This window comes from Pteronotus mesoamericanus, unplaced genomic scaffold (assembly GCF_021234165.1).
Source record: "Pteronotus mesoamericanus isolate MK-2021 breed Mesoamerican mustached bat unplaced genomic scaffold, CSHL_Meso_final contig_74, whole genome shotgun sequence".
In the NCBI taxonomy this organism is placed as follows: domain Eukaryota; kingdom Metazoa; phylum Chordata; class Mammalia; order Chiroptera; family Mormoopidae; genus Pteronotus; species Pteronotus mesoamericanus.
In genome coordinates this window covers 30,759,284-30,819,766 of record NW_026555247.1, presented here as the reverse complement: position 1 = coordinate 30,819,766, position 60,483 = coordinate 30,759,284, and the positions used below count along the sequence as shown (strand labels likewise).

The window sequence follows — 60,483 nt, the reverse complement described above, 5'->3', positions numbered from 1 at the left end:
AAGTTAGCACTGTTATTTTGCAATCCACCCATCAATTTGTCATACAGGATTCGTTCATTTTTTTTGCAACAAATCTTTATTGAGTGCCCCCTATTTGTCAGACTCTGGTCTTGACTTTAGGGCTACAACAGCGAGGAGAGGGGAGGGGGTGCATCTGGGCAGGAATTTTTATAAAAGGGAAAAATCTCTACCTTCATGTAAATATGCCCAGTGATGAGGAAGAAATAATAAGTCAGAGATGTTCCATGGACTCTGAGGAAAAATAAAGCAGACTCAGGGATCTGGAGTTACCAGGGGTGAAAGGTGGTGGCTGCAATTTTAAGTCAGGTGATAGTTGGAACTATGGTCATTTAAACAGGATGGCCATTTAAAATAAGAACACACTTACTATGCTGTACACCTGAAACCAATACAGAATCATATTGAAAGTAAACTGTAATTGAAAAATAAAATTGAAATAAAAGTAAAAAATGAAAAGACTTTAGAAAGTTACAAGGCATCACTTCTGGTGCATAAAAAAAAAACACTCTCTTTGAAGATAACATTGAAGCAAAGATGGTAAGAAAGATAGGGAAGTGGGCAGAAGGAGCCGTCATTTGGTGGAAGAGAGGCCAGAGGCAGAAGCATGCACAGGTGCACATACTTTGCAGGATGGCTAGACCAGGTGTGCCCGGAATAGCCAGGACATGAGCTAGACTGGCCAGCGAAGAATAAGTCCCAATATTTTCTAAATAATTTTCCATGCAGCATGTTCTTTCATATTTCCTTTTCTTATAAATCATTCCTTTATTCAATCAGTAAGTTTTTCCTCTAGTTCTTTGACTTCTGCGCTGTGGGAACCTAGTGACTTCTAGGAATCCATATGCCAATCCCCTCCTTGGTCTATGTTTGTCTGATTTATTGAGAAAGCCCATGTTCACTGGAGGGGCCAGTGAAGGGCAAAGTGCTCGTAAAAAGTTCAGTTGCGTGGTCTTGTTTTGACCTACCCTTTTTGCCCAGGCGACTCATAAGAGACTGCTTTTGGCGTTTGGGAGCAAGGCACTGTGTGTTCGTAATTTAATGTATTAACTAGCATGACTGAGGTCTCTCCTTCTGTTTCACGTTTTCTGTGAGCATGAATGAGCTCCTGATGTCAATCTCCCTGGGGAAGCGATCAAACAGATTGAAATCTCCTGTTGTTAACCTTGCCCCCCCTTTTTTTTTTAACCCTTTTGGGTCTTTGGGTCTGATGAGTCTTTCTCTCAGAGACCTATGAAAATGGTCCAAAGCTATGATCATTTCAAAGATCTGATTACTAACACAAAATGTTTCTGGTACCTATAATACAGCCTTAGTCAAATTATAATTAGTGCCTTGTTTTCCTAATCCACAGTGCAAGTCATCTAAATGGGTTTCTAACAGAACAGTATGCTCACACGTAATCCAGATTAGGAAAAAAAAATTCCTTGGTATAGAGAACAGTGAATAATAATAATATCTTATAAACAGTTTTAAAACCAGAAATCCTATCAGCCCAGACAGAGAATGTTTAGAAGATCTTTTTTTTTTTTCTCAGTGCAGGGCACATTATGGTTATTTAAAAATCCTATAAAACATTAGGCAAAGCATGTCCCTAATGATTTGTCTTGAATTATCTAAGATGAAGCCAGCGACCAAGATTCTGCCTGTGTGAAACAGCACTACTGCTACCGCAAGGAAAGGTGGGAAAATGGTGTCAAACATTTATCTGCTTACAGTGGGAGAGTTGTTTTCAATCTTTCAATGAAAAATACATCATTATCTTGACAATACCTATTTAAGTAACAGATGAAGGGAGCACAGCTTGGAGCAAGGCAGCCTTTGTGGCTAAACACTTAAATGGAAGCTGCATGGTTGTGGTCTTGAATTTGCCTTGAATAATGGTCTTTTCACCAGCCTGTGACCAAGGGAGATACCGCCATGTGCCTCAGCATTTTGTTATGGGGAAGAAATAGGTTATAACATGTGAAAGTACTATGTGCCATAGAATACTTCAGCATGTTAAGCGCCAATTTTATGAATGCACCATTTAAAGTTATTAGAAAACTTGCCTTGCAAAACTCGGTCTTTAAATAATAAATGACAAAGTTTAGGGAGCTGGATAAAATCACTTGACTGCATCCTAATGGATAGCTTTTCTTTTCTAATTGAGGTATAATTGACAAAGCATTATATTAGTGTCAGTTGGATACCATTTTTAACGCAATGCAAGTTTCATGTTTAAACCCATTTACTGTTCCCCACCCATCACACGCTGAACTTTAGCACTGAAATAAGATTGCTCTGATGACTCAAAATAATTGATAAAAATGCATTTTTATTTGAAAAGTGTGCAGGGACAATCACTGAATACAGTTCTCAACCATAGTGTTCAAACCCAGACACCACAAAATCATTGGATGCTATGATTTCTGAAGTTGCTAGAACTTTGGTACAACAGTATAATGACCTAACAGCGTCTGTCAGGCACCACAGTCTGTTCAGGGGCATAGAGAAGAAAACCTCTAAAGTTTTAACTTCCAGTCATAGCACTAGACAAAACAGATCTGTGCAGATGACAAACAAAACAATCAAACGTGCTTAGCCTAAAAGCAAGGACGATATCACTTAAAGATAGACCACTGGGATATGGTGAAGCACATCAGTGGTATGTCAGAACATTATCTACTTTTGACACATTAAGCAGGATAACTAACTTTTATTAAATAATTTCAGATACAGTCAGTATCTTTTACAAGGCCATGGACACAGAAGCCCTATTTGTACAAGGAGTATTTTGAGCACGTTGTAATATACTATCTAGGATATAATTGGACTCCTTGAAAGAAATACAAGATGACATACGAAATGAAATAGAACTTTTTTTTTCAGTAACTTGAGATATATTAAACATTTCCATCAAATACAATAACCTCAAGTTGACTCCCCACTGGTGGCTTCCAAGATATCTACTAAAAGTAGTTGTATCCCCGCTATGACACTTCTACTCACAAGTGGTTTAAATTATGACTGTGACTTTTGATCAGTTCTTAGCTTGTGCTAATAGTGTCTGCCTATGAAACGGAACATAACTTACAAGCCAGTTTCTTAGATATGTTCACCACGAAGCCTGACATGAACCTTGTGAGGCTCAACAGGACTTGTAAGTCCCATATGAGGAGAAACTACTAAGATAGTTAATAACATACACATGGTCCCCAACTTGTGGACACTTTCTTTTCTATTTCTCGGCTTTCTCTCAAAGAGCGTTTGAAACAATAACCTAGAGAATAGAAGATTAAGAATAAGTATTATGTGTTACTCTGCATTGCTAGGGACACTATTTTGATGTGTCAACAGACATATGGACAATAACCACTGGTTAAATAAGGGACCCATTAGGTTACGGACAGACGTAGCAGCTCCTACAAAATTTGCTAAAGATCCTTAAAGACTAAGTCACTTAGGGATATTAGCCATGACTTTCATGATCTGCGAGAAAGAAAAGAACCGGAGAACATTTAAATGACTCACTACAAAGGTGATTCATTTGTATGTTTTTTTTCCAAAAGATGATACCCTTTCAAATAACCCCACTTTTTTGGCACTGGTGTTTGTTCTTTGTATGTGATGTTAGAGTTTCAACCATAGGCTGCTGATAACCAGCTCTGCAGAAAAGCATCTTTGAGATGCTACTCCAATTTAGGAGAAAAAGAGTTTCAGATAAAAATGTTTGTTTCCGAAATTTTGATGCTAATAATGAAATTTTAGCTTAAATACTTTTTATTAGCTTAGTTCCCAGGATATAATTCTCTACTTGATAGATAAAAATGAAGGATAAATATTTGCCATGGAGCTAGTTACAAAAACTGTTGCCCTTTTTTTTTCCCCTACTTAAAAAATGCAGCCTTATAAGTATGAACTTTTCCATGTTCTGTCATATTTAAGAATGCTATTTAGAAACTATGGACTCTTATCTCTCCTATTCGCTCTTGCTCAACAATGTCATTGTAGTTGGGTCTCCACCCAAGAATTCTAAGGCAATGTTTATGAAATTCCCACTCTGTCTAGCAATAATTTTTATCAGTTCTAATTTATAAGACAAGTATTTTTAGGAGTTTATAAAGAATTGAGACAATGTTCATCTCAGATAATATTCTATATCTTCTTTGCATGTTGAGAGCTTACCACTCTGCTCAGAAATACATTTATATCATCTTGGTCAAGAATCAAGAAAAAAAATATAGTTTTTGGTGGATTTTTAGACCTTTTCAAATATAGGTAACATCTTGAAAAATTGATAAAGCTTTCCCTAAAATACTTAAATATTCTAGACTTCTCTTAATGCTTTAAGGCTAGGTAGTAGAGAGTGAAAGTTAACTTTTAAAAATCATTTTGGTTAACATCAGCTTTCAGAACTTCCTTTTGAAGAGTTATTCTGTATCTCAGGAAATAGAAACTCCAATATTATTTCTTTAAAGTTTGAGTTTTAAACTCCAAAATTCTTTATGGATGAGGGTTTTCCCTCAAATGTTTTAGTGTGATACACAATGAGGACGGCGTATGTGCCCAGCATCTTTGTATCCACATGAATGGATATATAGAGAGGTAAACAATCTGTTTAATAGACACAGGTTTCTAGGGCATATACTGTACCTAGTTGTACATTTTATCTATTGCACATATCCATTCTCTTTCTAACCACTGCACTCACTCTATTGGTGAAAATATGAGCTTCATCAAATTTGTTGATTTCCAGTGGGCTCAATTTTCAGTTTAAAAAATAGTTGGCTCTTATTAAATTATTTTTTTTAAATATAGTCATGTCCTTCTCTATTGTCAAGCTTCTCTCTCTCATAAAGACTGGTTAAAACTCTTGCCCAGTTCATCTGACCTATATTGATTGGTAGAGAATACCTAACTCTAGAAGCATAAGAAAGACACCCCCCATACATAGCATGGCACATCTGATTAAAAACAAGATAAAATATTTACTTTAGAAAATGCTGGCTTTGAATTTTTTGCAGTGTGATAGCTGATAATATGTAAATGGTAGCAACCCGGCTAGAGTATGACTTGAAAGCACTTGAAAACTCTTACGTAGAGACCTACCAGCTCAGCTCCCAGAATTTAGAATTTTCTGTGCTGATTCATGACCTGTCACCCCGCATCATACCAAGGCAAACACTGATGTCTCAACTGTTTCTGATACATTTTTCAAATGATTTTTTTTTTACATTGAAAGATAACCTTGAACCTAATCTGTTAAGAGTCTCAAGTAATGCTCACTCGTGAGAACTGAGCTACGGGACCAGGAGATGGGGGTTATGATCTCCAGATTCTGATAACATCCTTGAACCCCTTGCTAAAAACATCAAAGACATTTAGCTGCATTAGGATCTTGGGGAGGCCTTCCTACAACATATTACAGGATGAGCTATATGGTTAGAGACAAATTTGGTCACAGAGGTGTCCGAGGCACTGTGTTAGAGCAATGTAAACATTGAAGCAGAGGAAACGCTCCAGAAATGGTTTCTGTATCAGAAAGGAATTTCATGTACACTTTAAATAGTTTTCCAAAATGCAATTTGGTTTCCTAGAGCATTTGGGAGATAATTAGTAACCGGACGCATCTTGGTTAAAAATACATGTCATTGTTGGTTAGAGGGACTATGCAATTATCTAAGGTAGTCTGCATACTTTGTGGCCCCAAATCTATTTGAGGTTGTAAAATAAATAATATAGAACATTATGCAATAATGAGAGAAAGAATTTGTCTCTAAAATTTTATGTTTACGTAGAATTTGGGGTGAGATTTCAAACTCCACAGAGAAAAATATTTTTTAGATCAAGTTTTTATAAGTAGGATACTATTATAAATTTCTTGCCTATTTTAAATTTTGTTATTCTTGAGATTATGACCCAATAACTGTTCTTTTTACAGACGTCGTTCTATAATTATGGACATCATCACCCTCTGCTTCGTGCTGCAACTATCAAATGACAATCTTAAAATAGACCCTGAACAAATGCTTGTTAAATAAACTGACAATGACAGAATCTTGGCATGAGCAAATCAATCCTATAACTGGAAAATTAAAAGAAAATAGAAAGACATATCCAAAATAGAATACCTTTAGGATTTTATAAAGGCTAAACATTCCATATTATGGAAAAGTAAGGGAAATCACAATTTGGGATCCAAATAAAAAATTGATATAATGACCTCAAACGTTCACCAAATTTAGCTGTAGCAATAGTTACATTGTTTCTGTTCGCTTTTCCAAAAGAAACATGTTTCATGTTAGCTAACAGCTTTCCATCCTGGTGACACAGGTACTGAGGTCATGAAGAGCATCGTGGAGAAAAACAGCATTATAGGCAACACGCAAGCGTGACCCATCTTAGAAGCTGGCCCCGCGCTGCAGAAGCCAGAGGAAGTGGGCAGCAAACAGCAAGAACTTGACGATGGGCGAACTCATCAAAGCTTCCAGATTGCTTTGATTCATGGCACATTTCTGGGACTAGCCCACACTAAGATCATTACATATAGACATTCCTTTGGATCTGTGTTCCTAAATATGATTTGATACCAGATAGAGGTTGGCAGGCAGAGGTTAAGGGTGGGCAGCAGGGAGCTGAGTTTAGGGTTCCCAGCATCTGTAACTTAACAAAATAAATACGCACCGAGCTGGAAAAAATTATGTTTATCTGGGAAAATTTTATAGTAAGAGGAACAATTTTGTTGAAAAATCACATACTCTTAATATAAAAGAAAACTTAAAAGTGTAATGCCTTTGTTATTGATAAAATTCACTGAAATATTTAAATGATGGTTTAACAGGAGTTGGTTACGTTAGTTTAGACACAATGATAAAAATAGGCCAATGAAAAATACTTTTGTCATCATCTTGAAGAAGAAAAGGCAGCTTCTTGTGAAGAAAATAGAGTTATTTACCAATTTTTGGTGAAATAACATACAGCTCCATTCCTGCCCAATCCCCAAATATAGGTCAACTATGGGCCTTTTGCCTTAGGCAAAATGAAAACAACTACTAAATATATTGTAATATGGCATGAATTGCCATCAATTTTTATGTGATTAATAACATGAAAATTCAGAGTAACCATTAAAATTGATCCATCATTATTCTGAAGTTGTTGGTCTACAAAGTGACACACCTGTATTTTTACAATTGATTCAAAGCCAGGGGTAGGTGTGGGTTAGAGGGGAGAAAGGTGATTTAGAGTTTCCAGTGCTTTTGTAAACTGAAAAGAAACCCACAATTAATAGTCACTTTTGTTTCATGTCGCCATCACATTTACTTAAGAGAAATTGTGGTGAAATAGTTTCTTTGGCTACCTTTAAAAAGAGATATTTAATAAAGAGCAATCTTTGTCACCATTTACTTAGAAAAAATAAAATAAAATGTGAAGCTGAACCCTGAAACTATTTCTAAAATTTTGTTTGAAATGGAAACCTCTGGATCTTAATCCCAATGAATAATGTCAACTTCTAATTGGCTTGAGTGAAAGTTTACTAAGTAACTCTTCCAGGCATCTGTAACAGACACATTTAATCTCATTTGTCCAAATGCCACTTTCCCCTACTTTCATTTTTCTCCCAGGGCATTTCCCTTGTACTTTGTCACTCACAATCTTGTTCTTGTCTATCTGACATTTATTAAGAATATAAAAATAGCATTATTACACAATTGTCTGCATTTTAGAAGAAGTCTGACATTCATCCTCTTACAACCTCATCACTAAATTAGTCTTTCTAGTATAGCTTATTGGGTGCACAAAGTAATATCATTCTTAATGATCCATTTAGAATTCTTTATTGTGTATCCATTTTTAACTAATATGTTTCCCCACTGCAAACCTAAAAGTAGTGATTATATTCAATATAAGAAGTAAACAGTCTTTTTTTTTTAAACAAAAAAATCATCTTTCTATGTTCTTCCTTTGGAAACCTATCCCTTTCTCCAATGTGACAAGGTAAACTTTGCTCTGGTTTAAAACTCACTGTTATTTCATCTTGTGTACTGTCTTACATACTTGTCTTCTTTTTAGGAAAAACAAACTGGACATCCGTGTTGGTGAGAGCACATTAGGAAATCTTTGCTCTTCTTTGAAGGGGACTCAGAAACAACTGGTCAGTTCTTTTGAATACCGTTGACTATTTTGGTCTCTTAAAACAGATCTTCTGGCAGGAAAGGAAGATCCGCCATTTTGCATGGCAACAATTTTGTGGTTTGTCACTGTTGTGGGAAGTGATGTTAGGCTGGGGCCCTTGATGATGAGGCCCTGTGTAAAGTCTAGCAGGCGCATTTCTTCTCTGCTGGTTTTTCCCCGTCAAGCTTCCCAGAATTTCCGCCGTTGACGGCGTCGGGGACTTGCGTCTTCTCTACACACTGTTCCATTCGCTTCATGATTAAGTCCAGAAGAGTTTCCACAGCTTTCTCAACATTCTGGCCAGTTGCCGCACTTGTTTCAAAATAGGGTATGCTAGTGCAAAGAGAAGACAAATATTTCTGAGAGGAAGAAATCAGCAAAGATACCCAATGTACAAATGAATCACACACACAAAAATGTGGCTGATAGAGATTGCATAATCATCATGGTTTTGCTGGCTAAATTGGAAAGCATCCTTGTTTTTCTCTTGTGAATAAAAATCGGCAGGATGCTCATTAGTGTGACAATAACCAGTTCTATGAGCAATACAGGAGGTGCTCAGAAATTTGTAGTTAAAGCACTGTAACTATTCTTTAAATTTTTAAGAGGGTGAAAATGGCTAAAATGGCTAGTACTATTTCTCTTCCAAGCAATAATCCGGAAATCTAATTTAGAAATTAAGTAGGCACCGAACAGGATATTCTTGTGAATAGTCTATACTTATTTGGAATACATGTACATTTTTAATGCCCTCAAGGAGAATCCAAAAAATTGGCAATACAATGTTTTGGAAGTCAATTTATCATTGTGTGGGGTGCTTTTAAATGTTTACTCTGGCATTTAAACTCACCTAGGCTAAAGATTGCAATATTATGTCCATACCAGGTGTTACCTTTAGAGGTTTGCAGCTGTTCACGGAGAGGCAGTAGAGCACCGTGTTGAAGAACCTGAGTTCTGACCTCAGACTGCCTGGGCTGAATTCAAGATCTGCCACTTATCAGCTCTATGGCCTCCCATCAGCTATTAATCTTTCTATGCCTCAATTCTTCCCATATAAAATGGGATAAGTCTAGATCTCCTACAAATGGTTAAGAAGGATTAAATGAGTTAAAGTCTAGGAACCGTTGCTAGCACATAGTAAGTACTCAGTAAATATTAGCTGCTGTTACTACTGAATAATTGATTTAAAATATCATGTCCACTCCTCTAGAAGATCTTTTCCATTTATGTGTCATTCTTCATTCAAGGAGATTCTTCCTAGTGGCAACCTTGAGTCACTGCCCCATCACTAAGCAGCAGAGTAAAAAGATCCCAGGGGCCCCCGGGGAATTGGACGTGCAAAGGCCCCCAGCAGGACAGGGCCTTTGGTCCCCATCTTCCACCATGTAACCAACTTACCCGTATTTGTCAGCCATGTCCCGGGCTTGCCGTTCGTTAACTTCCCTTTGGTCTGGCAGGTCTGCCTTGTTGCCAATTAGTACTATATCTGGATTTTCACAATATGCATTTGCTTGCAGTTGGCCTTCAAAAGAAAGCAAATAGAACCAGCAAGTTAGTTACAAACAAGTGATAGCGAATGACTGCTCATATCAGATTCCTAATCTCATTGACCATCCCCAGTGTTTTATATTATATTAGCCAAGTTACTGAATTTTTCTCAGCCACAGTTTACTCATCTGTAAAATGGAGATAATGCTTCATAAACTGCATGTTATAAGTATTAATAACAATTTACATGCAGCGCCTATATGAACACCTAGTAGTGCTCTTCTCCATCTGGGGAAGGACCCTCCCGATGGACATACTGCTTCATACCACTTGTTTCTGAAACCTAGGTGGAGAAAAGAGGACATAATTGTGAAGCACATAAGTATGTTCCTTCCATAAGGTGTCTGCTACCGTTTCATCCCCTGGAAGCCTGAGGTGAAGATCTATGAAAGCAGAACACTTTTGATCCACCACAAATTTATGTAGAAACAACTTTAAGACAGGAAACCTGGTTTTCTCTTTACTCCAGGAAACACTGAGAGACAGAGAGAGAGACAGAGAGAGAGAGGGAGAGAGAGAGAGGAAAGGAAGGAGAGAGGGAAAGAGAGAGGGAGGGAAAGAGGGAAGGAGAGAAGGAATGATAAGAAATCTGTCAACGTGTGTTTTTGAGGTTACAGGGATTACTTTAATGCTCTCCCAAGGCATGCCGCATGCAATTTGCCAAGGAAGGACACAAAGGCTTACCCTATAACACCGATTATCTGGGTGTCAGAAATTAAAGTATTATTGGACATAGTAATTAATTATCTTAAATCCTGTTAGTGTCCTTCTGATTTTTTTTTTTTAAAAACAAGGGAGAGTCTCATTTGCCTTGATAAAGGATGAAGAAATAATTCCCTGAAAGTATCTAATAATCTTGTCTCCTTATTTCCTCAGAACTAATAATAACACCAAAATTTGAATATGGAAATATAGTAATAACAGGATATAGAGACAGATCCTAGGATAAACACTCATTTGGAGGAAGCAATATTTTTCCCCATGGCAGCAACTTGGTGATTGAACTCACATCTAAAGCAGTTGTATAAGTTAATAGTTATAAATAATACATAATAGTAAGAATACATATAGAATAACAAGAATATGTAAGAACATAGAGAGAACTCCTCTGTGCCAGACACCCAGGCTTTGGGCTGTTGCAATGGAACAGAACAGACAAAGCCTGTACTTTCCTAGAGCCCATTAGTGGTGGGGAGTCAAGGCCACAGTAAACAAAGAAATATAATATAATATAAATAATACAATATAATATCAGGTGGTAGCAGCCACCAAAGGCCACATGAGGCGTCGTGAGGGGATGCAAAGCAATGCAGAGCAGTATTGTAGGTGAGGTGGTCAGGAAAGCCTTCGCCCAGCAGATGAACAGGGTTTGAACAAAACCTTGAAGGAGACAAAAGCGCTTGCACACACTGTCAAGGAAGAAGGGAAATCCAGGCCCTGGGAATTAGACGTGCAAAGGCCCCAGGCAGGACTCAGTGTTTGGTCCCCATCCTCCAAACAGCAGGGGAGTTGTTTGGCCAGAGGCCTGAGAGCCAGGGGGACAGAGCAAGAGTGAAGTAGAGAGGAATTGAAGGCCTGGTAAAAAGGGCCTTGTAGGTAGGTGAAGAATTCTGGGGTTTATTCCAAGTGAAATGGGAGGTCCCGGAAAGAAGGACTTTGAGCAGAGGAAGAACACAACTCAATTCCACAAAAAATGCCACTCTGGCCACAGACAGCCTGACAAATCTAGACATGGCAAGACTATCACCAGCCCCACAGGATTACATGCCCATCCCATTAGAATCAAAAGCTACATTTGTAATAAAAAGGCAGCTAAAATATTCTCTTTAGTGTTGTATTGATTAAAAATTTTTTAAAATCAGATACTACTCTTCTGTGCTGACATATATTACTCTGTCTTTAATGACAAGTTAGGTGACTTTTAACTTCATGTTATATATAAATTGTACAGATTTTTGTCTACAAGGCTTCCTCACATTTGGATTTTTTTTTTTTTTGTAAAAAAAAGTAAAATTCCGCTCTGAGCTGATTGACTGACACATTGTGCCTGACCCTCATGTGGGGACTGGTCTTCTCTGGAGCCATTTCTCCCCTAATTCACCCATTAGTTAGTTAATTACCCCATCAGTGAACCCAAGTGGAAGGAACGCATTTTAGGTGCCCGTATACCCTCTCAGAAAGCACGGCTCTGGTTCCCTGTGTCCCCTCTGGGGTATCTAATAGATGTGGAAACTCACATCATTCTAAAAGTCCTTAAAGACGAACTGGACAAGTGTAATTAATGGCCTTATAATCACAAATAAAGACCTTAAATACAAATGGACAAGAAGCCATGTACACCCTGAATGGTGGGGCTCAGTGGATTGAGTGCCCACCAAAAATAGGTAAATAAATAAATAAATCCTTTTTAAAAAAAAAAAGGCTATGCAGGCCTCTTCTAAGACCACCAAAGGAAAATACATTCCCAAGCCACATAAAGGCCGCCACTTTGAAGGTGACAAAGGAAACACTAAATTCATGACTTCCCAAGGTTCTCTGTGATACCCAATCTGGTTTCCTCTTGTGAGGTGGACAAGCAAACAGAGCTGAGGGGTCCCAAAGTGGCCCACACAGATTGCCTGGTCCCACTTACTCATCCAGTTCCTGACATTTAAGAAACTCTGTTGACTGGTGAGGTCAAACATTAATAAGAAGCCCATGGCGTCTCTAAAAAATGCGGTTGTGAGGCTCCGGAATCTGCCAAGAAAGCACAGTGGACAGATTTGAAAGTTAGTCCATATACATATTACGGTGACAATACAAACATTATTGTAATGTTTCCCTTTCAAGTATGAAATTCTCATGGCGTTCCTTATGGTTTGCCCTACAGAAGTTGCAGTTACTAAGAACGACGGCTGAAGGGCCATGGAAGGACATCTGGTGGTGGATTCATCTTAAGACCATGCCCTGGCTTTATGTTCCACAGCTCTTACGCACCAAGAATGTCTGACCTTCAATCACATGCTTGCTTACACCGCCCCTTGGGCTTATTGGCTCATGGGCCTTCTGTGGTCCATAATTAAAATGTAACCCACTTTAGAACATTGGAACTTAAGCTTATACTTTTCAAGCATTCTTGCCTGTGCCCAGAAGAAAGTTTGGCACATGGTAGCCTGAAAATGAGTACTCAGGACCACATGTGGAAAACCACAACTTGTCAGCAGCTGGAACAAGAGCTCTTTTGTAGGGAAAAACAATGTCAGTGAGAATGCTCTTTGGTAAACACTCTTTGGAGTTAAAGAGTAGCATCCATGTCTCATGATGAAGAGAGAAGACAGTAAAGAAGGGAGTTAAGAGGAAAATGATTATGGGAACTGAGAGAAGGTCAGAGAGACTCAGTCATTGGCGAGAGATAGCGAGACCACTCATCTCTGTTGGAAGGTTTTGAAGAATACACTCTGTCATGGGCAGTATAAAGACTGTCTCTCCCCAGCCCCTACCCCCTCCTCCTCAACATCCTCAGTGAATCTGAAGATGTTCTGAGACCCCCTTCAATGTCAGGAATGGGCGAAACCAGAGACCACACATACGGACCAGAGATGGTTGGGTTATACACTGATAGAGGTGCATTTGGCAATAAGTTTGTAGAAGGGCATGCTACTCTGAAATTAGGGAGGTCATCACTTCCTTTCCTAAATGCCCTAATTTTTGGTCCCTTGTTTTAGCCTATTTGTAGATTCTTTGGTCTCCTCACAGTTCTATCCTCAACCCTATCTCATCCATTTCTTGGCTCCGTCATCACCAGTATGTTGAATCCCAAATGTATAGGCAGAGATCTCTCCTGCCTCATACTGTGTACCCAATTACTTGTCGGATATTTCCACTTGGAGGGAACTAATGTACCTTCAACTGCACTTACCCAAAACCAAACCGGCCTCTCCTCTTGACTCCTTTTTCTGACAATGGTATCACCAACCTCCTGGTTGCCATACCCTCTTCCTTCTTCTCCAGCTGTGTACCATCAACAACTATCTCCTGACCTGCGCTTCTCTGTCCATCTACTCTGCCACCACTCTAGTTTTGGACCCATTATCTTTCACCTGGAACACCTCAACAGCCTTCTCAATGGGCTTCCTGTCTCTAGTTTTGTCTGGGACCCTTCCCTTCCCTGCTTTCTTCCCACTCATTATAAAAATCCTCTGCTAAAAACGTATTAATGACGATGCACTGCTCTTAAGATAATGACTGAACTCTTTAATAAGCTGTCAAGGCTCTGCATGAAGTGACACTTGCTCATCTAGCCAGATTCATCTCTGGACGACCCACAGGCATGCTGATCTTCTTTTAGTTCTTACAAAGTTCACTCTCTCCCCTGCGCTTTCACACATGCTGTTCTTTCTGTGGGTGACCTCGCCTCACTGCTTCCTTCACCCCCTACCCCTTTATCCTGAAAAAGACTCACTCATACATTGTGTATGAGCATATATATAACACACCAGAGGAAATACCACTTCCCCAAGCAGTCTTCCCAACAGCCACATGTAGATTAGGGGCTCCTTTTGGTGCACCTGCCTGCCACCCTTTGTTTTCCAGTTACTGCCCTAAGGCTCCAAGAACAAAGGGCCTGTGTTCCTAACGCACTGTGCATTATGTTTTCATGGCCCTGAACAAAGCATTTGCTTACTAAATGTATGTCAAATTAAGAGAAAGAAATAAAGAGCAGAGCAAAGAATATAAAATTAGCAAAGATTTAAATGACTTCAATGAAGAACAATACTTTTAATACTAAAGCAAGGAGAAGAGCTATTTTAATGACTATTTCTAAATTAGTATTATTTTTGATGATTATGATCAACAGAGTCATGATGATTATGAAGTAACAAAAACTGTACTCAAGTGTTTTCTTTTAGATTTGTTCTGACCAGTCACTGGAAAATTCACAGAGATTACAGTGCTTTTATTGAATGAATCCCTCTTTGGGGACTAGCTGTACTCACAAAATTGTCTCCTACTCAACCACAATAGTGTGGCTAACTTAACCACAACAGCCTGCTCTTTTTCCACGTGTGTGTGTGTTTTATTTGAAAATAAGACTCTGCCTTATTCCCCTCTCATTGCCCACAGCACATGACAAAGTTACTTAAAAACATGCTTGTTGTATGGATGTGATTGGAGCATAGCAAGTGGGTAAGATGCTCTTAGTCTGCACATGGCTCACCCGCTGGACCATTCTTCCCCAGTGCCCTTGCTATCCTCCACGCTTTCCCGGACTTATTCCAGAGGGAAGGCAATTGATTTCCAGCTTCACCCACCAACCTCATTCTGTCTGCAGGGCGGAGAGAGCGAGGACCCCATAAAAACCAACAATCCCAGGGTCACATTATGCCTCGTTCTTCCTCAGTGGGGACTAAGGCTGTGCCCTCTATCCTTTAGGCCTACATAAGGGGCGTTATTTTTCCCTCCTTCCCATAATATCACTTGTATCGATAACCATTATCTTATTTGGGTTGTGCTGCCAGGTGGCCTCGCACAGGGGGGATTGCCAGGGCGTGCAGGATTGTTTCCCTTGTTGCTTAGCTACACCTTATACTTACGGAATGCAAAATTCCCAAGGGATGAATAACCCCATTGTTACTGACGGCCCCTAGTCTTCCCCATTTCCCTCCGAGAGCAGCTGTCTGAAAGGGACAGACGAGAGAAGCCTGCCATCATGCTAGGCTGACATATCATGTGCGAAGACATATGGGAACCACATTTTCTCATAATACTTCTTCAAATATGAATCAAATCGGTCTATAAAACATACATCTTTGTGACAACCAAACTGACATATGAACAGAGATTCTTGTGAGGAATGACTGTAGCAGCACCAGCAAGCAGTGTTGAAGGATGTGTGTAAATGGAATTCACAGTCAAAAAGCTAACAGAGAGGGCCCGGCACCTCTCCTGGCGTTTCCACTCACTGAAGGCGAGAACATTTTGGACGCATTTCAAAAACTGCAGTGTTTACAAGCATAAACATTCAAAGGCACGCGATGCAGAATTTGGAGGTATGTGCCTTCTAAATATCTTATCTTGACAATCTATTGCCAGTTTTTACTTAATCTGATATTGAAGAACTTCACTAGCTTGGGGTCTTTTGCACTTTGAAATCTTATATCTCAAAGAAATCTACTTTCAGCCAAAAAAAAAAAAAATAGCACTTCCAGCTCTAAGCAAGTAACACTATTGTCTACTAAGCATCTCTTAACTTATACACTCTACCAAAGCATAGTCTCAGCCCGTATAAACCTGATGATTTTCTTAGGATGACAAAGCTACAGTGAATCAAAGAACAGCAGATAGAGACAAAACAAAAAGATGTGTTTTATTACAAGGTGGTAAATAATTAATTAACTTAAGGGATGGCAGAGTAGTTGTTGTAGGAGTCCGGAAGGAGGAGGCAGCTTGTTTATGTGGGTGTGTTCGGAAAGCCCCAGGGAGGCTGAGTATGAGCCTGGCCTGGGGAAGGAGAGGGTCAGGGAGGCGGGAAAGGGTAGAGCATTCCTGCTGGAAGGCCATGTTGCGTCCAAGGTCTTAGAGAACAAAGTTAGTCGAATGGCCCAGGACAGAGAGGCTCTGCGGAAGCACAGAAAGAGATGAGAAAGAGCTAAACACCGCTTCCTCCCACTCCCTCTTTGAGCAGCACTTGTAGCAGTATTAAATTCCCACCTTAATTCAATTCAATTCCGGAGTTTACTTTGTTCCTATTATACAGTACAAAGACAATGTATAACTAGAATCTGCACAGAGATTTTAGAAAATCTAGTTTTTGAAATCTGGACCAAACCTACCATGCTAGTTATGGTTACTTAACTACAAACAATTGATTTTTTATTTCTCAGTACAAATGTCTATTTTGAAACCAGGGGAAGAGTTGCATATAATGTGGTTCAGTTTTTTCCTGTATACCTGAAACCAATACAAAATAATGAAAGTAAACTATAACTAAATACAAATAAATAAAACATAAAATAAGTTTTTCTGAGCTCTTTGTAACTAGAAGCAAAGAAATCTACGTTACCGCTCTTGTCCTGCAGTGTCCCAGAGCTGAAGGTGCACCTTAAACGTTTTCCCTGACGATTCATTTGGCCCCTGTGTATTATAAACCTGAAAGATACGATTTTCATCAGTTTTTACTGCTTTGGATTTTGTCAACATTCAAATTCTCTGGGTTCACTCAACATGTTTTTTCTCAATTACTATAATCAAAGTTCATAGTGCAGGATAAATATTTGCTCTGTTTTTTTTCCCAGAAGTATCACATATACTCTCACTTTTAAATGTCAAGTACAAGTATGATTTTCAACACAATTTAGGCATACTGCAAACTTAAATTAGACACCTTCTGTCATTTCCTCAGAGAGGCAGCAAACACTAGATTTAGGACCCATGCTCTAGGTTCAAATATCAACTCATCATTTAACCTCTTTTAAACTTGTTTTCTTACCTCAAAATTGAGACCCACAATCTTTTCCTGCTTTACAGAGTTACTGGAAACTTACATGAAATAGGAAACGTGAAGGCATTTTTAAAACAGTCAAATGATTTACAAATACGTGAATATCTTGTATTGTGCACTGGACGTTCAAAATGACTTAGCCATGAAATGTGCACAGAATTTTTCAGTCAGTTTACACAGGATATTTAGAATCTTCCTTTATTAGTCGTTACTTCCAAGGCTTTTTGCAAAAAGTTGAAATTTTTAAAATGGTGGTTCTTTGACTTCTTATTAAGCAAAGCATAATGATTTTAATATTTCATCAGCTCCCTTAAGTACAGCTTAGTGAAAGTGTTTTAAAGGGAACACTGCAAGGACTTATACCCAGATCCATAGGGGCACTGAGGAGGGAAGAAGATACAAAAAAATCTGGTAGGGGCTGGCAGCAAGTCTGCTAAAACAGCACTACAGTGTATCGGCTTCCAGGGAAGGGACCGGGCAGAATAAGAAACCATGGTTTAACTTCTCAACCATCATTTTCTTTGTTGTTTTTTCCTCAGTTCTCAAGGAATGAATAGATCTGTGACATCAACTGGGAGCCACAGCCATGTTGACAATCAAGAACACCTTGGGTGGGTGGCAGTAAATCTGGCGAGGCTTATGTGCCTATGCTACCCGTCTCACATGTCACAATATCTTCATTCCTGTCATTAGCGTCTAGCATAGGAGAAGGAAGTGGTTGCGATTCTCACTTCAACTCCCTTATCTTGGAAAATAGCATGGATTGGTCTCACATTCTGTTCATAATCAGCAAGTGATTGATGGCTAAGTCTACACATAAATAAAAATGCAGCAAGAACTTACAAAGCTCGTGTTCCAGTTATTTGCCAATCACTCTTTCAACATCTTTCCTAAGAGTAGGAAATGAACCCTTGTTCTTACTGAGGAACTTAACTCAGATTAAGAGTTAATGTTTTTAGATCCTGCAAAATTCAAGTTTTAAAAGATTCCTTAAGAATTCATAGAAAAAACACTATGTAAATCCATAAATTATTTATTTTAGTTGCCCTATATACTTTTGGAGACAAGCAATTGTGTCGCTCAACATTTTTCTGTGCACCATGTCATTTATAGTTGAGAAAATAAAAAGTAATATGACAGGTTATAAATTTCATGTGATAAAAGACAGATGATTTGAATGCATTAAACATAGCTTTTTAATTTCTAGTTTATCTGGGGTGGGTAGGGGTTGGCAGTAAGCTTAACAGTATGGGTAAGAACTCACCACACGTTTTTCCCGAAAGTCTATTCCTACGGTTGTGATGAACTTGGGGTTGAATTTATTGTCTGTGTATCGATAAAGAAATGTCGTCTTCCCCACCCCTGAGTCTCCAAGGGCCAGGAGTTTGATCAGATAATCATAGTCTCCATCGGTCATAGTGATGGTCTTGTTGGGCCTGTGTAGAGAGGCATAGTAGTTTGTTATGATGAAAGTTGGGCTTCTTTTGTATTCCTTCAAAACACAACATAAATATAGGTTTCAAGGTTAAAAAAAAATGTGAATGCCCTCATTCTGCCAAATTCTCAATTAACTTGTTCTAAGAAGCTTCAGGAGTAAGGACACATCTATTGTTTCACTCAGTACAAATCTTTTTACATCAGGTCCACTAGTATGGAGCGAAAGCTAATACGATATCCACACCAGGCATTGCCACAGCAACCTTTAAAGACAACCTTTAAAAACACTGATTTAAGTCATTTTTAAAAGCTATATTTAAAATTTTTCTGTTTTGGAATACCAAAGCCTCTGTCCTCCAGTGGCAAAGCCTCTGTTCTCCTTTGACAAGTCAGCTAAATATTTCCCAGGCCTTAAAAAAAAAGGAATAAGTATTAAGAGGAATAACTATGTGAATTCAGCTAATACTTTCCCTGACTGAAGAAACAATGTCACTGGCCCTTTTCCCAGAGCCCTAACCTCTCCTGCTTCAATCTTATATTTTGTTGTTGTTACAGTGACTCTGAGTGAAGATGAGTCAAGGGCCAAAGCCAAGTGCACCTACACTGGTAACACCGAGACTACTGCCACATGCATCTGAATTGTCACCATCTTTTATTGAATACTTGGTAAAGCTTCCAAACTTGAGTTTGGGAAAATGCTTTGCTGCTTAGTACAGCTTTCTGACCGATGGGTTATAGACATGGTTTTGTCATGAACCCGTATAGAGGAAGGCCTATAAAGATTTTCCTAGCATGAGAGTGTTGCTCCCTTCACTGTATGAGAAGGACTATTTCCCCACCTCTATAGATCCAGAAGTCATTGCGCTGTTCAGGAGTTCTGAGGTGGTTAAAATTAAATGTATTAAATTTTAATAAGTTATTCTATGGACATTCTATAAATACGTAATTCTAAAACTGTTCTACATGTAAGAAAATGATACATATATTCATCAATTCAAACAAAATATTTTTTTTTACATTATCACTTCAGTTAGTAGTCAAAACTGAAAGGTTTTATGTCTTTGGATAAATAATAATAAAGATGATAATTAGATACTTAGCAAACAGTATCATTGTATCATTTGAAAGACTTAGAATTTTTCCATTAGAATTTTATAAAGTTTGAACTATAATGCTGCTGAATACTACTATATTCATTATGGATTTATGTTTCTTTAATCAATGAATGGTTTTTGAGGAAAGGTGGTTTAAGAGCTGCCAATCCACAATGTTCTGCTAAAGCTTTCTTTCCCTATAATGTGTTTTCTTCACTAAGTTAGGACTCTCAGGGTGGATGTTTACGGACCGTGAATGTTTACTTTTTAAAAAAATACCTATACAAAGTATAATCATTGCTCAGGAGGAGAGGCCATCCACAACCCACTTTCATTAATAAAAGAAAATAGATATCTCAACTGTTGATATTAAATTCTTGGAAAGTCTCTGCATGGGTTGACTGCCTGGCAGCAACTACTTCTGAGCTTGGGTAGTTCTAAATCTCTTACCAGGGCTTCAGGTGAAGATGGCGCTGCTCCTAGCCTCTGAGTCAAATGGGCCGCTAGAGGAGATTGCTGCCAAGTCATATGATTTCCCCCACTTAAGGTCTGTCCCCACCACCATCTCTCTACATCCTGCTCTCTCCCTGAGACTTGCTCACATAGAGCTCTTGCAAAGGCTGATAAAGTCTGTCATTGCACTGGTAGAACTGGGTGAAGCTGCTCATTCTCATGGGAAAATAGAGATTAATATTTACTCTAACTAAGATATAAGTGACCAGAGCCAATTTTTTCCTGGACACAAACATTAATAATCTGGGGAAGAAATGGAGGCCACTGGCTGCCTAAATAGAAGCTCAAGTTGGAGGACATTGTGGCTTCCTGGAAAAAGAGCAATAACATCATCAAACTTTAAAATTTTACTTCAAGTTAACTATGTTTTTTGCAGTGTTTTTGTGAGCATATCAGGGAAGGCTAACTCTTGAGCAAATCTGGTTAAATATCTTCAACATAGAGTAGCAGGTTCAAAGATGAAAGTTCAAAAAATGCAATTGATAATCTAGTTCCTGATGAGGCATGCATACAATTAAAACTTAAATAAGGATGCAAGAAAATGCAACATAACTTTACAAGATGGAACATAATTCATTGACAAATGTGCTTTTACTTCAAACAAAACAGTAGTCTTCATGGACGTCAGTGGTCAGAAGAGGTTTTGTAGAAGAAGAGAGCATTATGGCGCAGGACGGGATTAGGTTCAAGGGAAGGAGACTCAGGACCATTGCAGGAGATGTAACCTCGCACTTGTAGAGTGAAACTATCATTACTTGCCAACTACATGACTTGCCAACTACATGTGTTCCTGATCTGAGTCAATTTGTTCTCTGCTGTTTGTACATAAACCCGCCTGGGCAATACTGGGGTTGCCTCCCACTCAGGCCTCAATGCAGAGTGAATAATCCTGGCTCACATGGATCAATTCCACTGCGGCTCACACTAGCTCTTTCTTATCAGGGCTGTGGACACAACCCGTAACACCAGTTCCACCTGAAACGAACACAAAGCCTGGCCCTGTGGAAAGTCTTTATTTAGTGTCTCCAATTGACTAAAGAAATTGGCATGGGAGATAAGTCACCTCTAAGTTTCTTTTGAAAACAAATTTTATTTTTCATTTTATATCACTACCCATATCTATATTTATCTATATATAATTCTTTTGTATTTAGTTTGGTTCCTCTTTTATTTTCCTGTGGTTTTATGAGTCCTAAAATCATATGATTGTACTATTCTATTCTTAGCACAGCAAATACAACACCGCAAAGAAAAATAAAAGTCTTGGCAAGACGTCCCCTTCCAAGAACTGGGCTAAAAAATGATCTGGGAAGGATCAAAAAGCTGACAAGTTTAGCACTATTGTTTATCTCTGCACAAAGACTGATGGCTTGGGCAGTTCTTGGGTCTATGGGTCCCAAGGAGAGGAAAGACCAGAAGACCGCTGTGTTTCAGGAAGTGTGAATGACTCTCCCCCACTATCGCTGGGTCACAAGCTACACCACACAAGCCAGGAGGTCTTTTAGATACAGAAACTGAAGCGTCATCTGTAGAGCCCTTCATGGGAAAGTACGGGGCTGGGAAGAGTAGGGAAAGCATTCAAAACACCCACAGGGTTTTGTTTAAAGAAGGCTTAAAGGTAGAAGGAAATCTAAGTCAATCATCTGGGCTAACCTTCAGTTTACAGATAAGACATGCAATTTGTAGGGTGACAGTTTCCAATAAAGGGAAACCTAAGACTGTTGGTCACTATAATTTGAAATGAAAAGTGGGTCAGATAGCTAGGAGCTAGAAATATTTTATTCTATGGGGGAAGAAAATCTCTGGGTATTAACAGGCACATGATTTTCATCGTTAGACTATCTCAAGGTCGTTAATGGTTTCTCTCCTTTTCCCCCCCGCTATGCCTCATTCTTGTTCAACATAAACTCCATTAGTTCAGGAACTTAATATCTTCTGTCCACTTGTCAATCTACAGAGCCCAGTACAGCGATTGGTGTATAGTTGGGAACTTAACACATATGTATTGAGTGCACAAATATATTTAAGCTTCTCAGAGCTGTGCCATTGTCCTGATTACTCAATTTATCTCAGAGCAGTCGGTGGAAATGTTATCCCTCCACATTGAAGACTTATATTCTCCTCCCTTCCTCATCTTTGAAATGAGTATTTAGATTAAATGATTACTTGGTACTTTCCAGGCCTGGCTTGCTGAGCTAATTTTTCAATTTTAAGTTATACAAGAATGCAATAAAACCTCTCAAATAGAATATTTATTTATATCTTCAGAGGAGCCATTCCAAATAAACTGAGGAAAGACAAAGTACAGAGAGACTATAATTTTTGAAAGTGAGATTTATGCTGGCAGAATTGATAAACTTGCCCCTTGAATAGGTCAGAGCTCAGAAAACTGAAGTCCTCCACAGAAGCATCCATTCACTCATTTAACACCCACTCGTGGGCACCTCTTATTTTGCATGGTTCTGAGGATACACTCTGCTTTCTCCAGTGGGAAGCTTAGCAAGTGCTACTGATGTGTATGGATGACTATTACGCAGACAGACAGATTAACCCATGCAAACTGGTGCTCTCTGTTAACCTCCTAGTAACTATCTTAAGAACAACATGACTGGCTATGACCTTGCGGCTTGAACTTACTAAATAAATAAAAGCCAAGTTAATACTCTTAAGGCACTCTGGAGAATTTAAAATAGTAAACAAACAAAATATTGGCGATATCATTTTGTGTTCAGTGTAAATTGTTTCAATAAAATGAAAGCTGAAAGGCATAAAATGGACAGAAGTTTAGGATGCCCTCATTTATCTTTGATTGGTTTGTGTTGGGCTCCACTAAGTACATTTTCAGGGCTGGGATCCTCAAAGCAAGTATTTCAATTGTCTGAATGGCAGCCTGAGGGTGGGTCTCAGTTACTGACCTTCAAACACTGCTTCCAAAACCACATTCATCCTGGAGGCTGAAGATAAATTATGGACTACCGAAGTCCTCTAGGGACCTGGAGGCTGTGCGTCAGTAGGAGAAAAGGCATTTTCTGGAGGGAGGGGATAATTTTTTAAAATAATTTTTTAGCGTACTCATTACCATTTTGTCTATTTAGGACGGTTTATTGAAGACAATTTTCATTTTGCTTCTTCTTAAATGCTATTTAAGATTAATGGCTCAGAGCCTATATGGAAGATTCCAACCGAATTGCAAATATAAGTCAATATTATTAATCGAACAACTTTATTAAGCTCTGAGAATGCTCAATGTGCCTACTGAAGCAATCAAATATATTTAAAAAAAATAAAAGTGTCCGTTTTGTTTCATTCTGTGATCAAGGGATCTAATAACATAGAGATAAAGAATTTATTGAGCTAAATTTCACCTTACTCATCTTGAAAATAAAGGATAAAAAAACCTAACACAGGTCAGTATTTAGTTGTTTTATGCCCATTGATATAACCTTCTCACATAAGAAATTCACTTCTAAGCCAATAAATATGTTTATTTCTCAATTCTTCTCAAAAGTAACAATTTTCCTTTGGTTTAATTTTGTGGTATCTTTTGAAACTATATGAACCTTCTTTCTTTTTTTGCCTTTACATTTTATTGCAAGAAATTTCAAACATACACAAAACTTGAGGGAATAGTAGTGTGCACATCCAGCTTCTAAATTACTAATATATGGCCAATCTTATTTCATGTAACCAAAACTCTCCCTCTACCAGATTATTCTGAAGCAAACATTCTTTTCATAAATAATTCAATACATGTCTTTAAAGAATATTCAATTTAGCACTATTGACATTGTACCTACCTATACAGAAGGTAGTCAAATATTTTGCTGTTTGGGTATTTGATAGGTCAGAAATCATATATTAATACTGTCTCAACCTCTATTTCTCTTAGTCCAATAAGGCCAAGCACATTTTCCTATGTTTAAGGGTAATCTGCATTTCTTTTTCTGCAAATGAAAGGCTTGTATCTCTTACGCATTAAAAAATGGCTTATCTGTTTTATTTTTAGAAGCTATGTATATATTAGAAATACTAAAACTTTGTTATGTAAGTTGCAAATCCGTTTTCTCATTGCCTCTTTACGTAGCTTGTGGTATTCATGCCATCCAGAAGACTTACGATTGTTCCTGATGTTGTTTGTGGGGGGGAGAAATCAAATCCTGAGTCACAGTTCAGGAGGTTTTCCTACCCCATGTTAGAAAGGAATTCATTTATGTGTCCTCCTGGTACCTACACAGTTTCGGTTTTACATTTAAATATTTAAATCACCTGGAATTTATCATAATGCATGTTATGAATTATTTATTCAAATTTATCTTTTTAAATCTACCCCAATACAATTTACCTACAAATTCATCTTTTCATTCCTGATCTGACATGTCACCTCTATCATATGGTAAAATTCCATAGAGAATTAGGTTTATTTCTGGATTTTTCTCTGTTCCACTGAACTGATTGTCTTTTTATGAAGCACCATTTTAAATATGCTTTACATTTTAAATATGATTATACATAAAATATTTAACATTTGAAAGGGTTATCACCTTATTCTTCTTCTTTTCTTAATTTTTGTGATATTGATTTTGCTTTACAAAAACATATGTCTTCCATGTGGTCGTCTCTTGTGACTTTCAGGATAACTTTAAGGTTTTTCTCATACAGGTTTTAGATATTCGTATTAAGTTTACATCTAAGTTTTTTAAAATTTTATTTGCTTTTGCTACTTCAGACTCATATGTTATCTTCGGTTTGCCATTATTTTATTGTATATATGAAAATTATTAACTTTTGAGTATTAGTTTTATTACCCAACACTGTTAAATTTTCTTATTATAGTGGTTTATCAATTCATTACTTTAATTTTTTTGAATGTACAAACATATAGTTTATTAATAAGTATGGTATTGTCTTCCTTTTAAATTTTTACTCTCCTATTCCTTTTGTTTTTCACTATCTAATACTCTACTATAAAATTAAGGAAATGTAGAGATAGTAAGTAACCTAGTTTCTCATTTCAGTTGTAAATCCTCCAATGTTTTCCCACTAAGCACGATGCTGGCTGCCTTTAACCTGAGTGGATACTGCACTTGTCAATTACCCTTTCTTCTATTGAGATGATCTTCTGATTTCTCTCTTTAATTCAACTTTATTAATAGATTTCCTTACATAGCAACATCTTCACATTTATAAAATAAAACTCACTTGTTGATGATGTATTATCTTTTAATGTGTTTCCGGGTTCCATTTCATATATTTTATCTATCATATCTTACAGAGTGTAATGCCCACCCATGTTTTTGTGCTCATTATACAAGGGGTTATTATACTCATTATTATACCTATGGTATGCAATCATTATACCCATGTATAATGTGCATTCTTATTTTTCCCTCAAAAATTTGGGCAAAATGTGTGCATTATAAACCACAAAATATAGGTAATTTTTTATCAGTTGAATAAGATTTGTCTTGTTGAAACAATCTTTGGTTTTAAAATTTACATTATATTCATTTCATTGAATAAAAGATTTTCTTATTTTTCTGTACTCTAGAGCATTAAGTATTATTAAGTCTACTTATGTTTAAAAGTTGGAAAGAATTTCTATGTGAAACCTTTGTCCCGGTGATTTTGTGTGGTGGTGTTTTTTAAATTACATTCTCTATTTCTTCTTTGGTAATTGGTCCATTTTATCCTGCCTTCTCTAGGATCAATTTTGCAAACCTGTAATTTTGTAGGACATTAATCATTTCATCTAGGAATTCAAATGTACTTTTTGGAGTTGTATAATATGTTTTTACATAAATGTTTAGATTCTTTCTGTTTTGATAATTATTTTTCTCCTTGATATTTCTAATTCTGTGTATTTGTAGGTTTTAGAAAACTAATGAGAGTACCAGTCTAATTACCTCAAGAGTTTATTTTAATTTTCATACTGTAGCCCATGAGCCAGTAATCCTATTTTCTATTATAATTAATTTTCCCTTGGAATTTCCTTTACCTCTATTTTTATCTTCTAAATTCTATCAGAACCACAACTTCCTTATTCATGAATTCTTCACCAATTTTACTCCAGTTTTTATATACCCATAACGGGCAGAGTGCTGTAGAGTCAAGTTCTAGTAGATCTTGGAATTCTGAACTTGAAATTGCTAAAGCCCAAATTTGCTTAAGGAGTATTCTTCCTGAGAACCCTGCAATTTGCCAATAATCCTCATAGTTAGGGTCAGGATAGGGCTGCTCCTGCTCTAAGACACTTTTACCTGTATTGGAAGACTTTTTTAAATTACTGTTTACTAACATCGATCCATTCGTGTGTTTCCATTCGTGTGTTTCCAGACTATTGGATTATTACAACTCAGCAGCAGCCAGCCAAGCACAAAACTATTTTGTCTCCAGATGTAGCAACATTGACAGGTGCCCTAAATGGAATCTGGCTGAGAAGAACGAGCAATGGCCTAGCATTATCCCTGAAGCTCAGCTGAACCCCTGGATAGAAAGCAAGCCCCTAACTGATGTGTGCTTAAAAACAGTGTTTAGCAGACATGCCCCAAATCGCAGGGTTAGTGGGGGGAAAAAAAATGCAGGCTTTTGGCTTCAGATGAGTAAATGGTCAATAGGATCAAAATAAAGTAGCTCTTTCGGATTCAGAGAAACCTCTCTGAGGACTTGCGCTTATCGGTTAAAGGTAATTGAGGAATGTTCCTGAATGCTAATCAACGGAAATACCTCTTAAAATGTGTTTCACAGCCTTCTTGGAAACTTAAATGTGTCCAATCTGAAAGTACATCGAGGAGGGTCACACTGGGAGCACAGGCCTCAGAGTTCCCACATGTTGTCACTGATCTATCAGCTCGCCTTGCTAGCACAGGAAAGAAACAATGGACTTGTAGTTTCTCTAGCTCCCACCAGACCTCCTTGCTTAGCGTCTCTGAGTCCTCAGTTATAGGTGTGTGTGCCGCTCAGTGGTGAAGGCACAGCCCCTTCAGCAGGTCATTCGCCCCATAGAGGTCGGGGGTGGCGAGAGACCTAGGCAAGTTCTGGGCACCCTCCTGGACCTCAGCTTGACCACGTGGACACCTGCTGCACCTTGCTCTCCCCCACTTCCTGCCCATCTTTCTTGCCTGACCCTGGTTCTCCTGACTCTGGTACAACACAAGACAGAAAAGCAACAGCCTTGTGCAGATTGCCTAGCCAGCTCCTACAACTGCATAAAAGTCTCTCATTAATACAAGGGTGGGCAAAAGTAGGTTTATAGTTGTGGGTACTGAAAACACAAAGCTTATTCTTACACTATTATTTATTAATTATTAGTATTATTTTCCATATTTACTTTTGCTTTACCCCTGTACATCTCACATTCTGTAATACAAAGTGATTCTTGCTTTTTTTTTAAATTCAAAACTTTACTGATATAAAATGCTAGAATGTTAAGGATCCCACTTCAGGCATATGCCTCTATTTTTTAATGTTTAGAAAATTAAATAATAGACACAGTTATAGCTAAGATAGTGCCATGAAAAAGATATCTATTTCATAGTAGATTTCCCATATAACTTACTTCAACTCTAAATTTCAGTTTTGAAAGAGAGCCATACAATAAGCACATGAAGGATTGCTTAGGTATCCTGATATCCAGCTAAAAGGGTCTGACAGTGAACTGGCCTATAGCTGAAGTGTGTGTATGTTCCATTATGGTATTTCTATATCCACTGCAAAATGGTTTTGAGCAATTAACATTAACTTACTTAACTCTAAAGCAGGATTTTGGCTTACCCCTCCCAAATCTCCAAAAGCAGCTCAGCAAATGCTAACATGTCTCTGTAACCAATGAGCAAGTGAATCAAACAACTTTCACTTTAAATGTGCACATCAGTCTTCAGCTTACATGGATGATTTGAAGAGAATAAGTTGACTTTTAGCTCAATTTACAGTGTATTAAACCAACGGGAGACTAATTCTTTTATGGCGTAGAATAAGAGCATCTTTAGAGTGTACTCTTAAGTTAAAGACCTCATGAAATTCAGATATAGTAATTAGAAACTTCACAGATGCTTCTCTACAATGTTTATAATATAGGATTTTATGTCTTCTTCAGAGAGGTAAGAATTGCACTCAGACAATTCTAATAGAACATACCAATTAACAGAATTTTCATATAAATATAATAACCTGTACCAAAAGAAAAAAATCTGTGAGTATGAAAGGAAATATACCACACACAAGACAACTGCAGTTCAAAATGACAAAGGTATCAAATTATTAGGAAGGGATATTTGAGACAACTCAAAAACAGAATGATAGCTAACAGCAGTTATATTGTCTTATTATACATCAGTCACTGTTTAAGTACTACACTGTTCTAAGTACTAACATATTTACTCTTTAAAACAGCCCAACAACAAATAGGTTCAACTCAACCTCTACCAAAATCTAGCTGCTGTTGAGCAGAAATTGTAAGCTGATCCTAAAATTTATATGTAAATGCAAAAAACACATAATAGTCAAAATAATCTTGACCAAAGAAGAAAAAAGTTGGAGGACTCATAGTTTTCAATTTCAAAACTTACTACAATCACAGCGACCAATACAGAATGTCGCTGGCCTAATGCTAACCATATAGATCAATGGAATCAAATTGAAAGTCTAGAAAGTAACTCTTTGATTGATTTTCAATTATAACAAGCACGTCAAGATAGTTCAATGGGTAGGAATAGCCTTTCCAACAAATGCTTCTGTGGCAACTGAATAGCTACATTCAAAAAAATGACTACAGACATCTGTTTATGCCAAATACAAAAATTAATGAAACATGGATTATAGACCTAAATGTAAGAGCTAAAACTATAAAACTTAAAAAAATAGTAAATATTCATAACCTTAGATTGTGTGATGGTTTCTTAAATATAACACCCAACAAACCAGTGACAAAAGAAAAAATACATTTCTTCATAATGGAAAAGTTTTGTGCTTAAGAAGACTGGGGGTATAACTGAAAATATACCCCCAGACTAAGCAAAAAATATTTGTGAATCATATATCTGATAAGGGACTTGAACACAGATTACATAAAGAATTCATTTTTATTTTAAGATTTTATATATATTTATTTTTAGATAGGGGAAGAGGAAAAAGAGACGGAGAGAAACATCAATGTGGGGTTGTCTCTCACTTGCCCCCTACTGGGGACCTGTTCTGCAACCCAGGTATGTGCCCTAGGCTGGGAATCGAACCAGTGGCCCTTTGGTTCACAGGCTAGCATTCAATCTACTGAGCCACACCAACCAGGGCTAGATTACATAAAAAATTTGTACATGTCAAAAATAAGAAGATAAATAACCAAACTAAAAAATGGACAAAGGATTTGAATATATTTCTCAAAAGATGATATACAAATGGCCAATAAGCATATGAAAAGATTCAAAGATAGCATTAGTCATTAGAAGAGTACAAATCAAAACCACAATGAAATCCCACTTCACGCCCACTAGGAAGACTATCATAAAAATATGAACAAAGCAAGTGCTGGTAGAGATGTGGAGAAATGGAGCCATCCCATGTCACAGATGGGATGTAAAATGGTGCAGCCATTTTGGAAAACAGTTTGGAACTTTCTCAAAAAGTCAAACATAGAGTGACCTTAGGACCTAGCAATTCTACTTCTTTCTCTATATCCAAAAGAAACGAAAACATATGCCCACATAAAAACTTGTGCACAAATGGTCATAAGAGCCTCACTATGAAAATCACACAAATGCTTATCAATGAATGAATACGTAAACAAAATGTAGCATATCCATACAACAGAATGATGTATGGATACATGCTATAATGTGGACGAAACTTGGAAACATCATACCGAATGAAAGAAGCCAGAAGCAAAATAATTCTATTTATATTAAATGTCCAGAGTAGGCAAGCTCATTGAGAAAGGATGCAAATTAGTGTTTTCCAGGGGATGTGAAGGGGAGGAGTGAGAAGTGACTGTTAATGCATATGAGGTTTTTTTGTGTTTTGTTTTTTTGTTTTTGGAAGGATGATGAAAACGTTCTGGATTCAGAAAATAAGGGCAACTTTGTGAATATACTAAAACCCACTGAGTTATATATTTTACGATGGTGGATTTCATGTTATATGAATTAAATATGAATTAAATCATGTTATATGAATTACTACTTTTAAAGCTCAACAATGTAGGAATGCCATATTTTGTTTTAAAAATAATTGATTTGTCTTAGAGAGGTGTTAATTCATACTTGCTTACAATGAAGTCACTTACCAGTGTTGTCCTCTGTATGCAAACAGTAATACCCACCTGAAACCAATGAAAAAAATATACTCTGAGCCTAATTACCACAAATAAAACTTATTATTTGTAAAAATATTTATTATTTAACAGGGTCCTGAGAGCCAATGTACTGAGCAAATGCGCTCACAAATCAGGACTGAGTAACTGAAAAATCCTGGAGAAACAGCAGGGCAAATCGGTGATCAGGACCCTGTGAAATGACACGGGAATGAAACTCAACTGCACATATTATCCCGGGGGACCCAACCCTGGCCGATCATTAGTATTCCCTGGGGAAGGGTTACCAATACAAATTCCCGGGCCTCTCCAGAATAGACTACAGAATCTCTACAGGCCGGTGTGGGAACTAGGAGTTTAAATATCCCACTAAGTTACAGCAGAAGAGCAGCAGCCAGGTTTGTGAACTGCTTTCTCCGTCATCATTCTTTACCTAGGGGCGCATCTTCTAGAAGGTTGAGCCTTGCAACTCCCTCCAGCATCTCAACTCATTCTAGGGCAGAAAGACCTATCTTGATCCTGTATGATCCTGTTACAGTTTAGAAGAACAATTTTGAACCGGTGTGCCGCAAGAGTTTTTAAAACCTGCAACACCCAGCTATTTGGCCAGGGGCACAGACCTCTTTTCCCTTAGATTGTCAAATGAAAACGTGGCAACAGTCAACACAACGGTAGGCAGTCAGTGTGAATGAATCAAAATTATACCTACTTTTTCTGTGTGTCCAATCAGCAAAACATATATTTTTCTGGTGTGCTGCAGTTTTAGTCATCAGTTTATGTGTGCCAAGAGACTGAAAAGGTGGAAAATGGTGGGTTCAGAGCAATTTCCTCTTGCTCATCGTCACCAGCCAAGCTTGGCACACAGCTTGTGGGTTCCTTCTGCTGAAGCCGGTTACTACAATGCATTTAATGTGCCTTCCCAGCTACAGAGAACTTTTGTTTCCTCACATACTCTGAATTTTGTTTCCCTGACAATTAGTAGCTCCTACAATGTTATTTTACTCTAAAAACAGGCACAAAAATGTTTCATGAGTGGTTGAATTCAATAAATTAAGCTTTGAAAAATTGTTGAAAGATTTCGTATTTGACCTGAAAAGCTTTTCTGCTTATCTTTGTAAGGGGGCTGCATGGCTTACTTTTTACTTTCTTAAAAATATTTTCCTAGGTCCTTTTAGCCAGAACTTCAGCTAGGGAGCAAGAAAAAGAAATATAAAATCCTTGAAATTCTGTAAAGCCTTATATTGAAAGAATCTTTGATACAAATCATATCTCTTCAAGGCTGGAAAACCCTGTGATGGAACAGAGCAGATTAGGAAGTCTCTACAAAGAGGCCAATGTCTTCTTGAGATCGATCAGTGAGAACAGAAAATGGGTTTTTCCAGCCCAGTAGGTCTCAAACTTGGATTTTTTTAAAACCCTCTAATGCCCAGGCCACACCCCCAGCCAAGGACATCTGACTTCTGACGGTGAGGCAAAAGCACTTGTAGTTTTTCATGCTCTCCAGATGATTCCAATATGCAACCAAGTGTGAGAACCATGGCCCTCTCTCCTAACCCAGAGAATCCTCACTGCTAATGAATGATTCCTGATTCATTCATTGGGTAATGTCATTTTCACACTATAGCTAATGGAAGTCAAGAATGGACCACTATCATGAAGACATATCTTCTCCTAAGACAGTGGCAGGGTGGGAAGATTGTTTTTTCTGACCATAATCACCTGCCTCAATGGGCCAACCAGCACAAGCTCCTGGACAGGTCCTTTCCCATCAGCCTATCGCTTCTCTCTGTAGAGTTAAGTGACATATGCAAGGACATCAAGTAGATGTAGGAAAATGGAAGCATCTACTGTTAAACAGTGTCTCCACTTAGAAAAAAAATGTTTTAAGTTAAAGAGATGCTTGTTGAAAAGATGTTTTGCTACGTTTTCAGACGTTGGCCTAATCATCTTGCAAACTGGGTTCATGTTCCAGCTGGCTGCTGCTTTGAGGAAGTCATGCTAACTTCTACTACTTTGCTTCATTATCTGAGAAAGGACATACTAATCCAAATATCTGCCCACAAAGTCTGCCTCTCTGAGATGTAAGGAAACCAAATAGATAGCACCTATGGATTGATTCATAGGCACGTATCTATAAAAATAAGATGAGTGCCATATTATTACAATTTTCTCAGTTAAGCACAATTCTAGGTAATTCCAAGAATAAGAAAGATAAGAAATCCAAGACCTCTTTGGGAAAAGAATGCAGGCTGGTCACTGTTTTAGCTCCTATTTTATGAATATGAGTTTAGCTCGAAGTATTTTATGAGCTTAACAAATCCTGGAAAAGAGAGATTATATCTACAAAAAAATGGAGTTAGTCCAAAGGAGGTGCTTATTTGTTCTCACAAGGGCTTCTTCTACATTATGGAGACACTTATGTTAATTGAAATTTATAAATTAGAATTTTATTTCTGTAATACATATGATTGAGGTGGAATGGAAAGTAAAGAAGGTTATTACACATGATTCTAAATCCTTGTGTGTGTGTGTGTGTAAATCCTTGGGGAAAAAATAAACAAATGTTCAATGAGCTCTACACCAGAAAATCTAGGACTTTATGTCTAAAAGATGTTTAGAGGAGAAGAGAAATCTCATAAAGGATGAGCTAGTAGGAGCAAAAGTAATCAGGAAGGCTTCACGGAGGAGGTGAGATGAGAGCTGGAACTTGATGGGGAAAAGGGGGACTGGGATGAGCAGAGCAGTGTCATTGGCTATAGGAAACTTGGCTTAGATGGAAACAGACACATTGTGGGGGCCTTGGCTGCTGAGATTGGACCTGCTGGGACAAGGGCTGATCTTGGTGTAATAGTAAAAGGCAGCTGTTGGAGTCCACAGCCCTGGGTTTAGACACTCATTTTTAGTCATTTACCCAACATGTGGCCATGGGCAAATTACCTAAGCCTTGATTCTCAGGGTCTTTATCTGCAGTTGTAGGTATGGGAAATACCTGGCTCAATGCATTCTAACACCATGGATTTCCCTCCACTCGGCTTGCCAAGAAATACAAAAACATTAAAAAAAATTAACTAATGATACACTGTAACAGAAACACAAAATAATTAATCAACAATTAACACAGGTTACATTATAGCCTAAAATGAGGTCACCACATTTCTCAGAAAAAAAGAAAGATAAAAACGGTGGTATAAACATCCCTAGGAAAAGGAATGGCCAACTTTTAAAAAGCTGGTTTTACTTCTACTTAACAAAGCACTAGATCATTCCAGTCACTTTTATCCCCTCCAGGAGCCCTGATTAAAAATAAAATATGTCAACAATGACTAATTACAGCTTTAATGAATCTATTGTTTACTTCTTGGCAGTAACCTAATAAATCGACCGCATCTTAAACTCACCTAGCATTTTCCAATATGAAACATTTATAACTTTGTCTTTGACAACTTTCACCCCCAGCTGTTACTGGTGAGAAAAGAAAAGTCATCATTAGCACAGAGACATTTACAGCTTTGCCCACCCTTCCCTGCTGTTCGGTACATTTGAAAGTCTAATCAGAACGGGGCAGGAGGCAGCTTCCTGTGCCTCCCCAGCAGCCTGGGAAGGTCCTGATAGGGCACAGCAGCACCCAGCACAGAACCACGTGGGTCTCACGCCAGGGTGTTCTTTAACTTCACAGCTGGCAGAAGTTGTCTGGTTAATAACAATTTGGGGCTGAGAAATGCCATGAAATATTCAAAAGTGTGTGCGGTTTACAGAAATTACACTTAAATAAGGTTGCTACTCAGAATCATGCATTATGCTTTTGTCCAACTTTTCCTTAGGTTGAAAAGGAGACTTTCACGTGGAAACACAGTCTCTTGACTGCTCCAATCCACAGTGACTGTTCTCACCGAAAAAGAATCACGATTTCAGCCAAGAAATAAATGCCAGGAGTTGGAGTTTTCATAAGCTAAGATGCATTGATTGTAAGACAGTTCTTATGAAATTAGTCTGGTATTTTCCAGAGTTGATCTAAACTGAGAGGAGAGCTCGCAGCTTGCTGTTTAAACCTGGGCTGGGTTATGTAGTGTCTCATCTCTGCAAGAACACCAACCTCCCTGCAGTCCACTCCCGCCCAAGGAAAAACATTTCATTCTCCACTAAAGATTTACCTTTTACCTCTGGAATTTTGAAACAAAAGGACAGATATCCTGATTTATTACAGTAAGTCAAATACTGAAAGGTAAATGTTAACATCTTGGTGGGAAAAGAATCACAATAAGGTGTCTGTCACAAAGAATACATTTGTTACACCTGACACTTTTCACTTCATTAAAGTCTGCTTCTCAAAGAAGTTCTAGGGAATCTATTTTTTTTTTCACCATCAAAGAATGCTCTCCCTATATTCCATTTTCATCCATGTTTAAAAAGAAAAATCTAAATATCTTTCTTTCACTGTCTCATTTCCTAAGGTTCCAGTGACCTTAACTAAATACAAGTTAGAATTTCCTTGTGGCTGAACTGAAATCTAAACCCATCTTGGCAAGTAACATTATTACAACAAGAGGCAAAAGTATGAAAGTTAAATGCTTGCATATTAAATTTTAGGAGTATAAATTCTACTTACACAGATTAAAAAATAGAGAAGTTGCACATTCGTTCCGTCTATATACTTCTGTTAAATACATTAAGGTAAATATACCACTGACGATTAGGGAGTTTAGAGTAAATTGGCTCTGCCCTTCTCTGATAATACCAGCAGCTAATCTTCTAGTTCATTTTTATACAAACACAGGCTAATATTAAGTCCATTTTATTTCCCCTAATTAAGCAGCAGGTAGGACTATGATATTATACACTTGATAATCTTCCAATTTCTAGAAGAGCTGGCTCTCCCTGGGATCTAAAACAGAAGCTAGTCTTATAAATCCAGCTACAGTAAGGTGTCCTTGTTGAATAATTGAATAATTTTATAATTTTACAAATGTCAGCAAATGATATACTATATCTCATGGTAGACAGGTTTACATTTTCTTAGGCAATACAGATAAGTGGAATAAAAAAATAAGGAATAAGAATGCAAGCTGGAACATTTTTCTCTCCAGCATAACAGCACTGACTGGGTTACATCAGGTATTGATTGCAGAATATCAGCAAGGCCATAATGAGCACACAGGCATAGTCATACATGCACACACACACACCAATGCAGACACACACTGCACACATGCATGCAGGTACATTAAGCAAGAAAAGGTCTTTATGCTGTGCATCCTCTCCCCAAAGCCAGTCTTTTATTTAACCTAATCTTGTCAAAGGTAAGCATACTTGAATGTTTATGAAGCCAGAAATTTATGTAATTTACAGTACAAATTTTACAAAATATACACTTTTGAGTTTTTCTATGCCCATAATTTAAAGTGGGAGGGTGAAATTATCTTTTTTCGTTGAGAATTTGGTGCAAGTTATCCAACACACAAAAGCTACTCTAACTGTAAGGAGTCGGGTGGGGTCCTCCAGAAATGTGTATTCCCTTTCCCTGGGAATAAGGTGGACTACTTCCTGGATGCTCAAAAGAGAATACACAAGAAAGTTCGTTGTGTAAGGAGTGAGTGGAATGTTGGCGCACCACACACCACCAGCCTCGTTAAATGACACTGACAGACTGCCCGGGTGGAGGCTTCATGAAGTTGGACATTAAATGTGGCACAGGGAGCTTCAAAGGAAAGATCAAAAAGCTGCCTGGGGACTCGATGCTGTCAATGACCTCTCTGATTTTTGCTTTTGATAAAAACTAGTACAGCAAACACATTTACAGAACCTCTGTATGTAGAACACTAAACCCAGGAGAGAGGAGGAAATGAAGGAAGAGAATGGAAATACATGAGGGACAGTTTAGAAACATTTAAAAGCAAAGATAATAAGGTATTAGGTAAGAAATTTGAGAGACAGTCTGAGTTTTATTATCAAAACTAGACCTCACATTATACTTGTAGCACAGCTCCATTTAGAAAGCAAGGATACTAATCTCCCCCAGACTCACTCACCTACTCCCTCACTCACCCAACAAACATTTACCAGGCACATACTAGGCACTGGGCACGTAGAGTTTATGGCTGGATGAAATGGAATGGCATAAAAGGTTCCACTACTCTCCTGACAACCGGAATGGTTAAAGCAACCCTGGTACGCTCACCACAGGCCCAGTTTTTGCCGCCTCCTCTATTAATAGTGTGTCTCCTTCCACTCTCAGTAGGGTCCTATATGGAACAAACTGTATGGTCACTGCAATTCATAAGAGCCTCCTAACTTGTCTTCGTGCCTCCAGTTTTGCCTTTCCTCCATCCATCCCCCACATAACAAGCAGAGTTGCCTTTTACAAATGTAAGTTAGACCACATCGCTGTTCTGCTTCATATTTTCCAACGGCACCCCATCAAGCTGAAAATAAAGCCTAAAGTCCTCCTTCTGCCTTGCAAAGTGTGTGGCCCAGCTGACAGCCCTTTACTACCTCTCTGTTCCTTGCAGAAGCCATGCTTCATCCTGCCTCAGGGCCTTTGCACTGGCTGTTTCCTATTACCTTTCCTCCTCCCCAGTTTTCACACACTGTCTCCTTACTATCACTCAGATCTGAGTTTAAATGTTCCTTCATCAGATAGATCCTGCAGGGCCCCCAAATCTACAGAAGGCTCCGATTCATTTCCTATGGCATCACACAATTTTAATTTTTTGTATAGCCCTTCTGACCCAGCTGATGTTTGTCTTCTTGCAAGATCTCAGAATCTCATGCAAGAGAACCATTGGCCCAAACCCTTATTTCTGTGATTCTACATGCAAGGCTCTTAATGGGGCAACCCGTTATTTTGGACATCAACTTTGGAGGATACATAATATAAATAACCTGTACTTCTGGTAAAATCATGAATCATATTTTGAAATGTACTAAAAAATGGCAAGTGTTTTAGGAAAATTCCAGAAAGCATCATCACCAAAGGAGGCACATAAAACTCACACTACATGTAAACTGAAGGATGAAGTTTGCCTGATCCCTTGTTTCCACTCTGGACTTACCCCTGGACAGAGGGTAGTTAATTGCTAAGTAAAGCAGGGGACTCTGGAGGCAGGTCTGCCTGGGGACAGATTTCAGCTAAGGTGAATGCTCGGAACCTGTACTATGGAGATCTTATGGAGGATTAGAAAAACATTTTAATTAACCTGCTTTATTTTTCAACCTCCACACATTTGTAAAACAAAGGTATAGTTGACCTTCCCCTCTGTGGCACAAGACAAACATCCAGAAAGCCTCTTGTTTTTTCCTGTATTTTTCTCCATAATTGTTGTCTAAAAGTGGCCTCTGTGGGCAGTTTTTTTTTAAAAGATTCTATTTATTTTCAGAGAGCGGGGAAGGGAGGGAGAAAGAGAGGGAGAGAAACATCAACGTGTGAGAGAAACGTCGATCGGTTGCCTTTCACAAACGCCCCCAACCAGGGCCCTGGCCCGAAACCCAGGCATGTGCCCTGACTGGGAATCAAACCAGCGACCATTTCATTCGTGGGATAATGCCCAACCTGCTGAGCCACTCCAGCCAGGGCATAATTTTTCTTTTCTTTTTTGGAGTATACAAAAAGACTTTTTGGATCCCTGCATCTGCTCAGCCGCAATGCCTGAAGTCTTCATCAAAGCCTCATGCAACAGACATTCCTTATGGGTCTAGTGAATAGAAGTAATGTTAACTGTATTAGGAAAAGAAGTTACCAAGGAGGTTCACTCATTCCTATTGATTATGTTAACTTATCAAATCATTACCTCCCACAGTCACCAAAAACTAAGCCTTCCAAGGCAAGTTTTCATTAGCAAAGCACCTGGTATAAAAAAAGACAACATATTCTGTTGACTGGATTATGGAAAAAAGGCAAAGATTAAAACCAGGCATATTTGTTTTAATGATGTTCCTGAATGGGCAAATAGAGAAGAAACTTCGTAAAATAAGGTCAATGGGCAGAGGGAGGGTCACTGAGAAAAGAGGGGGTGCATGTCCAAGTCAAGCTCCTATTCCAAGACGACGTAACACAGTCTAAATATCCATATTGTGGCTGGTCCCAGCCTATGTTTGTCAAGCTCTTCAGGTTCTGAAAGCTACTGTGAATAATGAACTTGGGGAAACCTCTCTGCCCTTTACCAGTGGCATTTAATTGAATATAATAATCATTTGCACGTTTACTAATGCACGAAGGCTAAAGCTGCACGCTGAAACAAGATGCAGTAAAATGGTGAGGAGTAAAGGGGAAATAACAAATTGTTCAGCTAGAATTTGCAAAGACATATTTGCATTACTTGATTCCAGAAGTAAAAGAAGCCACAGGCAAAAAGCTGCCAAAAAAAAATTCAAATGAAAATGGTCTGAAGAAAGAAGAGGAAGTGAGGTGAAAATATTAGGAGATAATGAAAGGCCTGGGCTGGATAAAGGGGAATTTGATAAACTCCTGACAAGAACTATGTATCATTCTGAGCTTATAAAGGCGAGTCCTTCAACCAAGATAAGGTGCTCACAGAAATACGCATGGAGAGAAGTATGGTCCAACACGCATGGTTGTGATACTTTGGAAAAAGACAGAATCAAAACACTTTGGACCAAGTCACAGAATTAAATAGAAACATTAAGACAATTAGTAAAACATTAAGTTGATCTGGTCTCCATTCCCCCCCCCCCCTTTTCATAGTCTTTAGAGAAAACTATACTTATAATTTCTTTGTTGCAATCACAGCATTATCCTTTGGATTCTGAGCCAAAACCCAATTCCAAACTACTGGAATCACTCAAAAATGTGGTTTCGTGGATGTCTTTTGTTTTTTTAAATGAGTCCACATGCCATAGACTGCCAAGCATGAAGCTCTCTCTGAAAGTCACTGGACCTTAGAGAGTTCTTTCTCATCAACTTTTTGATAAGTGTTAGGATTTCAGGTTAGTCCATCCTCTGAAGATGCTCCTAGGCGAATTGAAATTGGTTTTTTTGTTGTTGTTGTTGTTTTTATTCTGAATATCATTTATTGCAAATATTGAATCTTTTTTTAAATGATCATCAATTACTTGTCTGCTTGATGAAGATTATATTATATATCATTTGACTTCAGACTTATGTCACTCTGGGCATGAAGTAGTTTATTATGCTGTAATACAGATAAATCTCTTAAGAATAATTGTTAAAGTTAAAAGAATTTAAGATTCCATTGTAGCTCTATGGTCTCTGAATTCATGGTAACTGTGCTTGCAGATTCACCCTCGCTGATACCCCACTTTGCCAAACTACCCAGAACACAGTATATCCTCAGTTTTAAAAGAGAACATCCAGAAAGTTCAAAAAACATTTACTGAAGATTAACTATATGGACGAAATTTTTATAAGTCTTGTAAATATGGAGACGGATGAAAGAAGCTAAGCCAGGAATAGAATTCAGCTTCTACCCTGTGAATCTGCCTCAGATTTACCGGATGATATCATTATCAGGGAATCACCTCGAAACAGATACTCACATTGTATTCTCTGCTGCAGAAACTAGAATGGTTTTGTGGTCTGTCTCTCCACCACATATTTCATAAGACATGTCCATAGAGAAAGAGAAAATATTTGGCATGTTCAGGAAGAAGATATCCACCCCTACTGTTCTAATTCAGTTCCTTCACTTAGTCACACATCAAGACATGGGTACAAGAAATACACATGATTTGAGCCAAAAGATAAGGTTCATTAGCAAATGACACTGTTTCCTTTCCTCCTAAATCTCAACTCATAGTTATGTCCATTCAACCTTTTTCACAAGCCCTACTTCCTCAAGTGATCCTTCCTTCTCAGGTGATCCAAGACAGGTGAACAATTACAAAATCCAGAAATATCTTGTAAGAACTATCTTGTAAGAGATGAAGGAAACTTGACCCCGAAGGAATTTTACCTGTTTGGTTTGTCTTGCTGGTTCTCTCTAGAAGACATTTTGGCTGAGAAAGTCATCCATTGAGAAAGAGAAACAGCTGTTCTGAATCTTTTCTGAAAGTAAAAACAGTTTCTGAATCTTGTTGAGAAAGGTGGAGTCTCAAAATTAAGCCAGATTGGGATGTGACCTTAGCAAGACCCGGAGTCAGACATAGATCGAATCCCAGCTCCTCGAATTTTTAGCTACGTGGCCTGAATAATTTATTGAACGTTGGTCCCAGATCCCTCTTGTGTGAATGGGTCATTTGGTATATTTGTGTAAAGAACCTGGTTTACCACTCAGCATGCACACCTGTAGATAGCAACAATGTCTTTGCAGTCTCTGAATTTCTTTTTAATTAGTGCTGCAACTGGAAACATTCACTAGTAACATTGCTCAATTTGTACATTAAACTTAAATAATAACTACAATAAATAACTTTGTTCCTACTCAATTTGTATTTATCTCATACACTTATAAAGCGCTCAAGCCCTATGAAGAAAAGTAGCATGGGATATAATGCTTGCTCTAAAGGGTTTATACTTTAAGAAATGATTTTTGATTGCCAAATTATATTGTTAAGTAAAAATAGGTGTGTGCATTTGTCAAAGAACACTGGACTATATATACTTAAAATGGGTGTGATTTTTAGTGTGTAAATTATTTCTCCATTAAATCGCTGAAAGAAAATCACTGGAAAAAAATACTGTTGCCCAAGTAGAATCCCTAGACATACTGATGAAATCAGTCTGGAGTGTGTGTCTTCGGTAGAGGAGTTTTAGACTCATATTAGATTGCGATTCTAATGGGACAAAAATCAAAATCCAAAAGCAGACAAACAAGATACCAAACAGTGGGAGGGTAATTTCGGGATGCCAGAATTGGCAAAGAAAGCCCAGGGTGCTCAGTAAAACCTGAATTTCAGACAACGCCAATTAAACTTTTAGTGTGAAGTCCCAAATGTTGTTCATTGAACTGAATGCCATGTCTTTCATTTGACAACCCTAAATAGTATGCTAATTTTTGTGCAAAAAAAGGGGGGGGGAGAAGAATATGTGTATCTCCTGTTTATTTATATATGTATAAAATAGATTTTGAAGATTTGCTTCTGGGGAGGGGAGCCAGATGGAAAGCAAGGAAAGGAAGGACACTTTTCACTGTATACTTTAGCGCCTTTGGAATTTTGAACCACACAAGTGTACTACGTACTTTCAAAACCAATATAAAATTAAAAAATAAATAATTTCCAACAGGAGTGAAGAATCACTGCAGGGAGACAAAACTGATACCCATGGTTCACTCAGAAAACAAAACTGATAGGGATCTGCCCAAATACTTGACTCTATTGTACTCCGGTTTTTTAGTATAGTTAGATGTAAGTAGACTATTAACAACCACTTGTTGAGTTGCCAGACTGGAATTAATGTTAACAACCTCCTGTTGCATTGCTATTATGCTAGGCCAGTGGTTTTCAACTGGTGTGCCGCAGAATTTTTAAAACCTGCAATACCTGGCTATTTAGTCAAGGGCACTGACCTCTTCTCCCTTAGATTGTTAAATTAAAAAAATAAATAAATAAAGCAAACACAATAGCCATCTGGTGTGAATGAATCAAAATTAAACCTCTTTTTTTGTCAGATCACCAAAATGTATATTTTTTGGTAGGCCGCAGAATTTTAATAACTTGTTTATGTGCCATGACACGAAAAGGGCTGAACGTTAGCTGTGCTGATAAGAACTTTACATACATTAGTTAATTTAATTCTCACAGAAACCTTTGGGGGGTTCGCCAATGAAAAGACTGAAGCACAAAAAGGTTAGTTAGCATGCCCAGAACCACACAGCGGATGACTGGCAGGCTTAGAGTTTGAATCCGGGTCCACGAGAATCCACGGCCTCTCGCCTTTAAACAGAAGACACAGCTGTCCGTCTTTCAGAATACACATTCCTAAAGTCAGAAAATTTGCATTTGGGCATGAAAATCAATGCAAAAAAAAAAAGAAAGAACAGCAACGAAGCACTTTTCTATACTAACATCCGTCACTGAGCTATGAACCATGACACACTGTACGTACTTTATTTTTAAGTAAATAAACAGATATACTCACTGTATGCAGCATTTGTGTTCCAGGTCTGTTGTTCATAAATGAGACTTACACAAATGTAAATGTGTTTAGAATAAATTGGGGGTCTTCTTTTTAAACAAACCATTAAATGATTTTTTAGAAGAGAAGATATTTTGTAACATGACTGATCTCCATTCCATCGCCTTTGGCCAGTTACTAAGTGAGACAACCCAGGAGTCTGTGAGTTGCCCTTTGGACTTGCGGGTATTAATAGGATTCACAAGTGACGGTTTATGTGTGAAGGGGACTCTGCTAAATTACAAAGGATTTACCTAGTTAAATTTCTCGCTTGAGTCCGTCTTTGGTTACTTTATTTAAAAAGCACAAGGGAATATTTGCCAGGGAGAAGCAGAATGTCACTCAACTTACCAAACCAGTACTATTTTCATAGCTTATCAGAGACAGGAACATGTTAGAGGGCTGTTGAGTTTTCTACTGTGAGTGGTTTTCAAACAATTTCTCCAAAATTGATTTTGGCCTGTAGATTCCATACATTCCCAGTGACCCTTCTTCATTTTGCAGGGGGTGGGGAGTGAGAGGAAAGGGGACTGATTCTCTGTTGGACACGACAATCGAAAGCTAATACTCCGAGTCTTTAAAATTAGTCATCTTAAAAACAGCTGACCAAAATTTATCTTCCCACTGAGATGGAGCCTCAGCCTTCCCACACGGGTGTCAGGGTCTCGGTCAGACGTTGGGACCGGGGTAGCGGGAAGGCAGGGGGCGCCGGCTCCCACCCAAACGCAACCAGGGCAGGGCCTGCTGAAGTTCAGGCAAGCCCTGACCTCCCCACGTTCAAACCCGCGCTTCCTCCCATCGCACGTCAACCCCTCTGAGCCCCAGCGACTACAATTCCCATTCACACTTGTCATAAACAGACTCGGGAGTGAACATTTAAAACAGTGCCCCAGAGATGCTGGCGGCCAGGCCAAGGCCCCACTTGCCAGTACTGCCAGCTTGGTATAGCAGGTATGTACCGTCATCTATATACTCTGTTATTTTCTCTCTATTCCTCATAAAAGGGACCATTTTCTTTGAAAAAACAAAATTAAAGAATGCGTATAAAATGCTACATCTACACCATCAAACTTATGTCTAAAAAGCTACAAGTGATGGAGGATTTTACCCTACTTTTAGCTCCCTCCACCTCACCACCCCTTATCACCCCACACCATACCATAAAACTTATTTTTTTCTATTTTTATATATATTTGATGCAGAAGATCTTTTCTGCATCTGGCAGTAAGATATTGCCAGTAATCTGCATAAAACTCATTCATATTATTTCCAATAAATCAAATTGCATCTCCATTTAATTGTATTTGTTGTATCTAACCGAATCAAGTTTTTTGTGTTCCCTTCTCAATTTTAAAATTACAGAAATTGAATTGTTTCTATCTCTTATAAACTATGATGGCTAAAAAATTTTTTCCCTCACTTTTCTCAAGACCTCATTTTTTTCCCCTGTAGGTCAGCAGCCTGGTCTAACTTAAATGTCTCCTTGTCTAGAGTCTGTAGAAATATAGGTACATTTATTTATTAATAAGTTCCAGGAATTTTTCCCATTTAATATTTCAGCAATATGAAGGCCCAAGACTCAATATAAAAATCTCTGTACAAAAATTGCTGAATATGTAGGTTTAACAAATAGCCACACTTATTTTTATAAATTCTGACAAGAGTTAGGTTAGTAATCAAATCAATAAAAAAATCAGGACAAATTAAGCTCAAGAATTTGATCGTTAACAAACCCATAATGTGGGAAAGTGTAAAGGAGTTTATAAGCTTTTATTGACTCTGTTTTTGTTTTTCTTAACATGTCTTGACTCACTATAATATTTGAACCTAAACTTTCTACCTTCCTCCAAATCTTATCAGAAAATTCTTAGCACCAGTGGGAGAATGAATTAGTAACTGAAAATGAGCGTGGATATTTACAAGGAGGGAGGCTTGGAGGGTGCGGTTTCAGGTCTTTCTGGTTAATCACAGCGGTCAGGTGTGGACTGGAGGCGACAGTCTTCCTCGTTCACCTGGGCTGCTCCTGGTGACTGTCCGACCCACAGGCAAAGGCAGATGCCCTCTTTCTACAGTGATTTTAGAGGCACCCAAATAGCAACCTGATCAAAGGTATCTCCCCCTCCAATTTACCAGAGGACTGGGTAATTTCACCATTACAATAGTTTCATTGGAAGCTCTTTAGGAATGTAAATGTGTGCTTAACATGGAGCGCTATATTTTATGTTGGCGTTCCAGCGACACACAAACTTCAGATCCCTGTAGAAATCCTTCATGGAAAATCTCAGAGATTCTATTAGTGCCTTGGGCTTTGTTATTTGTCAATATAAAGGCAATCACATAATGTCCGCTTCTCCATCATTTTTAAAACTACAATTAGAAATGTTGTATGTTATATTATGTGCTTCATACCATAAAGTTACTCTTAGAATATAATAGAAAAAAATGTGTCTCTCCCAATAAATTGATATACTATTTTTAATCTGATAGGAAAAGCTATATTACTTTGTTTGTTTTTGCCTCTGCTACCTGGAAGATCAGAACTCAAGGGGTCTGCTTAAATGTAATAGGCACCGACGTACCTCTGGGTAAAGAACTTGACCTTTTCTACTTCTGCACAATATGACTCCATGCTTGCTTGTTTTTCATTCTTCCTTTAGCGACTTGACTACATTTCATCTCTCAGCTATTGCAAATCTTTTCATGGGAGGAAGTAAACACAGTTGATTCTTGTTAGTCATGGTAGTTTCATTTCGTAGTCACTGAAAAACTCAATCAGGGAATGCTGTGCTCCCAGGGTGGGTACAGGGTGCAGTTCCTGTGAGCCCCTGGTCACAGTATTTTCACCACCTGATCAAACCTTGTTTTTCTATTTAAAGACACATATTTACTATATGCTGTTGACTCATAAACACTAAGCTCACGGTCAACAGCTTGCAGCTCATGCCTGTACGAGCTTACAGAGCACATGCGTATTTTCTCCACAAGGCACTCCACGGCCTTCCTGCGCTTAGACACTGGGCAGCAAGCACTTCAGCGCTACCCTTGGGGGCCATTTTAAACAAACAAACAAAAAAACTTCCAAGTAAAAGCACAAAACTGTAAGAAATGTGGCACTAAATAAACCGTGAAAAGAACACTTTTTTACCACATGAGCTGAAATAAGAAGGCAGGGTGTCAGCTTGTTTGACCTCAACTGGGAAACTCAGAATTTTCTCCACTTCCACGCATGTCTGTGAATGGTGGCAAATGCACCGGGGTATTGATTTGGTGGTCACAGATGAATTTTAACCGGTAGGCAAATTCACAAAAATGCAACCGCCAAATCATGAGGATTGATTTTCCGGTTTCCCAAACTTAACACTATTACATTTTGGCCAATTAGCATATTAGGAGCAATTTGAATATCAGATTGAGGAGTAGAAAGGAAGGCCCTGAGGCACGGAACCAGGTCGGTGCACTTCGGGCACCTTGCGGAAAGGCCAGAGCAAAGAGGGGCAACCCCACAGGAGCTATCACACATGGGACGTGTTTTGCTGTGTGTAATGTACACTTTATTGCCCAAATCTTTGAAGGAAAAATAAGGATGCGCATTATACATGGGTAGTGCTAATTCCATATCTACATAAAAGTGTTTAATTCTTTTATTTATGCTTAAGCATTAAAAGTGTAACTCTAGAAAGCAATGACAATATCCGTATGTAAAATAGTACCCTGGAATATGATAATCAGTTTTGTTTCTAAATATAAATCAAAAAATAAATCGAGTTAAAAAATTAAAATGGAAGATTTTTTTCCTGAAAGCTTGGACCAAAAAATGTGGGTGCGCATGATACATGGCAAAATACAGTTCCTAGGAAAGGAGAGGAGAGACAGGGGAGCTAACAAAGGAGACCGCTTAACCTATTTCACAATTTTACTTTGTTCCTATTGTGGTAACCCTTTTATTATATCCATTATTGCTTAACTAGGGTAATTCAGGGGGACTTTTTTCTTTCCTAATAAATTTCTACCCTAAATTTATAAAAAAATATCAGCCTATATAACCAAGTATTGTAATACTAATACATCTGAGGGAAAAACAGTGTAATACATAATGAGTTAATTTTGGCTAAATTGTTAGTAAAAGCTGTTAACACCAGGGTCTGAGGGGTAACTCCACTTTCTAGTATTGTTGATGAAAAATATTATTAAACCTGGAACAGCCAGTCCCCTCTCCCTCCCACACCATCATATTCACAGTAAAGCCAACATAAAGACACACACTAGGCAAAAAAAAAAAAAAAAAAAAGTAGAAAGCAGGTTGGAAAAAATACATGTGAATTTTATAGCACTAGTTTTAGAGCAGATCAGTCCATTCAATTAGGATGTTGCACATAGTAGGTCCTCTAGGGATCAGCTATGAAAGAAGTAGCTCTACATTATAACTAATTAGCTCATAAAGTGAAAATTCAGTCTGGTTTTCTGTCTGTACTTGGCTTATCACCAACACTAATTAACCCTCTTGGATCTTTTATTCAGTGAAAATTACAGGGACTATTAACACCATGAAGCGCTGAAAGTATTTTAACTCATGGCTATTTGTCATGGTTGACGGCTCACTCAATGTCCTTTTCCACAAAGTTATTTCCTGTAGAGGACATTGATATATAGATAAACCATAATTGTACACTGTATGTTATTCATGAACTAGGCTTGGTTCTTGAAGTCACACCCTGTTATTTCAGACTCCACCCTAATTACTGTGCTCCTCCCCTCTTCGCTGAAGCCGGCTCAGGGTTATGAAATGACTGCTCTTCTAATTCTGTGGCGTTTATACTTCTGGTCCTTCATTTGGACGCTGGTCCTACACCTATTTGGATGAGTATCTGACACAGAGGTTCCAGCATAAGAGGGATGGTTGCTCTACTATTCGTGGTTCTTAAAAATTATTTTAATCTTGATTATCTGAAGAGGAAGAAAAATATGTAACTCCAGTTTGACCAAAATTTATAAAATTTGAAGAACTATTTCAAAGAAGACTTCATCATTCACATTTTGTATTTCAGAAGAATAAAAATAATCTTCCTGTTACTATCTGTTATCTTAAAGTATTAGAATCAAGTGAATTGAGTTAAAGGTTAAAATGTGCCTGATTTCCAAGTAAGCCAGTTTGCTGTTTTATTTTATAATAGTTTGACATTATTCCTCTGGCCCAGCTGATATACAGCAGGTACAGTCCAGGGTGGCTTAAATGTCCCTGATTTTCTCATTGGTCAGCAGATGCAATGCTATTCAATATGTTTACTATCACCCCTGGTTCTTGGGGAATCAGGAAAGAAAACAGAAGAGATGAGTGTGATTATGTCCCTTACCTATTTTTAAAACCAGTTCAAGTGCAAGTTCTTGGTACAGAGAGTCAGAAGCATCTTCTTGATACATCATAGTTTACCACTGCTAAACCAATGAATGAGTTTTATTGAAAATGTAAGAATATAGGTATGCTATTACCACAAAGCTTTAATAAATACTCACTGTACAGGGTGCTAACTTATTTTAGTGCCTTCCTGAACCTCAATCATCAGGAAGTTTTACCAGAAACTTCAGTCTGGTTATGTTACTTACTGACACAATAATACCCAGTAACAATGGTACAAGTCAATTTGAAGAACAGCAATTGACCTTCATAGAGGCTTAGAATTTCTGCTCATTAAACACACACACACACACACACATACACACACACACACACACATGCATGAGTTCAAATACTCATGCATTTGAATACAACAAATATTTTTCTCTGAAACTAGCAAATCTAAGGGGAAATTATTAGTTGCAGCAGACCACCAAACTAAGAATATTTTTAAATAGGCATTTTGTCCTAAAAAATAATGACAGCTAAAACCTAATGAAATGGGTGCCTTAAAACATAAGAAAAAATTTTTTAAAAAGATATTGCAGTCAATATTTAAAAGTCTGCTTTGACCAAGAGAAGTAAGTAATTCTGCTTATCCTATTGATATCTTCCTTTGTCTTTCTTGATATCATCACTTAAGCTTTGATGGATTTGACAATGTCCTGATAAACCATGTTATCAGCAACGTGGTTTAAAATATATATTCACATTTCCTTTCCCACATAAAGTGTTACAGAAATTTTTTTACAAAAAATAGCTCGAAAACTTCAGTTCATTGAAAAGAGACAGGAAAGGACTTCAGTTTATTTCATTGTGTTCTAATTCGTCTGCTAAGAAAAACCCATAAAAATATTACAAAAAAATTCAGTAGTTATGATAAAATAAACAAGAAACTGCTTACATATCATTTTTTACACACAAATGTGTCAGTCACTTCCATGCCAGTTTTCTAAATGTCACTGACTTGAAATGAAGTATTGTTTGGAAATAAGCCAAGCACAGATAGAACATCAGGACTAAATTTTCCCATGACGCACTAGTTAGTTTTACCCTAGGGTTCTACCTTAACATAGCAGTCTTATGTCATTAGACACCTGACCTACCTTGTTACTTGGCAACACATCCAAAGCTGCTTAAGCAGCAAATGCTGAACTCCATTTTGCTTACTATGATCAGTAAGGTATGATTTTGTCTCCAACTCAGACTGTGATCTCTTTGTGATTCCTGTGAACTGTGTATATTCTCAATTTAGAACCATTTAATTCCATGTCATAAGCAGATCTACCCAGGCTGGCAGGAAACTGGACTGAAGTATACTGGTGTCTATTTCTAAAGGTTAAAACTCAGAGGATAGCAATGGTGTTAACGATGGCTCTAAAATTACCAAGATGCAAATAACCAAGTGATCTTTTGATACTATATATCTATAAGGTTGTCCATTTAGCTTTCAATAGTGAACCCGAACCTGTAGAGAAACTACAGTTGTTTCTAAGCCCACCTCTGAAACTAGCAATTGGCTGAGGTTCGCTAAGAAAAATGCCACCGCTGCTGATGGAATGATGCTCAGGCATTTCGGTCAGTTACTATTACTTTAGTCTGTGGACTAAACACAGTGTCTGCCAGCTTATCAATGGAGTCTATTTATATACTTGTGATGTTCACCCACAAGACAGGAAACCGAGAACTTAAGTTATCAAGGACACACAGTCAAGTGTTGTGGACAGTATTGATGATCAAGCCCCAAACTCAGTGACAGGCCCTTCCTGAGGATGGCCTTAAGAGACTACAGAAAGGTCTATAAAGCAATGTGACTGTGTTTTCAGAACTAGGGATTTGAATCATCCAACCCAGAGTCTGTCCTGGTAGTGGAAAATTTTAACTGGAGACTGCTCCAGAAGTTCCGGGCATTAGCCCCACCATCCACATGGGCAACATTAGCTTTAACTGATAAAGTTCTTTTTGCCCCCAATGGTTCCTCACTAGAAATCTATTCTTAAGTCTATGACCTCTAATATTAGGCATGCCTTTGGATCTTTGCTACATGTTACAAAGCAAAATGCTTACTGGGAAGAGTAATTCATTAGGTGTTTTCATTAGCAGAAATTAATTCATTAGGAAGACTGGTCAACAAGTCATTGATTTTCCAGCTTGGGGGCAAAAAATTGGTACCAAGCAGTATAGAAAAATATTGAAAGAAAAGTGGGCTCTGAGATAAAGTTCTGAGAAAAGTCCATTTTACCCATGACTTTTACTACAAAGAAAGTTGTTTGCTCGGCTGTCAAGAAATAAATGTCAAAGCAAAAGAAGATGAAAGGACACAGTCTTACCTCCATGATAAAACAGACATGTAATAAAATTATTTGCCCAGGCAGGAGTTTAGGAGCCCCAGGAAATGTGTGGCCTTATAAAAAAGCTTCATTATTGCCAATTACATAGGAGAAGTATAGGATATACCATTTCTCTAACATGTCTACAGAAGAGCATCTTTTGTTTTTTTCTTAATAAAGCTTCATGACAAAAAGCAACTCTCTTAATAATTATATGGATTTACTTACAGACATCATTATCAAGGTATAAATTTAGTTTTGACAACTCACCACTGAAACAAATATCATAAAAATATTCCCTCTCTTCTTTAGTTCTAGCATCAATTCATCTTAGATCCAGTTAAACAGGGTAATTTTTAAATAATGGGACTTAAATGGCATTTGCTGCTTAAAAAATAGAAGATATTATTCAAGATCTTATCTACTCCTTAAGACTTGTCTTATTAGTGCCAGATTAGATATGCCGGTATGTGCTTAGTACCTTGGTGTATTAGATAACACATTAGCCAAAAGGAAAGCCCCAAATAGATAAAAACTTTTACTTCTGCTTTTACATACCCTTTTCCTTAGAACTCTAGGGTTTGAAGATTTTATTGTCGCCTGGATCATGAAGTTCAAATTTGCCTTGCCATTGTTCCATGGGCCAGTTTTGGTGTATTAAAAGAAACTGAACTCATAGAGATTATGGCTAAGGTGGGAGAGATTTTTGCTTTTAACCTTTCATCTTTCCCTGTTCATACCCTAGCATATATACTGTAGGAATGTTCTGAAATCTTTACAAGTTACATGTAAAAAAAAAAAAAAAAAAAAAAAAGTGTTCCAAACAGGAAGCAGTTTTAAGTAAAAGCAGAATTTGTGAAACTTGTCCCGTTAAAGGGAAAGTGATCAAACTTTCAATTTTCTTATACAATGACCTAGACTTAAACATTAGTGCATGCAATAAAACACATCCTTTTAGCGATAGTGTTTTAAAGCAGAAAATGATGGCACTTGTTGGTTTTTAATCAAGGTCTCATTATCAATGCCAATTTTTACCCTTGACAACCATGTCAAGCAACCATAATTCATAGTGACCCACAAATGCTCATCCTAAGTTATAGGAGGAATTTTAAGTGTGAGATGATGGTATCTGTGCCTTTTTCTTTGTATTGTTATAATTATTATACCACACAAGTCCAACTGCTCTGCAAAATAAGAAGAGATTTGTGCTCAAAATATTAGCTTTCCTATCCTCAACCCTCAAACAATAAAAAAAAACCACTGGTATTTTCCATGAGAATATGAAATATTGATGAATTTACAGGGGGAGGTAGTCTAGAAAAATCATAGTTAGATAATATTGATAGCTTAGTGAATGGCATAAGTATGCAAATGCTTGAGAAAAAAAAGTACAAAAGGACAAAAGTCAACATAATTCTAATTAGAAATCCTGACTGGGATATTTCTAGACACGAATTTTGTGTCTAACTCATACATGAGTCATGAAAAGTTTTTTAGGATTTTGCTCCTCCATCTATAATCATCAAAACACAAATAACTGGGCTATTGTCTTATTATAAGAATCTTTTTTTAATGAAAAACACATTTGTTCAGAACTAGATGTCTGAAATGATGCATCTATAATAAACAATACTTTACACACCTGGAATCAATCCAGAAGGAAGAGAGAGAACACCTCAGTTGGACAAGTGAGCATGCAGAATGTTCATACTGATTACTTAATAATCAGAATTACTTGAGGTGGAGACTGAATGTTTGGCAATGCAATAAAATATTGTAAACAGTGAACTGAAAGGCATATTATCATGGGGATAAATGGGGTAGGAAGAGGAGAGAAGAGAGAGAATAGCTTTCCATAAACTTAGTCATTTGGCATATACTTACAAGTCAATCATTTGGCAATATTTTACATAGCATAGGAAACTGCAAAAATAATTCTTACAAAGGAGTTGTTCTTCAATTCTTTTAGAACCCTGAGATACATTTTGTTATGCACTGGTAAGTAGCTCTTGAGGTTAAAAGCCATAAATTCAGTCATAGCAGAGCTAGAACAGAGCTATTGAGTTAAATGAAGAGAACGGAAGTTCTTAATATGGACTGGGTGTCCGTTATTAAACCATGATATTAATGAGCCCAAATCAATAGATTCAATCTCTTTAGGACTCTTGTTAGGTTTTCTGTTCTCCAGTATTTGAATACATTCCTAGCTGAGATAGGACTTTTCATTTTTCATAGTGCAGCTGGGAGAGAATATGGGTGAACAGAATTGTAGGGAAAGAAAATGTTACCCAAAACGATTGCCCCACAAAAAATGGATAAACGATGTCATACTCATAAACTCAGAGCTACAGAAATATTTAATATATCCTCTCAACTTAACAATAATGAATATAAATAATTAGATATAAACTTACATTTCCCCTAAGTCCTTCCAGAACTTAAATGTCATTACCAGCCAAAGCAGATCAGTGCTTACCGAAAAGAAAAAAAAAATGAGGCCTATGTTATGGATAGATTCCTCCCTCTTTCCAGGGTTTCCCTGAGAGATGGCATTAGTTCTTGTGAATTTTAGTGACTACCTGCATTCCAGTGCTCTCTGTCACTATCACCCGCCTGACCCCTCTTAGAATAAGACTTAAATGTTAGAAGCCATTTTTCTGCACAAATCCAATTGAATTACCACAGGTACCCACAAATACAGTATGTCTTCCCCACTCAACATGCTTCACCACATTTACTCCACATTTCAATGTTGGGGACCATTATTCATCAATCTGTTGCCTCCTTAAATAACAATTGAGACTTTATAAACATTTCTCCTTTTTCCTAATAGCTGGTCAATGACACTCATCTATTTATCTTAATCCTACTCTTCTTCTGTAACCTTACAATCACTGAGCTATTTTCAGACCTTTCTTATTTTCCACTCCTAACTGCTCTCTATATAGTTGTCACTCCCTTAAATTTATCTTCATCTTTATTATCACAAGACGGCATTCAAACCACCCATTTTACCAGTTTACACTAAAATTACCTGTTTATGTATTCTTTCTACTACACCAGATTTTAAGTCCTTTGAGATCAGGAACTATGTCTTATTCATCTACAGAATCCAAGTACTAACTATTATGCTGATACATAAAAGGTACTTTAAGAAATTTTAATTAAAAATTCAGCTATATAAAAAAATTATAGCAGAGATGACACTGCTATTAACAATTTTCACATGGTGAACAGATTTTTTACTGTGATTATATAACATTGTCACCTTCAACATAACTAACTTGACATTTTCTCTAAATTTGATGCTATCCAGGTAGAATTTGTGCTCTCCAAAGGATTTCAATAATTCTTGGATTTCTTATTTTTATCTTTTGGCTCAAGAGATCATGCAGAATAACATATTAATGGTAGAAAAGACAGTTTTGAACTATTTCTTTAACCTTCCTATTCCACGTTCTACACAATTTTAGAAAATACGGTTCCTGAAAAATAAGACAAATAAAATACATTAGTACTGGTGATAAAATATGATGATGCAAACAGTTCTTCTTCCCTTAAATATATAGTTGACACTTATGATTTTGAATTATTCTTTTTCTCTTTTGAGTTAGTTTAGAGCCTCTCCCTGTAGGTTTGTAAATATTTACTATATTGATTTTAAGAAACAACATTACTACTTCAGACTAATTACACCTTACCTCAAGGTTCTATTTTACTTTCACCCTAAGCCAACACTTTCCGTGAACTAAAGGACTGGAAACTAGTGTCTGGTTCCTTTCATAAGTCTACTTTAAAAGTCAAATTATACTTTAAGAGAATGAAAAACCATGGGTGGTCAGAGCCATGAAAACCACACTTGATTAGAAAAACTGTTGGGAACCAGGGAGAAGAACATTATAATTCAAGGAAAATCCATCTTCACAGCAACTTAGTTATTATCCTATGGTTGTTTCACAGAGAAAAACCACAACTTAGAACTCAAAGACATCCTCACAGCTGGCCCTGGAAACATGCATCTTTCCAGGCTTTCTCCAAGCCTGCAAAAAATACCAAGCCCGCAGGTTGGCATTAACTTTTGCCATTGGCGGCGGGGTGGGGGGGGGGGGGCGGGACCTGGGGGGGCAGGAACCAGACAGGGGTCTTTACCCTCCATACTCCATCTGGCCCTCACCTTTATCCAGGGATACTCTTTGTAATCTTAAACAGAATGAATTCTCATCAAGTACATAAACTGCTGGGGTGTGCAGAGTGCACCTCCATTAAGGAGGTGTTAGGAGCAAGAATGATGAGTTACGCATTCTACTTAGTTTGCTTGGTTTTTCCAGGAGGTAAGTGAAAAATGAAAATCTAACAAGGTAGATTTGGGGAGATCTTACACGTTCACTTCAAAAGAGTTAGCACCAGATGACTGTCTGAGGTCCACAAAGAAAAGCAACACCCAGGCTGCTCACTCCATTTGACTGTAACTATGCGGTCTTCATCAGCCAGCGCCCACTTCCACTGAAGATTAAAGAATAGGTCTTTCTCATGTGATGTTCTATTCCTTATGCCTGTTTCACTATGGACTAACCTTTAGTTATAGATATTAGAATAATTTCATTAAAGCAATTTTTTTTCCTAAGATAGTTACAGGCTTGTTTTCTGTATTGTTTCTAATAGAAGCTTTTACCTCCAAAACCTGAAAGGCAGCACTTGATAATAGGTATTGCTGACCTTAGAAAAACTAAAGTCAAAGACTGAATTGGGGCAGGTGAGGAACAGAGACTGGGAATAACAGGTTCTACATAGTTAGCTGTGGTAACTAGCTTTATTTTACTCAAGGAAATAAGAAATTAGCAAAGAGGTTTACTCCAGGAATTAAGAAATTAGCAAATGCTCCTGTATTTCCCTGCACTTGGGAGAAAATTTTCTCAGGCTCAAGTTAGTCCAAGCAGACACCTGAGTCAATATTCAGAAGCTTTTAATCTTGGAAAAGGTTTCCATTTTTTTTAAGCACTGAGAGATTCCTAGTTTTTCTTTTCTTCCTTGAAAATCTAATTTTGTTCTATATTTTAAATACTTTGACATGTCGAAAAACATTTATCAACAGTACTTTTTGTATATGAAAAGAGTATTTTGAATAATAGACCACAAGAACTGAGTAATTTTTTTTAACAAAGTTTTGAGGCTGTAAGCTCCTTGCCTAAGTTAGATTGAACAAATAGAATACAAAACAATTTGGGTTTTCTAATTAGTTTTGTTCTGGTATATCTCTCAGGCCAGATTTAGGACACAGTTTCATTTTTCTGAGCAAGTTAAAGAGAAAAGCAAAAAGAAAACACACTGGGTTCATCCCAAGATCACTATAAAAATAAATGTGTGTGTTACAGAAAGAATATTAAAATCTTGTATTTTTCCCCTAAGCCTTTTAAAGTAAAAATTTTCCTCTTTTACAGCCTATATAGTATTTATCTTTCTCTTTTTCTCTGTGAGAATATACATATATGTGTACATATATGTGTATATATGCACACATAAATATCCATACTTATCTTTTGTCTACCTACCTACCTATCTACTGACCTAAATGGGTAAATTGGTACATAAGGGGTAGGAAGAGAGGAAAGATACAAAGAAAAAGAAGAAAGAAACTAAATATGAAAAAAGAATTGTAAATTACCCAGGTCTAAGGCTGGGCAATAGGGATACTAAGAAAATCAGCATTTTTTTCTTGCACACAGGAGAAAATCAACCCTCATGAAGACTGAAGGCCATACTCATAGCTACGTTACTCAGCACTAAGAGCGTTATACCAGGGATGGACTTCTTAATGTTTTGATGTAAAACTCACTAATTTATGACATCTAATCTACCTTCACTAAAATTATTCCCAAAATTATGTGGGTGAGTCTTAATATCCTTGATTATAGTTTCACCTACTAAAAAAAGTAGTTTCTTCCTGAATTTCTGTATATTAGACATTTGGTTTATGTGGCAGCTACAACTTAATTTACTTTGATCTGTTATGTTATTTTTTTACAACTCTATTAACTACACTTTTACTACTGTCTCTGAATTTGTGATCTAGAATATCAATCAAACATCAAACAAATTGTGTTCTTGTATTTGTAGGATCACAGTTTTGGAAGAGAGCTTGCAGGGCATTTAGGGCAACTTCCCAGTACATGCCATCCCTACAACAACTCCATCTTGGGGCGCTGCGCTCGGCCAGCTTTGCTCCTATCCAGTCCCTGCGACGACTTCCCAAGTGGTCTCTCTGGCCTGCCTTCTACGCTCTGAACTCTTCTGCCAGCTCACCGAGTGCACCATGCTCTTCCCCAGGTCAGAAACTTGGCAGGTGCCTTTGCTCTGTCCGGATTGTTCTCTCCCTGCCTGGCCCCCAGACATCTTCAGCTCTCAACTAACACACCATTTCCTTAGACAGGCCCTCTTCATTGTCCCCATCACTACTGGTCTCCATTTAAAGATGCTGCTTGCAGTCACAATAACTTCTCTTCTTTCCTTGACTTTAACTTTCTTTCAGTGTTGTCTTATCCTTCCCGTTTTTGAACACTATTTCTTTTCATTGGAAAGAAGAAGGAAGCAATAGACATTGAGTAATTACACTTTCTCTCACATCCACTAACTTCCTTACTCACTGCTTCGCTCTAAACAACACTGGAAGAATTTCTGGTTCTCCTTAGCATTTTTCCAAGTTCCAGCCCACTCTGGGTTTTAGTCTTCCTCCCACTATACTTACAGCTCACCTAACACCTTTGTAAGTACTTCTAATTATGTGTTCCTTTGTTCATTCATTCTACAAACCATTTTAAAAATTGATTTAATTAAAGTCTCTATGTAGTATCATGAATTTCTCTAGTGGTATCTCTCTTGGGATTATGGGAAATGTTATCTCCAAATTTTTTAAGTCAGTTTATCTGGACTCATTTTTAAGAGCTCCATCTCCTGTCAAAGTTGTCAGTGATTCCACACTGCCACCTGCAACATCATTTCCCGGTCCTCACCTCACTCCATCCTAGCAACATCCGACACAAATGCCCTTTCCTTTTTTTTTTTTTTTTTTTAAATGCTTCCTGGCTTGGGCTCCATGACAACGCTTTCTCCTGGTTTACCTCCCACTATGCTGAGTTTTTACTGGCTCCCTCCATGCAAGAGCTCTCAAAGTTAGAAAAACCAGAGCTTTACCTTTAGGGCTCTACTTTTCCCCACTCTCTCTGCAGTCTCTCTAGATGATGTCCTCAAGGCCATGGCTCTAAATGGCATCTATGGACACCTGATTCCCAGCTGTCTCTATTCGCCTGTGACTTCTTCCAAGTACTCCAGATTATTATATCCAAAAGCCCAATTTGACATTTCCAACTGGATACCTAAAAATACCTCAAAGGGCTAGAAATGAATCCTTCCGTTTCCTTTCAAAGCTGCTTTTCTGCTAGTTTTATCCATCTTAGGAATGGCTTTACCATCTACCCAGTACCTTCAGCAAAATACCTGATGATCATTTTGGTTCCTTCTTTCCTTCATCCCCACCCCTTATCCAATTAGTCAGCAAGTCCTACTAGCTCTGCCTTCAAATACTTTCTGACTATCCACTTCTCTCCAAGAGCACACAGTTTCCCCCTGCTTTTATGTCCCTGTCATCTCTGGTCTATTACAATAGCCTCCTAACTGGTCTCTCATCTACTCTGGTCACCTTATAAAACCTTCTCTTCAATGAGGCCATGGGTCTGTTAAACAGATGGGCTTCCTGAGGCTCTCCTTGACCCCTGAACGCCCCTTCCCCTCTCCCAGGTCATGTTCATGGTTGCACTTTAAATAATTTTTAATCATGCTGAAACTTGCATAATTGTTCATTTATTGATTGATTTAGGTGTCTAATTGGAGATTCTTTTTCGCTATGTGCTAAACAGAGTTTTATTTTCTTTATTAGCATTCTGGACAAGTTTTCTTCATATAAGGAGGGCCATGGAGAAAAGGTTAATATTTAGGGAACATGAATAATGATTGCAAAGGACATGAAACTAAGTAATAATCTCAACTCCACTTATGGGGAGGTAATACTCTCAACTCCATTTATGAGGTTCACAATAGGGTTTTATTGCCCTTAGTGATATTCCTACTTCCTACAACTATGTAATAAACTTCAGCTCCATATACACCTAATGAGTAAAAAAAACATTTTCTTTTAGCTGCCATCTTTAGAAAGTGACATATTTGTCATGGAAAACAACTTGTTTGTCCTGTTTTTACTATAATTGTTTTCCTGCATCTCAACATTACAATGACTTGCACAAGAGATGAACTATTGGTTAACCTGCCTTGATGAATCAACTCAAGGAACTGGACTCACTATGAGCTGAGTTTTATGTGAATAGCTGCTCTATGTTTCATGCTCTGCTGATCTGAAAATCAAAAAAATAACTAATCCGAAATTTCCCAGAGGTGGGAAAAGAGCAGATTTCTATTCTGAACCACCTGGGGCTTTGGATGAGTTCCATTTTTCCAGAAGAGTAGTTAAATACATGAAAAGCAAGTCAGACAGCAGCAGATAATTTTAGTGTAAGCTGGTGTGATGAGGAGCTGAGATGATCAATTATCCTGGGGTTGCCTTCCCTCTCAGGTCAAATACAAAATTCTCTGCCAGAAGTGGCCTGTGAGAGAGTTGTGGTTTGCTTACATCTGACAGATTCCCTTTATTTCTTCTTGGCAACTGTGAGAACAGGCTCATCCAGTTTCATCTGCAATGTTTTATTTTCATTTCAAAAGCAATGATGGTAATATTTTATACGAGGCCACAGTCAGTTCTTAGGTAGAAAAGTCCAATTAATTTCAAACTCTGTCAAGAATACCCTTTTTTGGTCATCCATAAGAATCCCCACTTGCCTTCAGGAAGGACTGATCCCACAGGAAAAATATTTTGGGGGAATGGTTCTCACTTTATACTACAATTTGGACTTGATAGGAACTTGAAAAGTCAATAAACTTAAATACCTGAGGCTATAGAGTTGAAGTCTATCTTTCTGTTAACTTTTCAAATTTAGAACTATGCAACCATGTTTATACACACACGCATGTATGCACACACATATAATTACCAAAAATGCACCAATGTAACTAAATATTAAAAACAGCACACCTTTTTCTTTTAAACATAACTAAATCAAAATTCATAACTATTATTATGTTAAATAATAATTTTGTTGCTAATCTTGAAACTACATGTTATTAATTTGGGCTCAATTTAACCACTTAAACAACTGGAATCTTATACCCTTAAATTTAGTTCTTGAAATTAAAACCCAGTAGTAAACATATTATAGGTGTGTGACTGTAACCAAACACATTTTTCCCAGAAAGGCAGCCTCTAGCTGTAGCTAGCTAATTACACTTGACCTGCTTCAACAGTTTTCAGTTAATGTTGTATTGGGTGGGAAACTCTTGGAAGCTAATACCTCATTACCCCTTGAAGGAACACACTTGCTCACCCCCTAGTAGCTGCAACATTTGCATGAGAATTTGGTGAGAAAATAAACTGAGCAAAACATTGGAAGGCAGAAATTATTTTTGATTGCTCCGCGGCTATTTCACCTGAGGAAGTGCAAAGGGATGTCCTATCACTTGCCTGGCTTGCCTCACTAAATTACTTCTCCTCACATGAAACTCTAAACATCTTGTTGTTGTTGTTTGTTGTTATTATTTATTTGGTTGTTGTATGAGATACCAATGGAAGGAAACTGCTCTTGCAGGGCCAGTTTTTTTTTATCCCAGCCAGCTGTTTGCAATTTAACTACCAAAATAAAGCCAGCCAGCTATTGCTCCCGTGCCATCCGCGCGCGCGCACATCAGGACTCCGGCCACGATTTGCGTTGGAGCTGCGGATCTGAGGCGGTCACACGCACAGCCTGGATCCCCTCGCCTCTGCTGGCCTGCAGCTCCTCGTCCACGTCTCACTTCCTTTTCCCAGGCCAGCCGCCGAGAATACCCTGAGTGGGTGGGAACACATTCCAGCAATAACAACCCGGCTTCCCCAACTCACCAGCCTGCGAAGTTTCCTTTGCGCGAGGGCTGGGTGTCAGGTTTCAGAGGCTTCCTTCCCTTCCCCAAGCCCTTCAACTCCCAAGCTTCC

At 37.8% G+C, this 60,483-nt stretch overlaps 1 protein-coding gene across 1 annotated transcript; it reads right to left on the bottom strand.

The window, feature by feature from the left end:
* Positions 1-7,606: 7,606 nt before the first annotated feature.
* On the bottom strand, positions 7,607-40,547 carry RAB27B (RAB27B, member RAS oncogene family). Its single transcript, XM_054583689.1, has 6 exons — positions 40,474-40,547; positions 18,468-18,639; positions 16,766-16,851; positions 12,356-12,459; positions 9,574-9,697; positions 7,607-8,508 (listed from the first exon to the last, which is right to left on the bottom strand). The coding sequence occupies exons 1-6, from the start codon at positions 40,527-40,529 to the stop codon at positions 8,319-8,321; spliced, it is 732 nt and encodes a 243-aa protein (XP_054439664.1). The 5' UTR covers positions 40,530-40,547; the 3' UTR covers positions 7,607-8,318.
* Between the last annotated feature and the right edge of the window lie 19,936 nt (positions 40,548-60,483).

Bases quoted from the DNA above. Each gene is read 5' to 3' on its own strand.
- RAB27B (XM_054583689.1), bottom strand. From the start codon at position 40,529: ATGACTTTCTCAGCCAAAATGTCTTCTAGAGAGAACCAGCAAGACAAA. The intron at 18,640-40,473 runs GTAAAATTCCTT...CTCTCTACACAG, and splicing joins CAGCAAGACAAACCAAACAG to GCCCAACAAGACCATCACTA. The intron at 9,698-12,355 runs GTAAGTGGGACC...TTTCTTTTGAAG, and splicing joins AAATGTCAGGAACTGGATGA to GCCAACTGCAAGCAAATGCA.